Source organism: Podarcis erhardii (assembly GCF_964252035.2).
Source record: "Podarcis erhardii genome assembly, chromosome: 14".
Taxonomy (NCBI): domain Eukaryota; kingdom Metazoa; phylum Chordata; class Lepidosauria; order Squamata; family Lacertidae; genus Podarcis; species Podarcis erhardii.
Window position 1 is genome coordinate 7,628,949 of NC_138503.1, and position 59,902 is coordinate 7,688,850.

General features: G+C 45.0%; 1 protein-coding gene across 3 annotated transcripts; it reads right to left on the bottom strand.

Moving 5' to 3' along the window:
• Nucleotides 1–1,973: 1,973 nt before the first annotated feature.
• Nucleotides 1,974–56,196, bottom strand: DUOX2 (dual oxidase 2). Of its 3 annotated transcripts, XM_081838678.1 has the most exons (33): nucleotides 56,111–56,196; nucleotides 53,385–53,468; nucleotides 51,803–51,967; nucleotides 47,891–48,078; nucleotides 46,386–46,584; nucleotides 44,857–45,023; nucleotides 41,792–41,855; nucleotides 40,406–40,502; nucleotides 38,691–38,781; nucleotides 37,943–38,045; nucleotides 36,489–36,646; nucleotides 35,390–35,556; nucleotides 32,602–32,720; nucleotides 31,473–31,610; nucleotides 30,193–30,309; nucleotides 29,108–29,310; nucleotides 27,655–27,840; nucleotides 25,407–25,632; nucleotides 24,493–24,586; nucleotides 23,667–23,842; nucleotides 22,779–22,848; nucleotides 20,340–20,435; nucleotides 16,665–16,843; nucleotides 15,802–16,032; nucleotides 13,457–13,556; nucleotides 11,900–11,949; nucleotides 11,177–11,304; nucleotides 10,563–10,716; nucleotides 9,097–9,329; nucleotides 8,215–8,373; nucleotides 7,153–7,308; nucleotides 5,366–5,494; nucleotides 1,974–2,484 (listed from the first exon to the last, which is right to left on the bottom strand). In XM_081838678.1, exons 1-33 carry the CDS (start codon nucleotides 56,187–56,189, stop codon nucleotides 2,362–2,364), a joined length of 4,629 nt encoding a protein of 1,542 aa, XP_081694804.1. In that variant the 5' UTR covers nucleotides 56,190–56,196; the 3' UTR covers nucleotides 1,974–2,361. The 3 variants fall into 3 exon arrangements, with proteins under 3 accessions (XP_081694804.1, XP_081694805.1, XP_081694806.1); XM_081838679.1 differs by lacking the exons at nucleotides 51,803–51,967; nucleotides 53,385–53,468; nucleotides 56,111–56,196 and adding an exon at nucleotides 50,363–50,927; XM_081838680.1 differs by lacking the exons at nucleotides 51,803–51,967; nucleotides 53,385–53,468; nucleotides 56,111–56,196 and adding an exon at nucleotides 50,351–50,460.
• Nucleotides 56,197–59,902: the final 3,706 nt, after the last annotated feature.

Consider the following 59,902-nt stretch of genomic DNA (forward strand, 5'->3'; position numbering starts at 1 on the left):
ATTTTGGGGGGATTACAAGCCCCCCCTTTTTGGGAGGCCCCATTGGTGAAAGCGCACCTTGGGTTACAACCTGTTTTGGTTTACAACCGGATCTCCGGAATGGATTATGGTTGTAAACCAAGGTACCACTGTATTCCTGATCATAACGTTGAACTTTCTGCAGAAAGAAAAAAGAAAAAAGAACTGTAGCAAAGTTGTGTTCCCCCAAGTTCCTACTCTACTACATCACTGGCTGTTTGACTCCAGCATCTGGTCCTCAGAGCTAAACTGTTTCTGTAGTAGTTATTGACTGAGTTATCCACCATAAGTCTCCTTCTAAAGGTGAAAGCTATCAGCTAAACACGACAAAGGCAAACAAACACAAGCCATAACAAAGAAGTTAGGTGATGCTCAGACACCTAAGCTGGTCAAAGCTACGTAACCATTTCAGTTCTCACCTTAGGAACTGTAGTTGTACGAAGGGAATGGTGGTTGGGGCTGATAGGAGTTGGAGTCCAACAACAACGCAGATTCCCCATCCCTGTGAAGAGTTTTCCTAAATGTGTCATCTAACACCCTGACAAAGTTACAATATCTAGGGTTCTTTGCAGAAAGCCTAGACCCTTAAACCTCTCTCTCTCTCTCTCTCTCTCTCTCTCTCTCTCTGTGTGTGTGTGTGTGTGTAATTTTTATTAAATTTTATATATATATATATATATATATATATATATATATATATATATATATGCTTTCGTAGATTTTCACGGGTACAGGAATGCAGGTTTTGGTGTCCTCGGGTGTCTTCCCGTGTAAAAGTTGGGGTGTCTAGGCGACGTTTCGACGAGGTCTCACTCGTCATCTTCAGGCTGGTGCTTTCGGCTATTTGCAGATTCCAAATTGCTCTTTAACACGGAACATCACCACAAGAGAATAATCATGGAAGCCATCGAGATAGAGAAACACCCTCACAACATGAACAAGCGTGACGACACATCCCGCTTGCCAGACATCTGGAAATTAGCCCTCCCCACAAAAACTGACACCAGATCCAGAGGCACACAGAACGCCAACACCAATCAACCACACCAGACCCAAACCCAGACCCTCTCCACAGATGAATTACAGACACCATCCAGTAGCCAATCCATGGTGGCACCTCCGGATGCTGCACCACCCTGCAATCCCTACACAGATCTGGCTGACACAAGCCACAAAACCACAGCTCGCCCCTATACACGAAGCCAAGCCAGAGCACAACTAAGTACAGTACAGCCATCTTCTCAGGAAAACTCTTCACAAAGTTCAAGAGGTCAAGACACAAAGACTTTAACAACTAATCCACACCTAATGACCCACCTAAGTGGTACTCAGGATATCACTCAAGAAATCACTCAAGATATCTCTCAAGTAATTAAGGAACAAAAGAAGAAAAGGCACACTAGCCTGGGAACTTCCTCTCTGCCCAGAACATTGGAGGCTATACACCACACCCCCTCTACAGTATTTATAGGAACTCAAACACTGAGATCCTGCTCTGTTCCAGTAACAAGAAGCCGAAAGCACCAGCCTGAAGATGACGAGTGAGACCTCGTCGAAACGTCGCCTAGACACCCCAACTTTTACACGGGAAGACACCCGAGGACACCAAAACCTGCATATATATATATATATATATATATATGATTTTCTGTTTTACAATTTTGAATATTCATTTAAACATTCTTAAAATATCAATGACTTCCCTTCTTCTCTTTCCATGGTTCATTTTGCATATCATAAATCCATGCATATTTTACATAAACTAAACCATTCAGTATTCCATGATTCCATCCATCATAAAAGGTTATTTATGGATGCCACTGCTGCGGCCCGTGTTTTGTTAGCCCCCAAAATGGAAAACAAACAAGGTCCCAACTAAAGAATGGCAACTTAAGATGATGGAATTATGTGCAGCTTGCAGACTTAACATATAGAATAACAGAACAAGAAGAACATACATTTAGAGAAGATTAGAAAATGTTTATTGAATATACGGGGGGGAATTATGTACACTTAAAAACGTTGGCAGCATTAAGATAAATTCGACCCTTAAACCAATTTCACACTGATTTACCATTGCACTAATGCTCCATGAATAGGATGTCACATCACTTTCCATCTACACACAAACAAGAGCTATGTTTCCAGTCCATGCAGCAGTAACTTCTCAGGCATCAGAGGCATTAAAATTCTACGCAGGGATAAAAAGTACAGCTGTCCTTATGGTGCTAAAAGTAAGAATCCAATGTAAACCACTGTCCAACAACGCACACTGGGAAGAAGACAGCTGGTTGGGGAGATGGGCATTCACCCCCCGGAAGCCCAGCAGAGTCTCCTAAAGGGCTAAAAGTTCTCATAGTGATGGACAAAATAGGTTTGATCGCGCTTGTTGATCTTCTGACATGCTTTCTCCACATTCTTGGTCATGCCTGGAGGGCCACAGCTGAACACACCAATCTTCCTCACCTGGAAACAACAAACCAAAAGAACTTGGTCACCAGGCAATACCCAACACATTGGGCAGTAGCAGAAGAGAGGAGAGAAAAGAAACAGACACAGCCAAGGGACCAGCAGTTTTGGGCTCCTTCTTAAATTTTTCATTAGAAGAGCATTTTATGTATTTATTTCATGAAATTTATACACCACTTGATTGTATTATTATTATTATTAATAATAATAATAATAATAATAATATTCAAAAGACTTAAAGCTAAAACAATAAAATCTGACAGCAATAGTTAAAAACATACAAAAAGTTAAAATAGTAAAATAGGTTAAAATTCACATCAACTTTCTAAGCATCTTGGTAGGTTTGTCTAGACAAGAATGTTTTCAGCAGGTGCCAAAGAGAATACAGGGAAGGCACCTGCTTGATCTCAATAGGCATTCTTTAAATAAATGAATGTCTCAAAATAAGTGAACCGCAAAAAGGAGAGCACCAAGTTCTGCTTTCTTGGGTCAGGCTCTAAGCTCCAGGTGATGCCTAAATGCATCCATGGCAGAGGCCTGCTCTAGAAGGAGAAAGAGAAGGAGAAGCAGAAGAAATTGCAGACATGAGCTGGATCATTTGAGGTCACACGTGGGGCACGCCAGTTTGAAATGCTCCCCCATGTTCTAAAACAAAAGAAATCATAGGAAGCCGCCTTATAAGAAGTCGGACTATTTCTCTACGTTGCCTGGCATTCTCTGCACATACTGCAGGCCAGCCGCCAGTGTGAATGGCTTTCCCTGTCATCTGTTGCCTGATCCTTTCAAGTTTTAACTGCAGGTACTGGAGGATTGAACCTTGCTCCTTTTGCATATAAAACATGGGCTCTACCACTGAGCTACAGCTCTCCCAACATTTGAACGGCAGAGAGGACATTTTTAAACCCTAGGGCCCCTCTCCAGACGAGTGTTTTATTCCGGATGTATCCCGCAGCACATTCTTGATACAACAACAGTGCATCAGTGGGTGATTTATTCTGCTTTAGTTTCTCCTGCGATCCTTCCCCAACCATATCCCATTACTGCTGTCCAGAAAGGCCATAACAAAGGACACGCTCCAGAACATTTGTGGTATAAAAAGTTACCGAATCTTTGCAGGAAGTTACAGGATATGCACTGATTGGAAGTGAAGCAGTGTGACGGCCCCAAAACTTCTGCAGGCGCAAAAATTGGAAATGGGATTGTGTGTGGTGGTCCCAATAGCATTGTGAGCACAAATAATCACAAACGTGGAATGAAATGAAAGTCCAGAGGGATCCCTCCTTTTCTACTTCCATGACTTTTTTTTTAAAGTTATTCTACCACCTCAAGTTTCTACCATCTCATTCTGAAGCATGTGTAGAGGAAGGCTTTGCTAAATGCAGATTTCTATAAATACCCAACCACCCGCTTGATGTGCGTCCACTACAATTGCAGAGTAAGGGCTGCAACTCCACACACACACACACACACACACACACACACACACACGCCGCCTGGTTTTCCTGGCCCTGCTTCTGTGCCTTAAGAGCAAATCCCTTCCTCAATCAGGGACAGACACACATAAGGGAGGACCCACAATGTTTGCCATCTAGGCAGGCAGCTGATTTATAGATTTCACATGACCGACTTTTCAACTGACGATTGCTACTGTGTGACATACATCATCATGCTGTAAAACCTCCATTGCATCAGCTGATCTTTCTTTCTTTACACGACATACAAATGGAGACTGCAATGAGGAAAGGAACTAACTCATGGCATACTTTTTATGTGATAAAGGTCAATCTGAGCTGAGAGTGCTGTTAAAAAAAAATCCTGGCACAAGTTCAGTGGTCTCTCACCTGTCTAGTTATCTTTCCATTTATTAGTTTCATTTATTATTTCACCTGTCTAGTTATTATTTCACCTGTCTAGTTATCTTTTCATTTATTAGTTTCATTTATTAGTTAGTTTCCCTGAGTTAGTTTCAGGCATAGCGGATAGCGAGAAGAATAGCAGGTTTTAGCAGAAGCTGGAGTGTAGTGGAAGGGGGAAAATGCTGATTGTGACAAATGTAGGAAAGGGTGGAAATTGCTGCCTGCTTCCATCCATGTACATGAGGTCAGGTTAGGGGCAAAGAAAGTTGTGGCTGGATCAACAGCACAACTGAATTCCCTACGGGGGCCTTGAAAGAATAAAACAAAGTTAACTTCAGGCAAACTTCAGAGCACAAGCTCACAGGCACCCACTTTGGAGTCATGAGGCTAAAGGAATATGGTCCTAACACTAGGACAAAGGAAGGAAGACTGGCTGAAGAAGAAGGAAGAAGTCAAAGCATGGAAGGAAGTGATCTATATGCCAACAAGAAGGAACCAACAGGAGTAAAAATAGGTCCCCTTTCTGTCTATCATCAGCCGTCCCTGGTACAGGTAACTGTCTAAAATGCATTGTTGCTTTTTGTCCCAACAGCAGGAGAGATAGGAATCTGTCCCAGTGGCTGGTTCAAATTCTCTCCCCTGCACCAGAGGGATGCTAAGCGATGAAACATCACAGGCAGCACTGCTAATTACTCTTTTGGAAGCTTGTTGTGGTAGCTCTCCTCTTCCTTTCAGGAAGGGGCCATAGCTCTGTGGCTGCTGGCCTGCTTTGTTTGCAGAAAAGTCCCCAGTTCATTCCCTAGGATCTCAATTTAAAATGATCTCAGGGAGCAGATGATGGAGAAAACATCTCAGTGAGCAAACATCTGAGCTCGGAGGCGGCCGCTTCCTGTGTTCCATTTAGCAAGCACGCTTGGCTAGCATAAGATCTCCTCTGTCGCGTGAAGCCTGTTCATATGCAATGCACAAAACTGAATCCCACAACTGCCCACAGGAGCCCTCTGCCCATTGCCAGCACTAACCTCAGGGTGGACCTCTTGCAGTGAGCAGAAGAAAGGGACAAATGGCGGTCGCCCAAAGTGGGTGACAGAGCGCAGGCCGGTGAACAAGCTCTGGTTGAGGACCTTCTGGAAGTGCCGCTCGCAGATGTACTAGAAAGTAAGACGGTGACGGTCAGAGTATGGTTTGTGTCGGGGGAAGGAACCCGCTGTTCACAGCCACCATTATCCCCACTTTGTCATTCTAGATCCCCCAACGTAGAAGGAGGTCTTGTTAGAACAAGATCCAGGCATGTAGCCAGGAACACGATGTGGAGATCTAAAGGTATACTAGTTTAATTTAATATACAATACGATAATCTTTATTGTCATTGTCCCATACAGAATGAAATTGGGGGGGGGATCTACATAAGACAATCAAAACCAACAAGCCTGCTATCCCAGCCTGGTTAGCACCCTAAAAACTGTGATACCCCATTTTTAAAATACAATACACTCCCATAGCGACTCCTTACACTGCATTAAAAACCAAAATCGCATTTGGATAGAAACTGTTTCTCAGGAGTCTAGTCCTAGTCTTTATAACCCTGTACCTTCTTCCAGAAGGCAGAACCTGAAAGAGATCATTTCCGGGGTGTGCACTATCCTGCACCATCTCTGCAGCTTTCTTATAGCACCTGGAAGCATAGATTTGATCCAAGGTGGGAAGATTTGTGTCTAGAATATCTGAAGGACCACCAGCTTCGGCACAACTCTGCCTGCCTGTTAAGAGCTTTGGGGAGACTCTGCTGCACAATCCCACCAATATCTCACGTGGGCTTGGTGGAAATGCAGGACAGGGCCTTCTTGGTGGCTGCACCTAGGTTTGGAAACTCCCTCTTCCAGAAGGCTTCTTTAATCCCCTCCTTTCCCATTTTCAGAAAGATCATTAAAACTGTTTTGTTTAGACACACTTTCCTTTCCATACTTCTTCATGCTCGGAGGCTGATGACACTGCTATTTTTAGTGTTAATTATGGGTTTTAAATTTATTTTCTTCTCACTATTTTATTATCCTTGTGAACTGCTTCAGGGAGGGAAACTATGTGGAAGTGAAAACTGGTATATAAATTCATGCATAAACTAATGATATTAAAAAAAAAAATGCATGTGGGTTGGTGGGACCAACCAACCAGAACAGCTCAGGTAATATGTCTAAAGTTATTAAACATAAATAAAGTAATATTGAATTTTATACATAAAAGAAGGTCCTACTAATTAATAATACTTAACACTGTAGAGTATATCACTTCCACATGTTCAAAGCACTTTGCACACAACTGCAAGCCTTACAACTGCCTTTTAAGGTAGGCATTATTATTATTCTGCTCCCTTTCTTGCAAATGCGGGGACTGAGGCTGAGATAGCATTCATACCAAAGGAGAAATTCAAACCAGGGATTTCCTGAATTGTAGCCAGTCTCGTATACACTATCCTACACCAGCTCTAGTATTTGTCAATCATGCACAGCACCTTTTTTCTCGTCTGGCAGAAGAAACAGCAGGAGCGACTGGGAAGGTCACTGGTGTTGTGCTTTTGCTTTTATCTTCATATGTAAAAAACTTAGGGCTTATCCAGACTTAACCTTTTGCCTTGCTCCTTCCAGGCAGATGTCCCCACTTTAACACTCGGTGTCCAAGCATTTTTTTCTATTTTGCCCCAGGCTTTCCCTGCGAAAACCTGCTCTTTAAAGCGGAATCAGAACCAATGTCAATTCAGGTTTTCTGCACATATGGCCTGGCTGCTCTGCAGTTTTTGCATGTAGGGGCTCACCAGCATGGTGGTGCGCAGGTCAAACTTCTCCGCCAGCTGTGTGATGTAGATGTGCACGGAGACCAGATCGCACTGATCGTTCTCCTCTACCTCTCGGATGATGTCAGCCATCCACTCAAACTGCCGCTGGGTCCGCGTCACCCAAATGAAATAGATCTGGGAACAAGAAAGTGAACAAGGCCGTTATCAGAAATCCCCTAAAATTACAACAGTGCCTGCTATATGGGCTCCTCCTTCCAAGCTCTTGCATCAAAACCTCTCCGCTCACCTGGACCCCTCTCATCCTTTCAACTCCATGGGCTGAATCTAGAGGCCTGTCTTTGACCTCCTTTGGTCTTCTAAATTGCACCAGGAAACCACACTGGCCCATGTCACAACTTCATGCTTTGACCTCCGCGTCCATTATCATTTCACCATCACTTGCTGTGATCCTTTTGGGTCTTCTCATCCAAGCCCAGTGATTGCTTGTGCATACCAAGCTAAGCTTAGTAGAGTTGCAACTCCTGCAATTTTCAAGGTCTAATTCCAAGTGATTATATACCACAAGTTCTTCATCATGGGAATATTAGGCATCCCCGTGTTAGGCGAAAGCATGCTGAAGCTTCTATGGCTGGAGTAGCAAATGTGGTGTCCTCCAGATGTTGCTGGACTACAACTCCCATCATCTCTGACCATTGGTCATGCTGGTTGGAGCTACTGGGAAATGGGGTCCTACAATATCTGGTCGGCACCAGCTTGGGGGAGGTTGGTTTAAGGCTTCCAAAGGAGAAACTGTAAAGTCAGGGGAAACTATGAAAGAAATATGATTGCTCATTTTCTGTTACTTATATAGTCCACAAAACCTCCATGGGAACAGGATGGTGGCATATGTGCTCTGTATTAGGTTCTCTAGAGATATTTTTAAAAGGGTGCAAGAGGACTCACAGTGAAGTTCACATCTCTTCTGCTAACTGCTATGGAAGACACATCTTACGCTTTGAGAACCACACCAAGCCCCTTAACACTGACTCAGTGGCTAGCAAGGACAAGAATCCAGCCAGTTCTCCATTCCTTCAACCTCACCTTCTTGCACAAGATCCTGGACCCAACGGATGACTTGAAGACGAGATCTTTGAGGATGGAAGCAAAGGGAGTCACCCCGATGCCTCCTCCCACCAGCACAGACACTTCAAACTTGTTCCATTCCTGGTGCCCCTCTCCAAAAGGTCCATCCAGGTAGAGCTGGAGAGAGAGAGAGAGAGAGAGAGAGAGAGAGAGAGAGATATGAAAACAAAACTTCACTGGGCTGGCGCCAGAGCTTGGCACTATTGAGCCCCTGCTGAGCACACACCCCAGAAGGGTGCCCGCTGGATCATTTCCTTTTCCTCCCTGGTGTCACTGCCTGCTGCCCTGCCCTGCCTTAGCATTCAAGAGAAAAAAACAGCATAGGTACAGACTGGTCTCTTAAGGCAGCGGTTGCAGGAGAGGGGAACAGAATAAACATTTCATGAGACATGAGGAAGAGGGACCCACTCAGGGAGCCTGAGGGCCAGCACGGCTTGCTCCTTTGCTCAGATGACAGAGTAGGATGACTCCCACTAAGTCTAGTTAGCAAGAGCTGACTTCTGCCTACAACTAATAGTTTGGGGTAGGCATTGGAGGGATGGCTTTTTGCCAGGAATGGGGAACCTGTGGCTCTCCAGGTGTCACTGAACTCCAACTCCCATCAGCCCCAGCCATGATGGTCAATGGTCAGGGATGATGGGAGTTGTAGTCTAGCAACGTCTGGCGGGCCACAGATTCCTCTTCCCTGTTTAGTTTTCTGAATTGGTAGCAGAGGAAGCAATTCTGTGGTTGGAACCAGAAAGTGCTTTTAAGTAACTATTGAAGACATTTCTGTACCACGGTTCTTTAAATCTATGCTAGGGTGGGTGAGGTGGAGAGAACGAGACGTTATAGCCTTACCTTGGGATATTTGCCAATTTCTGCTACGCTTTCTGGGGAGTAAAGCTCCCGCAGCCGAGTTGTCCAAGGCCCAGCTGCTCGAATGTGCAGGCTCAATGTGTCCTCATGGGGGGCAGAGGTCAACGTGAAGGGGTGGTACTCAGTGGTCCCCAGAGATAAGCAGGCAATCCGCACCCATTGCCCAGACCTGTAGTCAAAGTCCTGGGGCCTCTGGAACTGGAGGCGAGTGACTCCTGAGTCAAGAAAAAGGAGAGGCCTGAGCATGTTTGCCATTAAGGCACGAATCATAGAACTGGACCGACTCCAAGGGTCATCTAGTCATCTGGAATCTCAGCTAAAGATATCCAGTCCCAATACCGTCCACTCAAATCCCAGCTAAGCAGGCTGAGCTGCCCCTGTCTGGGCCCAGTAAGAGCCCTAAGCTGCTCCTGTTGTCAAAGTTGTTCCTGCCCAGAAGGAGCATTTCCTTCCTCCCTGCCCTCCCCTGAGAAAGCTCTCTTCAAGATAGCCCTGCTGCCTTGAAGAACAGCTCCTGCCACTGACAAATATGGCAGCCTAGCACCAGAGATGGAGGGTAGTGTCATCTTAGATCAGGGGTGAAGAACCTCAGGTGCCATGGCCAAATGCAGCTCTTTAGCCCTCAGAAGTTCCGCCAGGCCATGCCCCTCTCCAGGCCACACCCCCTCATTGGCCCTGCTTCAAATCAGGAGTGTTTCTGCCTGGCTGGAATGTGTCTGTGAACTCTGACAGGGCTTCCCAGTACGTTTCCGAGCACAATTCAAAGTGTTGGTGCTGACCTTTAAAGCCCTTAACCGCCTCGGTCCTGTACATCTGAAGGAGCATCTCCACCCTCAACATTCTGCCCGGACACTGAGGCCCAGCTCCGAGGGCCTTCTGGTGGTTCCCTCCCTGCGAGAAGCCTAGTTACAGGTAACCAGGCAGAGAGCCTTATTGGTAGTGGCACCCACCCTGTGAAATGCCCTCCCACCAGATGTCAAAGAGAACAACTACCAGACTTTTAGAAGACATCTGAAGGCAGCACTGTTTAGGGAAGCTTTTAATTTTGATGCATTACTGTATTTTAATATTTTGTTGGAAGCCGCCCAAAGTGTCTGGGGAAGCCCAGCCAAATGGGCGGGGTATAAATAAAATATTATTATTATTATTATTATTATTATTATTGTTGTTGTTGTTGTTATTATTATTGCTTGTCCAGATGAAGGGCTGTGAGTGGTCTGTGGAAGAACACACCCTACTTTACATTCCTTGCTCCACCCACTTCTGCATTTGTCCCCACCCACCACTGGCCTGTGACTCTTGCAAGGTTGCCCAGAATGTGGTCCCTGGGCTGGAAATTGTTCCTCACTTGTCTTAGATGTTACTAGTGATAGATCAAGGACAGGGAGTTCCTCCCTCCGTATTTTAAACAGAGAGAGGACCAGCACCAGAAGACTTCTAAGTTGTACCTGATGGGAGAAGTTCAGCCTTCACAACAGCAATTTCCACCTTCTTCCTGCTGAGGCTGATGAGTTTGTCTGCCCCATAGATAAGGGCTGGAACAATAAAATAAATGTGGAAGCGGGGCTGCTGGATCAGAGCATAGCTGCCGTGGATGATAACCTGGAGGACACATCGTAACCCAACACTTCAGTTATTTTGCATTGAGAAGAAAAGAAAAAACTCTTCTTCCACGACTGTGCTCAAGTGGGCAGGCAGAGCACCAAAGGATCTTGCACAAGCAAAGAGCTATATATTCCTACCCAGAAGCCTCCATGAACATCCAAACCTGCCTAATGCTGAGCCAGAACATTGATCCATCCAGCACAGCAGGATGGAGAATGTGGGCTTCCTCATTGCAGAAACTGCAAATGCCAATCTCCCCCAAATCCTGACACATTGTGTATTGTTTACATTTGGTCACATCCACACGATGCATTTAAAGCACACGGTTTCCTCCCAAGAATCCTGGAAACTGTAGTTTATTAAGGGTGCTGGGAACTGCAGCTTTGTGCGTGCTTTAAATGGATGGTGTGTGGGTGTGCCTTTTGTTACAATGGCACTAGGCTCCAGAGTGAATTACCAGGATATAGAGAAGCACGTAGAGATGGTGAGTGATCCAGAACCCCTGGAAGCTGATTCGCCGGAAATAGTGAGTTGCAAAGACATACATAATGGCGAGGACAACCAGAAGCAGCACCCCAGTCATGCCTGAGAGAGAAAGGAAAAAAAGAGGAACACGTATTAAAATAGACAGCCGCCATGTGTGGTCCTGCTCATAGCTGTCAACTTACAGATTTGAAAATAAGGGACTAGCAGCCTCAAAAATAAGGGATCAGTAGCCAAAATAAGAGATTTTCCAGGCACAGGAATGTTCATCTTCTGAGCCCCTCTGAGCCAAAGGCAGAAAGCCCAGCCAGCAGCCAAACGAAGCCTCAAGCGGTGGTTCCCACAGCGCAGCAACCCGGCAAAGGGGATGCAGCAAGGAAAACCACTGCAGCCGATTTGATTGGCACAAGGCATGCAAGCTCCACCCCCAGTCGTTCTTAGACTCCTTATTGGGTGAGCAACGCAGCCAAGCAACACAGTTGGAGCCTCCCTCCTCCCTGGCCGGCAGGGAGGGAGGGAGAGGAGCTGCTTCCTTTGAAACCCAGGAAATTTAAGGGACATCATCAATAAGGGACAGCAGCGGGACACAGTGCTGGGATAAGGGAGTTTCCCGCCAAATAAGGGACGGTTGACAGCTATGGTCCTGCTGCTGCAACCCACCCACCCTCCAAGAGCCCACACCTCCACTTGCCCTTACCTGGGACAGTCTCAAAAAACCACCAATAATATTTGCGAGGAAACTGTGACCTGGAAAGAAAAGAAATGATGGCACAATGTAAATCCTTGATAAACACAAGCAACACAGACTGGAACGAAAGTGCTATTGACAATTAGGATTGCAGCCCAAGTGTTATTTATTTGTTTTAACTGCTGTTTTTGGAAATAAGCAGCTCCACGTGATAGCATTGAAAAGAGGGGAACTGCAGGAGAGATGGCAAACCCTTGCCTTTGCCCTGTGTGGTTTCCCCCCAAAGTCACTGCTTACTATACAGAGGAAAAACATAAAAGTTTTGAAGGTGCAGTGATACAGTCTGGGGATACAGAGGAAAGGATGAATAGCAACGTCACTCCCTGATCTTGAAAGAAGTCATGTATGAGTCATCATTACAGTGGTACCTCTGGTTATGTACTTAATTTGTTCTGGAGGTCTGTTCTTAACCTGAAGCACCACTTTAGCTAATGGGGCCTCCCGTTGCTGCTGCGTGATTTCTGTTCTCATCCTGAAGCAAAGTTCTTAACCCGATGTATTATTTCTGGGTTAGCGGAGTCTGTAACCTGAAGCGTATGTAACTTGAAGCGTATGTAACCCGAGGTACCACTGCACTATTATTTAAAAGCAAGGAATCTTGACTTCTCCTTTGGGCCCAAGTTGAAGCAATCTTGTGAAAATAGGGTATGTGCAGGCTGCGATTCAATGCAGCTGGTTTCAATGCCTCTGTTACAGGGGCCAGCAAACTTTTTTCAGCAGGGGGCCAGTCCACTGTCCCTCAGACCTTGTTGGGGGCCGGACTATATTTTTTTTTTGGGGGGGGGGGATGAATAAATTCCTATGCCCCACAAATAACCCAGAGATGCATTTTAAATAAAAGCACACATTCAACTAATGTAAAAAACACGCTGATTCCCAGCCCGTCCAAGGGCTGCATTTAGAAGGTGATTGGGCTGGATCCAGCCCCCGGGCCTTAGTTTGCCTACCCATGGTTTAGAATGTTGCCTAGACAGGACCTTTGGAGTATTCACAAGACTGGTTCAATATTTAAAAATCTACCAAAGTAGTATTGGGCTTCCCATGCTAAAACAGTGGTAAGAAAAAGCTCTAACTGCACAAAATGCTTAAAGATCATGGCTTCTGTTCTTTCTCCAGCCATCTGGGTTGCCCAGCTCTCCTTTGTGTTCTTTAGTTATTACCGTATTTTTCGCTCTATAAGACGCACTTTTCCCCTCCTAAAAAGTAAGAGGAAATGTGTGTGCGTCTTATGGAGCAAATGCAGGCTGCGCAGCTATCGCTGAAGCCAGAAGAGCAAGAGGGATCGGTGCGCAGTGATTCCTCTTGCTCTCCTGGCTTCAGGGCTAGCCACGCAAAGCCTCTTGAGCACAGCGGGAGCGCTCCTGCCTCTTCGCTCAAGAGGCTTTGCATTGCTTTCTTGTTTCTTGTTTTCCTCTTCTAAAAGCTCGGTGTGTATTATGGTTGGGTGCATCTTATAGAGCGAAAAATACAGTATGTACGAAGTGGGAGAAGGCACTCCCAACTTACCCATCGTTTGTAAAGGTGTTGGAGAAGAGGCAGGACAGGACGCTGAGAGGGGTGACTGAGAAGATGTAGACATTCACAATATGGCCCAGAGTATGTAGAACTGCAGGGGGCAAAAGTAGTGAGAGAATGCATCCACAGCAACAGCTATAAAAGCAATTTCAAATGTGTTCCAGGCTGTTTGCATTCTTTTTTTCTTAAAGCAAATTCACAGTCCTTGAACTGAAACACAGCTAACTCTTTGAAAGTTGCACTTCTCTGACTTTCATTGTGCAGTTTTCCCTCCAAACAATGTCTATGAATTAAATGAATATATTAGGGGGAAACATGCATAAAAGATAACTGTGAAAATAACATAAAATGCATTCTATTAATACAAGTTCCTTGCAAAAATGTGTGCATTGATCAAAACTGCAGGCAAGATGTGTTCATTAGGAGAAATAAATGAAGAGCTAAATGAAGAATTTTCAGGGGGGGGGGGTTAAAAAATTGAGATTGCAGATGACCGTGGAAATGTGAAAAACTGAATTTTAGACGGGAAAAATGAGAAACTTAAGAAACGGAAATTAACAAATTTACCCATCCCTACATAAACTGCATGCCGTTTGGAACCCGCAACCCTCAGAAGTGGCTTTTCTGGCAGGTGGAAGGGGTTGTAGTAGAAATGAAATGTGGGGAAAGTCCCACTTTGAAAGCATTTGTTTTGTTGTTACAAAACAGCATTGATCATGAGATAGCTGCTGCCAGCCAGAGTAGACAACACTGACTTACAGTGGTGCCTCGCAAGACGAAATTAATCCATTCTGCGAGTCTCTTCGTCTAGCGGTTTTTTCATCTTGTGAAGCAAGCCCATTGATGGCTTAGCGGATTAGCACTATTAGCGGCTTAGCGGCTTTTAGCGGCTTATCGGATCAGCTGATAAGCGGCTTAGAAAAAGGGAGGGGGAAAGGAAAAAAAGTCGGAAAAACTCGCAAGACATTTTCGTCTTGCGAAGCAAGCCCATAGGGAAATTCGTTTTGTGAAGCGCCTCCAAAACGGAAAACCCTTTCGTCTAGCGGGTTTTCCGTCTTGCGAGGCGTTCGTCTTGCGGGGCACCACTGTACTATAAAGCAGCTTCCCAGGTTCCTCACTTGGCACCTACATCGCTCTCCTATTGGTACTCAGCAAATACTTTTCCGTTGCGCGCCAAGGCCCCATGACCCACAGTGATCCGGCGAGGGGCAAGAGAGGGCAATTCCCTGCTGTGCTGTGCGTTAAATTTCCCGTGGAGCCGCCCAGCTGAACCCGCTCCCTGAGCGCAGCCCCACCCAGCTCCATTGGTGTGGCCAAGCACCAGCAAGCAGGATGCCAGCCTCTGCCCCCTGGCTGGATCACTGTGGGGGCCTGAGGCCTGGCTGCAAAGCCACCCACCTAAGGAGGTAAGCGGACTTCTCTTAGGTCTTTTAAGGTGTCGTTTGTCAGTCTATGTGTTTCGGCTGCTGGTCTTCAGCTCCTGTATTTGATGGTGATCTTAACTCTTGCACTTTTTATTGTATTTTATCGTGGCAACATTTTGCTCTTAGGTGGATGGTGATGATGATAAATTTTATTTATACCCCGCCCTCTCCAGCCACAACCGGGCTCAGGATGGCTAACACCAGGTATAAAACAATTGATTAAAATACAATTTAAAAACAAGATTAAAATACAACATTAAAATGCAGCCTCATTTCAGTAGAAACTCAAATCAAAAACTTTTGGGGGATGAAAAGTCAAGTCTTCACCAAGGCCAACTATCCAGACTGGTCCTACGTGGGTCAAAAAAAAGCCAGGGAAGTCCCCAAATAGGAGTTCCATCACAGAAGGAGAAAGGAAAAAGGAAGAGGGGGAGGGGATCAAGTTGATTCCAAGCCAAAGGCCAGGCGGAATAGCTCTGTCTTACACGCCCTGCGGAAAGAAATCAGATCCCGAAGGCCCTGGTCTCATGGGACAGAGCGTTCCATCAGGCCTTTGGCTTGGAATCAACTTGATCCCCTCCCCCTCTTCATTTTCCTTTCTCCTTCTGTGATGGAACTCCTATTTGGGGACTTCCCTGGCTTTTTTCTGTGTTGAAAAGGCCTGGCTCTGGTTGATGCTAATCTGACTTCCTTAGGGCCCGGGACCTCTAGGGTGTTGCTATTTACGGACCTTAAGGTCTTCCGTGGGGCATACTGGGAGAGGCAGTCCTGTAGGTACGCATTTTCCTCGTATCATTATTTAATCGTTATGATTTATTTTCCCTGGAAATTTTATTTTACAAGGTGCCTCGCCGACCCAAGCAAGATGTGCATAGGCATTTGAGCAAGTGTGCAGGGCCTCTCAGAATCTACCTGAAAAGATCAGGGCTCCAGTTGCAATCCAGCGGTGGAAGTCCACGGCAGAATCAAAAGGGATGTAGCGATTGAAAAAGGTCTCCCGCAGAAAAGTGATGAGGTTTCGACACATGGTGAGCAGGATAAATGAGTACATGAAGGAGATGCTGGCTCCTGCGCCCCGAGAGATGAGGATGCCCACAAAGGTGGTATCTGCAATTCCTGTGGGTGGCGATGCAAATCCATAATCTAGAGACAGAGGAGAAAGGGTCTGCTGCAGGAACGAGGACCTTACACGCTCCCATTCTCCCCTCTCAGCAGGCTTGGGTTATAAACATGCTGGCATGCCTTACAAGCCCTTTACTACTTCCTGGGGGAAAGCAAGGCAATGCAAAGCCATTCTAAATAACATGTTTTGTTACTATATATGCTCACACCCTGAAAGAACTTCCCTCCTGCTTCTTACTGCATGCTCAGTGGGGTGGGGTCTGGGTTATAGTGGAGCTATTCAGCTTCATTTTACAGCAACAGCACTGCAACTAAAGTTGTAACCCTATAGGTCTGGGTCTCTAAAGCAGCCACTAAAAAGCAGGACCGGGAAGTTTAGCAACAAACTTCCCTCGTTAGCAATTAACGAGCTCTACTTGCAGCAGTCTTGGGTCTCGCTTTTTTTTTTTTTTTGAGTCTGGCGTTAGTTTGTGCTGCAAGCAGATACGTACGTGGTGGCATTCTTAGCTGGGGCTGCCACTCCCTGCCTCCTCTGGAGACAGACATTTCTCCTTCCTCAATGAATGAGGATGTGGAATGCCGGCCCTGGCTGGCCACGCTAGGTCCTGGGCGCAGCAGTTGGCTTGGTGGAGCTAAATAGGCTGGTAACTCACAGTATGCCCTCTCCACAAAGACCCCAACCGTGATGGCTGAGAATATCACCACGCAGATGATGTGGCGACGGTAATTCTCAATGAAGCGCTTGAATTGCTGGACTTTCTGGTGAACTTTGCTCCTCTGGTACCTCTCCCTCCGTGCCTCCGTGTAGAGATATGGCTGGGGAAAGGACAGCCTGCAACAAGGGAGTGAAGGTCCATATGAGGGTTTGCAAGGTTGCCAATATATGAATTGACTAGGAGAGCCCCACCCATCCTGGGGCCAGTGCCCTCCAGATGTTGGGGCGCAACACCCATCACCTTTGACCACCAACACCAGAAAACCCATCTCATTTGGCTCACCATCACACCTGAGATGGCAGGAGGACACAAAGTCGGTCCTCAGAGAAAGAACCAGGCAAGCTGATATATTCATGGGCAATAAGTTTGTTCTTAAAGTATCTTGGAGCTTGTCAAAGATTATGAAGTTTATGTATATAACCAAAAGCTGAAAGAAGATCTACAGAGCAGATGAAGGTTTTATCTATAGCAGACATTATCTACATACATGGACCACTGACCTCAGTAAAAATGAATTGCCTAACTTTAATACACCTTCAGAATGTCTCATAAGAAAATGTAAACCTCCTTCTGAGGAACTGAAAAAATATTTACTAATGTGTTGTTTAGAAGGCACTGATTTAAGATATCAGGACAACCTAACCCAACTAGGAATCCCAAAACAGCCAGTAACGCACACAGCATTCCTCAGCAATAAAATCTACGCTAATTATTTGCCAGTGCATTTGACTGTAGTGCCAGAATAATGTACTGTACAGAAATCCCAGTGTAAGATGTTTGCAAGAAGGAGCAAATCCAGAAACTGATTATGCCCCATTATTAAATGTTTATTTGCCAACTCAATTACATTGCAGAAATAGTTCTTGAGCACAGCCGAAATATATAAACTAATTTTGGTCACGGTAGGGTGAGTCACATGACTTTGTTGCTGTGTTGGGAACACAGCAAAATGTCAAAGCAGCACCAAAAAGGCCCATTCTCATGCTGCCACCTCAGATGGCAAACGCCAGGTACAGGTTGGCTCATGTGGGGAGTTGCAGTCCTTTAATTAAGTACACAAAGGCAACCTGAGCATTGATGCAACACGTACATTGGCCCTCAGACCACAACAATATAAAGTCCATTAACTACTTTCCTCTGAGGTTAGTGCCAAGGCTTTGTCACAGACGAGACAATGATATATTTGGATACCTTCCAGGGATTGATTTTGCTCTGTGGCCTAAAAGCTGACCACAAGGCAAACAAGTCATTGATATCAACAAAACTCAACAGTGTATAAAATGAGCATTGTGTGTTTGCCTAAGGGAGAGTCCGTCAGAAATGGACAACAATTCTCATCAAAGCGCTGCATCACAGGCAGAGGTGATAAGGTGGACGACGTTTCCAGGAATATGGAAATATTATGACGCTATAGGCACACAAAGGCTGGGCATTTCAGAGAACAGTCATAAAATGCAAATCAGCTGTGCTGTGATGCTATCTGAATGTTTACATCTGCCACCCCCCACTCCTGCCCCAGGGACTGTTTTATTTCCCTTATGTACTATAGCAGAATGAAGTAGCAACTTCAGAAGAAATGATGCCATCTGCATGTATGTGCACTTATAAGTTTCCTCTCCCACGTATAAAAACATAAAAGTGTGTCATAAGGTCCCATAGAAGAAGCCTACGTCTACTCAGAAGTAAGCCCAATGGAGTACAATGGGGTTCACTTCCAGGTAAATGTGTACAGGGCTGCAGTCCTAATCTTAACTTTGGGGCATCTGGGATAGCATGCAAAATGGATACGTGCCGATGGCAACAGCCATTATTTGATGTTTGGCACTTCTAGGAGCATCCCTTGCCAAACCTCAGACAAAGCAGAGACTTGGCATGGAAGGATGCCCACCCCCCTTTAAGAATGGTGCTTCTGCATTGCCTTCTAATTTAACAATTCCCCCCAAGGAGCTGAGAGCAGTAAACATGGTTCTCTCTCTTTAACAATGCCATTTCACCCCGACTTGTTATGAGGAAAGGACAGCAACCAGCTGTTTGTGAAGCATTCACCCCAAACTGTCTGCAAAAGGGTTGAGGGAAAGGTTAGGCAATGCTGGCTATTTGTTGAGCCTTCGTTCCAATTTGATTGCGGGGGGGGGGGGGGGGGATGGGATGCTGCACGAAACAAGTGTTATTCCACCTCTTCCGGTGCATTTTCCACCTGATTTTCTCACTGCCTGACTTGAATTTGCTGGTATGCAATTGATTCCATTCAAAAGCAGCAACAGTCTGGAAGTGCCATCACTCAAGGTTATAAAACATGCTTGGTGGAGATTTAAATCTGGCTCTTCCTCCCTAACACTAACCATTACTTTATACTGGCTCTCAGGGTAGCACTGTTTTAAATTAATTAACTACAAGCTTTTATAAATTGCTTAATGATTAAAAATATATGTACCGGTAAGTGGTGTACAGCAACAACAAAAATAAACAATGGGCTGAAGCTGTAAGATCACCTGACCCAATAGGTGCCCATTTGACCCAAGAGATTCCCATTTGATCAGGCATGCACCTTCAGCGTATTCTTTTCAGTGCCTGTAAAAAACATTTTTATTCAGGGAAGCCTATCCAGATATGGAGAATGATGACATGCGCTTTAATCTGGTTTTTAGCTTACGGTAATCATGGACTTTAAAAAAAAATGTTTTAAATTGTTGTTTTCAACTGTTTTCACTGATAATTATATTCTTTTTATAAACTGCTTTGATTTTTTTTTTTTAAACACGCAGGTGGTATAGAAATGTTGATAAAATAAGTAAATAAACCCAACTAAGTTCTAAGGATGCGGGTGGCGCTGTGGTCTAAACCACTGAGCCTAGGGCTTGCCGATCAGAAGGTTGACGGTTCGAATACCCGCGACGGGGTGAGCTCCCGTTGCTCGGTCCCTGCTCCTGCCAACCTAGCAGTTTGAAAGCATGTCAAAGTGCAAGTAGATAAATAGGTACCACTCCAGTGGGAAGGTAAACGGCGTTTCCATGCGCTGCTCTGGCTTCTCCAGAAGCGGCTTAGTCATGCTAGCCACATGACCCGGAAAAACTGCGGACAAACGTCGGCTCCCTCGGCCTATAGAGCGAGATGAGCGCCGCAACCCCAGAGTCATTCGCGACTGGACTTAACTGTCAGGGGTCCTTTACCTTTACCTTTACTTTTTAATTTCTAAGGAATAGATCTATTGAAATGAATGGGCTATATGCAATACTGCTCCTAGTCAGATTAGACCCATTGAAATTGATGGATATGACCAATTTAGGTCAATTTGTGCCCTTGGGCCTACTCAGAGTACAACTTGGCTACAACTCAATGTTATTAAAACAAAAATCCAGAATAAAACAGCACTTCAGAGGCATATGGAGAGCAGGAATTCAGAAAGTGGAGAGAAACAAAAATAGGGCCCTGGTCAAAAATATGACTCTACATGAGATCTGATTTAACTGATGGTTTCTGCTTCACATATGGCAGGGGGAAGGGAGTTCCATAATGCAGTTACAGCAGCCTGTTTTGGGATCACCATGATAAATTCTAATCTAAATAGATGTCACGTTGGAAGGCTATTAAGAAGTACAATCAGACACTTACTTTTTTCCTGGCCTCCTCCTCAGGTTTTGCCCTGGCATTCCCCCAGTAGTTGCATCTCCTTCCAGAATCAGGGGCTGTTCCCGATTTAGGATGATGCTTAAGGAAGCAGATAATAGCCTTTCAGAGAACAGTCTTATCTATTACACGACTTGGAACCAAGAAAGCCGACCCAGGTCCTTTGATTTTATGGTTGCTTAGAAGGAAAAAGTTTGCCCTCTGCAAGTGAATAACACCAGCCTCCCTAAATATTTCCCATGCCCAACTTATTTGTTCTGCCACATTTCTGGCAGAAGAAACAACTCATCTTCTTTAGCATTTTGTTTTCTGAATAACAGCTGTAGCTCTTCTAGAGAAAGTGGGTTTGATAATCGGAAAATGCTGAAAATCTAGTTGCATGGAAAACAGAACAGGCATTCCTCTTAGGGTGTTTCTAGGGATGTTTCTTATGACATCTGTTTTGCAGCCATAAGGTTGTGTTTAACATGGCAGCACCTACACTGGGGAATCAATTATTAGACGAGGGTCATCTGTGTTTTGTTCTATATGCAGTCTTAAAATGATTTTATTTACCCTGTCATGTGAGCGGGTTTTATGCCATTTTTTCCACTCTTGAGAATATTTTTTTCCTTGATTCCTAAGCATGCAATTTTATGTGTAAATATAATAAAATAAATAGAGACATAGGACGGCTGCCTTATACCAAGCCAGACCACGTTGGTTCGACACTGACCGCCAGCAGCTCTCCAGGGTTTCAGCAAGGAGATGCTAGCGAGTAGAGCCAAGTCATTTTGCATGCATGGCCTAATGAAGGGGCCATTAGAATATTGTTCTCTATATGATCCCAAAAACTGTTTGAGCCATTTTCTCCTCTCTCAGAATGACTGGCTTAGGCGGGTAAAAAGATAAGAGCAAAGCTGAATGAATTATTGTACCCCAGACAGGGGGCACAAGAAACAAAGCCCCATCTTATTGCTATTAGTGCAAATCACATTTTTTTACATGTGAACACGTGTCGAGGTCCATCAGGAGAACAAGGCTGGCATTGATGGAACAGACTGAAAGATTTCTTATTCAAGGTTGTAAAGAGATAAGCAGACTCAGGAACGCATATTGCCGTGGCATGGAGAGGCTGGTGTGAGGCCATTGCAGGGGAGAAGGGGGGCAAGCAAGCCCATATAAGGTCAAGCCCAAATAAGGACATAGGAAGTTGCTAAAATTACGATTTCCCAGAAATCAGGTGGTATTATTCTGCAAATGTATAAAAAGGGCTGGCAAGCCCAGGGGGGGGGGGCAGGCAATGAACTTTACCTTGTCTGTACCATTATTTTGTCATGATAAAATAAAAATGATTTTACTGCTGTCAAATTGACTTTTTGAAACAAATTCTGATACTCCGAAGGGAAGGAACTAAGAAAAGGTCTTTCACTATGGATCAGGTTGTTTTTCTACGTGACTGGTAGTCTGGGCTGGGTCTGCTAGCACCACAATAACACCACGTGCCGGATGACACCCTTTTTAAAGGAGTGACAATAACATCACATGCTGGGTGACACCCTTTTACAGCACCCGGCACTTTCATTGGCATTGTGTCTGGAAGTGCCCTTAGGCCTAGCATCGTTTACTCTTTGGAAACAAAGATCTCCGGTTAACTGCTGGATAGCCCATGCAATAATACTGGGGGTGGGGCACACTGTTCAGAGGAATGAGCCGGTTGCAGTTAGACATATCTTTGGCACAGTGGTAGCCCAGAGGGCATAATGGCCTCAGCACTCTCTCCAGTAAACATGCAGTGGAAATTCACTCAGTGCCGTTTAAAGAACCTTAACGTGGCTCTTCCTCCTATCTCTCTGCACTACCTTAAATATGCAGAAACAAGTCCATCTCACAACCTTTCGTTCCTCCTCCAAACCAATTTAAACACCTTACATAGCAACCATTTAAAAACCAGTGGAAGTGGCAGGGTATTTTTGTTTTTTGTTTTGTCAGGGCAAGGATTTCAGCTGGAAAATGGAGAGTGAGGAAATGGTTAAAAGACCATGTTTCATGAACGAGAATACCCTATAAACAATGCTAAGTTTCACTGTCAAGCAGCAATGTTTGGGAATTTCTTTCAAAACCAGTAGGTGAATTTACTCTTTCACTTAACTGTAAGGAATGGACTGATTAACGGAACTATAACCACAGCAAAAAGCTTAGCAGAGAAACGGAATACACACCATACTTTTAAAACACATTTAAGGCACATCCCTGACACACACACACCCCCAAAATAGAATCCTTGTAACTGTAGTTTGTTGAGGGTGGTGGTAATTGTCTCTGGGATACTTTAGAGGAGGAAATGTGCTTTAAATGTATGCTGTGTATCTGCGGAGCGAGTGCCGGACGGTGCTTGAGAGGAGCCCGGCTCACAGAGGATCAGTGGCTGAGCAGAGAGCTTACTTGTTGCTTCTATCCTTGTCGATGACGGAGGCTCGATTGCTCACATTTTGTCTGAATCTGTCAGGAATTCCTTTGAGAGACAGAATAAGGAAAGTCATGTCTGTTCATACGAAGGATTTTGCAGAATAAAGGGAAGAGAAAGAGCTCACTAACTTCTTAGGGTTGTGTCTCAGACCAGAGGTCCATATAGTCTGTTTCTGACAGTGGCATTGTAAATATAGATGGATGAACACATACACAGAGGCATTTCTCGTAGCAGGAAATTGGTGGTGGAAAGAGATGCTTAACCCAAGTGTCAGACAGCCAGAGCCATAGCTGGGTGATCTTACGCCCCTGGCAGAACTGTCGAGAGTGTGCCCCCTCAGGCTCTGACATATTAGCTCTTCTTTCCGCCTCTCCTCCAAACCCCTCCCCCCATTCAATTCACCCTCTATTTAAAACCTTTTCTTCTAAGGCAATAATCAATATTTTTATTTATAGACATATTTATGGACATATTTTAAAGACAATTTTGTGGGGAGGCCCTCACCTATGCCCCTGGAGGGGGCCCACCTCACCACTCCCTGGCTATGGCCCTGCAGACAGCCACCTAACTGGCTGTTGGGTGCTTGGCAATCCCACACAAGGGCGTTATGATTGATGCCATGGGATCGGAAGGTGGTTTGTCCTGCCCACTTGTCAAAGTTGGCTTCAGGAAGAGAGGTGGAGCCAAAAAGATTCCCCACCGGTGGAGTAGAAGGAAGGGCAATTCTCCATTGCAAGTCCAACCACGCTCCCCCAGTATTGTGAGGGTTGGAAATTCCAATTTACCTAATAATTCAGTTGCTTAATTTTGCCTTTCCATGCCCCCCCCCAAAGCTCAGTCCTGGGCTCTCCCTTTTCCATTACCTTTAACGCAGAGGTGAGTGAAGCGGAACTCCTGGTCGTGGTCCCGCAGCATGTAGTTAAAATCTTCCCAGGTGAGCTCCTCTTTGTCTTCGAACCCTGACTCCTTGAACAAGGACTCTATGACCTTCTCAGTCTGATCTCGTGAGAGGCAGTTGTTGTAGATCTCAATGAAAGACCTAAGAGGCAACAGAAGACACAACGTGGTCAGCAAACAAGGAGCCTGCTGCAAAAGCTGCCATGAATCAAAGGGCTGTGGGCAAAGGGGCAAAGTGGCATGGGCACATGGGAAATGGACTGAGTCAAATTAGGTTCAGAAAAGGGGTCCAGAACATTTGAGTCTTCACTAAGACCCTTGCAGTCAGATGTCCACCCTAAGCATTTCTGGTCACTAACAACTTAACCTCTACCAGCTTCATTTTTCCGTACATTATGCATTTTGTTCTCAATTGCAAGAGTTTATAATATCAGATGTCATATGTGTACAGAGCATTGATTACTTTTTTTTTAAAAAAAAGAATATCAGAATCCACTAGGGAGAAACTGTCGCCTCGTGTGAATTTCAAAACGGGCTGGAGAATCCACTCTCGGTCACTGGCCTTGTTCCTCACCCTGTAGGGCTTTTGCCTAGAAGGAATGTGTCCTTGCTTTTGGATAACACACTTTGCTTGGCTGGATGGAGGGTAGAGAGAAACTGGCCTGTTGTACAAAGTTACTGTTTACATTTCTTGACCTGTTTGCCCAGCCCACCACTGATATGTGGCCCTTGGGAGAATAAAATGTGGCCCTCCAGCTGAAAAAGACTCCTTTCCCCAGCACTAGACAATACCTCAACATCCTGAAGAATTCTTCCTTTGAAAGAAAGCCATTTCCATCTATATCATACATAGTGAACATCAGTTTTGACTTCTCTTGGGGAGATCCTGGTGGAGGAAGAGTAAGATGAGTAACATCAAAAATACTTACCATAAAAATGCTTATCATAAAGCCCATTTGATAAGGAATTTTTATGAGAGCCCAATTCTCCAGCCCCACAATAACTTCAGAGGCACTGATAACTGAAGGGAGGGGATTTGTGTTCCAGGAACTGGTGGGTGAGAGGATGTGGGAAAGACTATTGTTGTAGCCTGACACATGAGGATGACGCAGATCTCTCTGTTTTCCTTGTTTTCACTCTTTAGATTCAGTTCTTCACATCCCAACATCAGCTGGCATTTTTATTTAAAATCCTCATAAAAATCTATCTGCACTTTAGTGCAGAATACAATTTTGAAATGCAATTTCCTCTGATACAATGCATTTTTGTATGTTATTTTCACTAAAATATGCATTTCTAGGAACACTTTTACCCTTTACACTTTACCCTCATATTATTTGGTTGGAGGACCAAATTGCAAATTTTGGGTAGGTGTGAATTTTGAAGAAACGGCTATGTTTTGGTTGGCATACTGTTTGGAATTGGTTGTTCAATGTGAACTGAATCAAATTTCTCTCCCACTTTTATTAGGAATGGCCTTCCGATATTTATGCTGATCAGTAGCTTCTCATGTTGGCTGAGCTGGACTCACTTCTTGCTGAGCCAACATGATTCCCCATTGACCATCTGGCTGCTGGTCTCTCCTACTAGAGATGTTCCTTGATGTACACATGATAAACACCTGGAATGTTTTCCCGTGTAGAATTCTGAATGCCCTGATTAGGCTCTATTCCCTCCCATACTTTTTCACTGATATCCAATTTCACCTTTCATAAAGACCACGAAGATGTCTAGGAACTCCCGGAAGGAGAGATATCCATTGCCGTCTTTGTCAGCGAGTGAGAACATGGAGTCCACAAACACAGACTGGGGCTTGAGCCCCAGCGCATCTGCAAACTCCTCCCTGCTCAGCTCACACTTCAACGCTTCCTTGGCTTTCTGGGAAGTTTCCAAGCTGAGCTCCCCAGCGTCTAATCTGTCAATGTCTAGAACCTGGAAAGGACAAGACACATGGTGAGGTTCTTGGAATAAAACTCCTCAGGCTTCCCAGGAATAACAGAACTGCAACAAACCCAGGACGCCTTTCTCTCTGCTCTGCAAATATTAGTTTAAAATAACTTATCAACCAAGGTTTGATTTCTATCTCCATAGTTCAGAACATTGATCGGCTCATCTAAGCATTATGTACGGTAAGTGCCTCTATTTGATGTTTAACAAAAAAGAATGCAGGAAATCCCCAACAGTTAAAAGGACACAGTTCCACGTTGGGGGACAAGCGCTGTAAGGAAGAATGAGCAATGACTTATTCATGCCACGCTTGGGCAAAGGTTTCCGGCAAGAAGTGCAAGGGAACGTTCTTTCATAGGTGGTTGTCTTGTAAAAGGATAGAAGAGTATTGGGAAATGATCCATAATGAATTGAAAAAAATGTTTAAAAGTACTTTCCAAAAAACCCAGAGGCCTTCCTGTTGGAGGTAATTCAAACTCAAATACCCAGGTGTCAAAAAAGGTTGTTTATCTATGCTACTACTGCGGCCCATGTTTTGTTAGCCCCGAAATGGAAAACAAGCGAGGTCCCAACCAAAGAAGAATGGCAACTTAAGTTGACAGAATATACACAACTTGCAGACTTAACATATAGAATAAGAGAACAAGAAGAACCTACTTTTAAAGAAGAGTGGGAAATGTTTATTGAATAGATGGGAAATAACTGTGTACAGCTGAAAACACTGGCAGCATTAAGATAAATTCAACAGTGTAAATAAGTTTTGATGGATACAATAATGGAATACTGAATGGTATAGTTTTTGTAAAATATGCAGGGATATAAGATGTGTAAAATGAACCATGGAAAGAGAAGACAGGAAGTCACTGAGGATGTAAAATGAATATTTTACATTGTAAAACAGGAAATTTAATAAAAATTATCTATATAAAAAAGAAATGCTGGTGGGGTTAGAATGCTGGGAATAGACAAAGGACAGCAGGTTCGAATCTCACTGGGGAGATCTTAGGCGTGCCACTATCTCCAACTCTCACTGAGCACCCAGGGTATATCTGTGAGGATAAAAATGGAGGATGTACTTAATTCTGAACTCCTTGGAGGAATTTTGGGATTAAAAAAAATGAATGTAATGAAATGAAAGAATCTACCATGCTCCTTCTTGCCATGCTCATCAGGCTCTGCATTTTTGAGGGGGGCTTAAAAAAAAAAGAATTACGCCAAATTTGCATAGGATTGTACCCAGTGCTAGCCCTACACAGAATGCACCCATTGAAGTGAGTGAACACGAGTTCTTCATTAATTTCAGTGAATCTACTCTGAGTAGGACTAGCACTGGATACCACCAACAGCGTCACTGACATGCACTCCTCTTGGTGGGATGAGCATTTTTCGAGGAGGAAGTCATGATGGGAACACATCCCCTGTGGGACTCTGAAAGTGGCTGTCCTATACTGAAATGTTTTTGTCAAATAAGTAGGCACATGCACGATCTATCCCTGAGAAGGGCTATTTAAGGAAAGAGTTGGAAACATTTGCCTGAGTAACACAGTGCAACATTGAGGCTCTTTTTCACGTACACATGGCAAATTACCTTGATTGTACACAATAACATCATCACTATGTATGTGCTGTCAGCTTATCTTGTTTGCCCTCAGAGACAGATGTTTACATTTGCAGCTATTTATATCTTAGTAGGGAAGAAGAGCCAAAAAACAAAGTTTGGATGTGGTTATTCAATGCATGGCTTTCTTTGAAACAAGTCCCATTGTGTTCAGAAGGCCTTGCTGCCAGGTTTGTGAACACTGTGGGTGGTGTTCAATGCTAGTCCTGCTCTGAGTAGACCTATTGCAGTTAATGGCTGTGGCTAACTTAGGTTCATTACTTTTAATGGGTTTACTCTGGATAGGATTTAGCTGAATACAACCCACAGCACCAGATTCAATTAACCTGGTACGCCAGCAGAAGTCAGTGTTCTTTTGTCTGTCCTGAGTTCTAGTGTTATGAGAGTACCTGGGCAAATATATGCCTGAAGAAAATATCTAGGATGTCCTTTCTCTGCTCCTTGGTAACGGCCTTCTTCAGCAGCTGATGTTCCTTCATGTCGGATATGTGGAGAGACAGTCCATTTCTTTCAAGGTAGACCTTCAGACGATTAAGAAACTCCTTTCGCTCTGCCTCTCCATCAAATTGCAACACCTATGAATAAATGAGATGGAGAAGTTCTGATTGTGGAAATTCCTTCTCAGGAATATCTCCCTTTTTGATCTTTCTACATAGCAACTAAAGACATTGGCTGGACAATGTTGCTTCAGCTGCTGTTAATTGATTTCTTTTAAACTGAGGCTTAATAAGGGATTTTGGCTGATAGGAAGTCAGGATTTCAACAGACATTACAGTGGTGCCCCACAAGACGAACGCCTCGCAAGACGGAAAACCCGCTAGACGAAAGGGTTTTCCATTTTGGAGGCGCTTTGCAAAACGAATTTCCCTATGGGCTTGCTTCGCAAGACGAAATGTCTTGCGAGTTCCTGCGGGTTTTTTCCCCTTTCCCCCCCTTTTCCTAAGCCCTAAGCCGCTTATCAGCTGATCCGCTAAAAGCCACTAAACCGCTAATAGCGCTAATCCGCTAAGATGTCAATGGGCTTGCTTCGCAAGACGAAGAAACCGCTATACGAAGAGCCTCACGGAACGGATTAATTTCGTCTTGCGAGGCACCACTGTACATTTAATGAGTGTTCAGTGTCTGTACACAAATATCCGAGCTGCACACTCAGTGCTGGATTGAAGCTGAAGCTTAAATATTTCAAGGGACCTGTAAATACATCTTTAAATTATATTTAAAGTTTAGCATAATTGTCTTTCTGTTTGCCAACAGTTTTCATATAGGCTAAGTAAGAAATCAGAAGGCATTTCTGTTTGAAAGCATTTCAGATGCAGATATGCTTACTGGAAGACAAATGTTTTAGTTTTTTAGTTGCATCCTCATCTATGTATCAGTATATAAAGGCAAATATAAATTTTTATCATTTCTATTCCATTTCTGTTAGAATGATGCATATTTTTGGTAATGCAATTGAACAGGGCCTCTTAAACTTGACACAGCTTAGAGCAGGTGCTGGGAATCTTTGAACCTCCAGATGCTGTGGAACTACAACTCCCATAATCCCTGGGGCCATTGGCATGCTTGTTGGGCCTGATGGAAGTGGCAATTCAGCACTATCAGGAGAGCCAAAAGGTTCCCCACACCTGGCTCAGGGTTTTAGCAATTCTTAATCTGGGCCTGTGCACACTCTTAAAGTTATTCACATACAATGTCCAAGGAGCATACAGTCTGTGTACACAACATCTGAGCTGTACGACACTTGTCGATGGGTACAGATAGCAGCATGTGAACAAGTCTAATGTTTTCAATATAGTTCATGAATGAGTAAACAGGCAGACAGACACCGTACAAGTTGCATACCAGGTCATATTCTTTGGGGATCTTCAACAGCAAGGTTTTGTTGCCCTTGTTGTTGGAAAGGACGGTCTCCACCTTTTGCTGGCTTTTCAGAAAGATGCTCCGAAGCACGGCCAACTTGCTGTCCAGAACTCTGATCCCCTTGTCTTCCTGCAGCTGAAGGTAGACTAGAGAGCTGTCTGTCTTGGGGTCTTGCCATTCAAATGCTGGGAGAAATGAAAAGATTTATTGATATCTCGCCTTGGGTGCAGGACCCAAGGAGGCAAGTGGGATAAATTAAAACAGATACAACCAAAAACGGACAATAATTTTAATAATAATTTTAGCACCAGAGCTTTCCTTCTTCTAGATGGGCCACCTTCCCAGGTTGGCAAGCTCCATCTGCCCCTCACCTCCCTCTGAGGCAGGTGCAGAAACCGCCTTCTTGACCGTTGGACCAATTATTGCATGGGTAGACAAACTAAGGCCCGGGGGCTGGATATGGCCCAATCGCCTTCTAAATCCGGACCGCGGACAGATAATCAGCGTGTTTTTACATGAGTAGAATGTGTCCTTTTATTTAAAATGCATCTCTTGGTTATTTGTGGGGCATAGGAATTCGTTCATCCCCCCCCCCAAAAAAATATAGCCCCCCTCCAAGGTCTGAGGGACAGTGGACTGACCCCCTGCTGAAAAAGTTTGCTGACCCCTGAATTATTGGTCTCATCCACTCAATCCGCCAGAGCCTGTCTTCGTATGCAGAGAAAGTTCCTAACTCACATTGGTGGAGATCCATCAGCTACCCTCACCTGGTTTAGCTAGCCAATCAAAGTCATTCCCAGCCTCTGTCACATGCTGACAGGAGCCACAGGTGAGAACTAAGTGCAGGGGACCAAAGGTGGGGGACCGCAGGTGGACAAACTACCCCAGAAGGAGCATGGCATGTCCTTCACCAGAAGTATCACCCCATATACCCCTAGCACGGATGTAGAGAGGAAGTAATAATATTGTTTGCTGAGCAAAGAACAAAAGATATTCAAGGAGACTTTCCCCACTACTCCTGCATCTGCAGGAGCATTTGGTTCCAGATCCTCTGGGAAATGCCTCACCATGGATAGAATCTGCAGATATTTCTGCTTGTACCGAAGGGCTTTGCTTCTTCTTCTGCAGCTTCTTGAACTCTCTCCTCCGAAAGGCAGCAACGATCCAGGCAACAAACAGACTCACTGCAGAGACACCAATGGGACAGGCTTGATGCGAAGCTAAGCCCTCGCTGCCAGGGTTGCTTGCCACTGGGGGTTGGCATTGTTGGGCACCTGCCACAGCCGACACCCTGCAGGGGACCCACTGACAACTCCTGAAGCAACCTTCTCCAACTTGGTGCCAGCCAGGTATTTTGGGCTGCAACTCTCATCAGCCGCAGACAGCAGGGAGGATGAGAGTTGCGGTCCAGTAACATCTGGAGACACATATTCCCCATTCCTGATCAAACCATACATTTTATGAAATAAACAAGCCATGGGGTTTTTAAAAAAGTGGTGGTTGGTCCCAGAGATAGGTGAATATGCCAATTTCAGTTTCTCACAGTTTTCTAGTCTTAAAATTGGTTCTCCACATTTGCAATTTAATTATATTTTTTAATAAAAAAGCTGTTGTGAAAATTGATCAGCATTTTAGTGTGAAATTCCCCAAATATACACATTTTGAGAGGCAGCTTTTCCTAATACCCTACATTTTTGCAAAGCAATTTTCCCCAATATAAGGAACTTCTATAGGTTATGTTCAGCAATATATGCATTTGTTATATGCATTTTTCATCCTAGCATGTTCATGTTTGCACATGTTACTTGGTTGGAAAAACCACAAAGCAAAATTTGGAGAAGTGTGAATTTCAGAGGATGACTGTCTCGGTTCAAATATTGTTTTGTAAATTGTGAATTTGTTAAATTTGCCTTTTAATGCCTAATGAACTGAATGAAAACCCCAATGGCTGTTTGCTCCAATTCAGCTTCAAAGAGTGGGTTTTCATGGGGAACGCTCCAGAGCAAGAGAGAGAGAGGGGGGAGCGCTTTAAAGTGGGGACTTGTGCTTGGAAGGAGCAACGCAATAGGTGTGGCATCAGTTTCAGCAAGAACACATGTCTCTCCTCAAAATAGTACAGGTTAACAGCTGCATCATCTGGAAGCTGCAGAACCGGCGGCAGTGTTTGGGGTCGCCCACTGATTAGATCAGCTTAGACTCAGTACCAATGACTCACGGAAGACTCATCATATAAACATGGTCATGCTTTGCAGAAACTTTTGATAGCAATGCTGCACCCCTAAGGACATGGCCCCAATCCAACCCCTCCTTGGGATGTAAAGTAAGCAAAACCTGGTCTGAAACAAACCCAGAGGGAAGCAACAGAGAGCAATGATGGTGATCACAAATCCAGGTACACTCCCTGCGAAGTAATCCAGTACGGTTAGCTTGACACAGACAGGCAGCCGTTCTGAAGTCACTTGCTGGGGCTGAGAACATGGGGCACCTGGGAAAACAGACAAAGTGGCCGGGGCATTAGACCAAACTGATCACTTGTGCCCTCAGCCACCCAAGAGTTCCTGAAGATTGCATCAATGCAGCAAGTATTTCCCTCCCCCGTAGTTGCAATTCGTACGCAGACCCACCCCACTCCACCAATGCTTTGATCTGATGTCAACTCCCATCCAGGCCAAGTGCCAACTTGCTCCAAGTTCTCTGGCCAAAAGGGATGGAGTTCGCTTTGGCAATGGCATTTTCACTGCTTCTCTATCTCTCTAGCAAACAGAAAGCATCTCAGGTGATCTGGGTTTACAGGTGTGGGTAAGCTGAGAGGATCATGTGTTCAAATTCTGGAAATTACTCCATCCTGCAACAATGGACTGAAGAGATTGTGGCACCTGACATCAAAATAAATAAAGTCGCTCTTGCAGCAAGAGGGAAGGAATGTCATAAAAATGCTCCCACTGAAAATATCACAAGGTGCAAAAAACAAAACAAAACAAAAAAACCCACCCTACCATGGTTTCCATCCAAAATCTCCTCCTGGAACATTATTCCTTTTTTCAAATGACATTTTGATATATTTCAATTGCTGCAAGCCTTTTGAATAGGAGCAGATCGTTTTCAATCTGGATCATATTCAATCATATTCAGTCTGGTTAAAAACTCTGGCTGTATTCAGACATAACCCTAACAACCATAGCTTAATGTAATTTTTAAAATAAATAAAAAACCCTTGAGCTTATATGCTCCCATCTCCCCTTCTCTAACACAGCTGCAGGGAACAGAATAGAAATATTCACTTTCCGTTTCAACACAGTTTGCTGGTTTGTTTCCAAACCATGACAAACTGTAGTTAGTTTTAATTCCAAATTAACTGAACAAGCAACACCAAACCATGGTTTCTGGTCCTGGTCTATTTGGAGAAGTGGACAAGGGTTATGGAACAGATCCTGTGGGGTTGCTCTACCAACTGGTCAACAGAACATAAAACCCACCATCATGCAAGAAAAACACTTCTGTCTGGATGTCTTTTGACTCTGCATCGGTGACAGCTTCCAGGATGTCGTGGAATGTGGTATTTTTAATTTCTTTAATCTCGTCAGAGGAGAATAACCTGAGAAAGGGAGTCAGCAAAAGGGTTAAGTGAAGCGCCAGCCTGTTGGCATCTGTGGGGTCTTGGGCAGAAGCCCACTTGATACATGATCCTTGACCCATTTTCCCCTTCCCTATCGCCCCAAGCTTCAGATCCAAATTCTGTGCCAAGAGATATGAATTATGCAATGTATGTACACTGTGTAAACTAAACAAGTTTGTGGGTGCTTAGAATTTTTGTGAAGCTCTGCAATATGCAGGGGGCATCACGATATTATGCAGGACGTGGAAGCCCTTGCCTGAACCAGTGGAGATCCTATTAAGGCATCTTATGGCTTTGGAGATTTCAGTCAGCACGGCTCTGCATTGTCAAGTGTGCCTTTATACCCATAAGGTCTAGAATCTTGGGCAGTAGAACCTTGGGCAGCTTTAGAGGGTTAAATGTTCAGGTGTCTGCACTTTATATCTAATATTCAAAATGTTGTGCTTGTACAGATTTGCAACATACGCACAATCTTGCCATGCCCCATTGAACTATTCCTTGTACCAGCACAGAAGTTGGAGAATTTATCATGCAATGTGCACCTCCTGGGTATATATGACTTTTAAGAAAATTAGCTTATCAATGTTGGTTTCTTTTTTAAAAAAAGATATTGCACAGGGACAGTGCAGTTATGAAGTCAGGAGAGTTCAATCTTTCCACAAGCTATTGCCTCACTTTCAAGAGAAATACATTTTCCCATCACTCAGCCTGCAATTTGCTGCTGCTGTGAAAATGTGATTCTTCCCACACAGCAATTAGCACTGAACTTCCAACACTCTCATATCCACAGCCCCAGTGCCTTTTCCCCCTTTCCTCTGCGCCCAGAAGATTTATCATTGTTGTAACAACAATGCCCATTCCTTTAGACCAGGGTTAGGGAACCTCAGCGCCGGAGGACCACTATTGGTCCTACAGCCCTGTCTGCCTCCACAGACCACACCCACTTCCAAAAGCCACACCCTCCAGGAGTGCCTTTGCCTGGCTGGTCTGTGTCTTTGAGCTGTGATAATGCCTCGCTGGCCTGGATACGTCAAAGTGTGTCTGTGGGCTCAGAAACCTCTGACCTCTGCATGGCAGATATAAAGCTCCACCCACTTTTGCATCTGGCCCCGCCCACCACTGGTACGCGGCCCCCAGAAGGCTGTCCATGAGGCAATGTGGCCCTCAGGCCGAACAAAGTTCCCCATCCCTGACTTAGACAGGCACAGCATCGGGCTTGGCATTTTCAAGCATTTCCAAAGGCTCATATCCTACAAAGAGGCCCACTGCCAATCCCTGGAGCCTCCTGGCCCTGCTTCTGCTGGAGGAGCAAGGAGGAGGAGGAACAGCAGCAGTAACCACAACACATTTTGTTTGCACTCTCATCCTGCAGGTGCAGGTTTGGCCCAGACAGAAGGGATGTGAATTTGGAGAATGAGGCAAGAATAGGAGGAAAAGGAGGAGAAGGAAGTGGCTGTACTCAAGCCCTTGCTGAAGGGCTCTCTCAAAACCTGAAAGCCAGGGATGGGGAACCTGTGGCACTCCTGGGGGAGCTGTATTTGAGACATTATAGAGCAGGGTGGGGAGAGAAACTGTGGTCCTCCAGATTACTGGACTACAACTCCCATCATCCCAGACTTTTGGTCTTGCTGGCAGGGGATGATGAGAGTTCAAGTCCAATGACACCTGGGGGTGGCGGCCACATCTTTCCAACCTCTGTCACAGAGTATGGATACACATGATATGGTTAAAGGTAAAGGTAAAGGTACCCCTGCCCATAAGGGCCAGTCTTGACAGACTCTAGGGTTGTGCACTAATCTCACTCTAGAGGCCGGGAGCCAGCGCTGTCCGCAGACACTTCCGTGTCACGTGGCCAGCGTGACGAAGCTGCTCCGGCGAACCGGCACCAGAGCAGCACACGGAACGCCGTTTACCTTCCCGCTAGAAAGCGGTACCTATTTATCTACTTGCACTTAATTGTGCTTTCGAACTGCTAGGTGGGCAGGATGATATGGTTAGGTAAAGGTAAAGGGACCCCTGACCATTAGGTCCAGTCGTGACCTACTTTCGGGTTGCGGCGCTCATCTCGCTTTATTGACCAAGGGAGCCGACGTTTGTCTGCAGACAGCTTCCGGGTCATGTGGCCAGCATGACTAAGCCGCTTCTGGCAAACCAGAGCAGCGCACGGAAACACCATTTACCTTCCCGCCAGAGCGGTATCTATTTATCTACTTGCACTTTGACGTGCTTTCGTACTGCTAGGTTGGCAGAAGCTGGGACCGGACAACGGGAGCACACCCCGTTGTGGGGATTCGAACCGCCGACCTTCTGATCTGCAAGTCCTAGGCTCTGTGGCTTAACCCACAGCACCATTCGCGTTGGTTAAAGCATATTAAAGCATATGGTTAAAGCATATTAAATGCACATGACTTCTCCTGGATAGCCCTGGGAAACTGTGGTTTGTTATAAAGGTGCTGCACATTGTAGCTCTGTGAGGAGGAAACTATAGCTCCCAGGCGGCCTGAATATGATGTAAAATTGTAGTGCAAATCTGTCTGGAGTTTCTGGTACTTGGTGGCAATGGCAAGAAATGTCCTCCCTCTTTCTGCAAGCTGGCCTTCATGCACCCCATGCTTATGAATGTTTTCAAAAAGTTGGTTTGCTGTTACCCATTCTTGGTGTTTTCAAACCAGAACCGGTCTCCATCCCGCAAGCGAAGAAACTGGTCCTGAATGATGCTGTGGAAGAGCTTTCTATCAGCTTCCAACAGGCCCCCAAGCAGCAGCTCCAGGTGGTCTGTGTCATTGCCGTACATCTCTGCAAGTTCTCTGCAAAGCTGGGAACAAGCCGTAAGGTTAGGTTGCTGCATCAAGACGAGCGGGAGGCTTTCCGGGCTGCTTGGATGGTTAGAGGGGGAGGCTGCATCGACACCACACATTTAAAGCACATGACTTCCCTCAAAGAATCCTGGGGACTTTATGAAGGCTAAACTACAGTCCCCAGGATCCTTTGGTGGAAGCAATGGTGTATATGTATGGCATATACACAGAAAGAGAGAGGCTGCTTTGAATCTGTCAACTAAAGCAGCTTCACTCTGATCATACAGTAAAAGAACAAAAGCCTTCAAAACTTTTTTCTCCAGAGCGGCAGCAGGAGAGAAAGTGCTCTGTGGCTTTTTTGAGCTTGCACATCTGCCACCTTCCTTAACTTTGGGCCCTCAGATGCTGGACTACAGCAGAGCTAATGGTCAGGAATAGGAACTGTAGTTCAACAACACCTGGGGACTGGAGACTAGGGAAGGCTGTCTTAAAGAGGGCAATGGGCAGGCCTGAAAGCTGTGGAGCAGTGATGTGACAAGAGGACCATGGAAGCCGACTTGTAGTAGGTCAGAGGATTTATATCTAGCAATGTCTGCTCTGACTAGCAACAGATCTCCAGGGACTCAAGGAGGCAACTTTCCTCTCATCTGATACATGTTTCTTCAAATATATCATGTCAAGGATTGAACCCGGGAGCCGATGTGTGCAAAAGAGGTGCTCGTCTTCTACCAAGCTGAAGGGCTCCTGCAATGTTTCAGCTACCTGGATTTTCTCAGGTAATGTCTGATTTTCTATGGGATGCACCACAGAAATGTAGGGTTGCTCTTATAGGCACTTGGGAAAATGGTCCATCTCCACGGATGGTCCTGCTTACAGGAGACAAAATGCACCCTGTTTCATGCCTGGCTTATCTATGCCCCCACCCCCTGCAAGACCTCTGACAGAGTACCGTTTCATTTGGGTGGATGTCCTGCCATTTGGTAGCAACGGAGTGGTTGAAGAACTCCCTGGCTCTATTATAGGTAGTTAATCCAAGGTCCCGCCCACGATGAATCCAGTTGGCTACGAAGTCCATGCGGGAATACTTCAGGGTCCCATACCAGTAATCTGGAGAACAAGTGCAACACAGGACCATCAGGGCACTGCAACACAGAAGAATCCCTGCAGAGAGCAGAATGGTGGCCTTGGCAAGGCACCTCTGAGCGCTCAGATGGGCATCTGTTCTAGAAGGAACCCGGAAGGACCTGGCTTGCTTCCACATTAGGACTCCTTAGTGTTAATGCTAAGGCATCCCTGTTCAGCTTTAAGCTGTAAGTAGAAATGTAAAGTGGTTCCACGGTTAATGTTGAGCTTCCTCTCCATTCTCAGCCAGAAATACTGATTCACATGGTACGGAAGGAGGATACAAGTCTGGTGTATGTATCATTGAACCTAAGTAGGGCCCTGATGGATCACAGAATCATAGAAACATAGAACTGAAGTTTCGGAAGGGACCCTGAGGATCACCATTTTTTATGCTCGCTACCCCAGTATATGCACTTTTAAGAACATTACTTGGCTGGAGAATGACATTGCAAAACTCATAGAAGAGCAAATTTTAGAAGATGGCTAAATGGCCATCCCTCTCATCAGCTGGGCAGCATGTCTGGCCAGGCTGGGCTTCCTCAGGGGTGCACTCGGCGAGCGCATACACTCTGCCACTGGGCATGCTGACATCAGTGCAAAAACGCCCCCGGTGCCCTGCCCCTTCATGGGGAATGTTGTGGGGGCTGGAGCACCCACAGCCCCACACACTTGGCGCCTATGTAAGGAGGGAGAAGTCAAAGCTCCATATGTTTCCAGAGAAGTTTGCATGTGGAAAATCCCTTCACTTTCACTGAGCTTCAGAGAGATTTGCAACACACTGAAATCTTTCACTGTTTTGCAAATCCCTCCCAGTTCAGCGCAATACCAAGTTCCCACCCTCTCCAGTTTCAGCCTAAGGATGTAGAGGGATTGATTACATCCATTGCTTGCATTTCAGTGCAACAAGGAAGCAGAGAGAGGCAAAACCTGGGCTGTAATTGTAATGGAGGAATGGACAGGAGTGCAAAGGGATGGTGATCTACACCAGTTTGGATTGTCCTGGTCTTCCATTCTTTATATTTTCTATTAAAAAAAAAAAGTTGGAATAAATGAGCCCTGGCAGCATCTGGACAGCACTAGGATGGCACCCCACATTTGCTGAGCCCACAAAGTTACTCTTCCTTGACTGATTCTGGGCAAAAGATTCATTGTTTTTTTATTGCCTTTCTCGGTTTGTAGACGGGATCAAATTGTTTTGCAATTAAATCAGAGAGAGAGAGAGAGGAGAGGAAGAAGGATTAAAAACTGGCAGGAATAAAGGAAGAAGGAAAAATCTACCTTGGAGATCTTCAACCACTATGTTGTCTTCCTTCTCAGCAATTTGAGAAGCCATCCCCAGCAGTAGATCAGAAACATCCTTATCCGTTTTGATATTGGGATTCTGAACAGGATAGATAAAAAGACTCAGCATATAGCATTAGCACACCACAAAGCTACACCCATTGCCAGTTCTGAGCTAGGATTAGCAGCATGGCAGGAAAGCCGCCAGTTCAGATCTTTAGATCAGTAGCCTGGCCCACAGCTAATAGAGACCAACACAACCTTACTGAAAACATTATTTGGGTCCAGAATTGCTACATGCCTTGCTGAGGTTACCTGCTTAACCCGTGATATAGGAAGCTGCCAGGCACCAAGGCAGACAATTGGTCCACCTAGTTCAGTATTGTCTGAACCAGAGATGAGGGAATTGTGGTCCTGCAAATGCTGTTGGACTCCCATCAACCCTAGCCAACATGGACAATTGTCAGGAATGATGGGAGTTGTAGTCTATTAACCGCAGGAGGGCCACAGGTTCTCCATCCCTGGTCATTACCGACTGGCAGTGACACTCCAAGGTTTTAGACAGGAGTCTCACCTCAACTTGGAGGTGCCAGGAATTAAATCCGGAACTTTCTGCATGCAGAGCATGTGTTCTACCAGTGACCAATGGCATATCAGTACCAACAACAGAAACCAATTTACACCGTTTAAGTGGTGTAACATGTGCCTTTGGTTAGAAATTTATTCTTAGTTGCAAGCCCCCTACCTCTCTGCTCCAATAACTGTTGCACAACCGGAGTACCGGGGAGCGGGTGCCATCTCTGTTAATCACTTCTCGGAAGTGACAACTTGAGTTCCTGAAAGAAAAGCAAAAGAAGTGAAATGATGCTCTAAACAGGAAAGGAATGATATCCAAAGCCATGAGCATAAGAGCCCCTCCAGGTGTATTCTGCAACATGTTATTGACACAGCTATAGTGCATCAGTGCAAACCGTATTGAAAGTAGTGTCACATGCAACTCCCCCAATAGCACGATGAGCTCAAAACATTGTGAATGCACAACAAAAGATGTTTGGAGGGGCCCTAGGGAAGTCAGAAGGGGAAGAGGGAAAACCAAACAGGGCTCCATTGAACAGAGTGAGGAAGTGAACACAGCAGCCTTATCACGCCAACATCTAAAGTGAGCCCCTCTGCAAGACCATTAAGTGGAGTCTAAGATTACCTTACTGCACCAACAAAATTGCTTCTTAAGAGCTAAAAGGGTTTCGTGTGTAAGTATTGCTTATAATGACCCTGTGAGGCAGGACAGCAAATCCTCTCCTTATTACCATGGTATGAGTAGGTCAAGAGACAACGGTAGTGAGAGGTTTGAACCAAGGCTGTCCAGGGTCACTCATGCTCCTTTCAAAGAGCGTTCAGCAACTACAGTCTCTTCAGAACATAGCAAGGCAGATTGCCATCCAGTAAATACTACTTGGGGACATGGGTGGCGCTGTGGGTTAAACCACAGAGCCTAGGACTTGCCGATCAGAAGGTCGGCGGTTCGAATCCCCACAACGGGGTAAGCTCCCATTGCTTGGTCCCTGCACCTGCCAACCTAGCAGTTCGAAATCACGTCAAAGTGCAAGTAGATAAATAGCTACCGCTCCAGCGGGAAGGTAAATGGTGTTTCCGTGCGCTGCTCTGGTTCGCCAGAAGCGGCTTAGTCATGCTGGCCAATAAAGCGAGATGAGCGCCGCAACCCCAGAGTTGGTCACAACTGGACCTGATGGTCAGGGGTCCCTTTACCTTTACCTAAATACTACTTGGAGCACATAACTCTGGCATCATTCCATCTGCATTGACTACCCATTTGTTTATAGAATTCAGGGCTTTTTTCAGTGACAGTTGTTTCTTATTTCCCCCCCTGCCCATGCCAATACTTTTGCTGGCACCCATGACATTTTATAAATATATGAGCTCTGGTACCTCATTTTTGGTATTAAAAAGCACAGTACTATTATTTTTATTTATTTATTTACCTTTGAAGGCCCCACATGACCTGGTAGCAGAATATCTCAAGGACCTCCACCTCTCATGCAAACCTATACATGCACTGACATCAATATCAGGCAGCTTACAATGTCCCTCCACTGTCAGAGATAAGGCAGGTGGTTAGGACATGAGAGGGCCTTGCAGATATAAAGCTGCCTTATACCGAGTCTATCTGGATCAGAGCTGTCTGCTATGATTGGCAGTGGTTCTCCAGAGTCTACTCAAATTGGTGGTGACCCTACAGAATCTCTCCCATCACCTGCTGCTAGATCCTTTGAGATGGAGGTGGTCAGGAACTGAATTTAGGACCTTGTGCATGTGAAATGTGTCTTCCAGCAAGGCTACCATTCTCCAATTGACATGCATGGTCCATGCCTCAGAGGTCTGCTCATCCAACTGATGTATCAGCCAATCCATAAGAAGGCTAGAAGTAAGGCAGATTCCTACCTCATGTACACACCAGGAGGAACCATGGTGCCCAGAAAGAGCGCTGTAGTCACTACAAATTCAGGCGAGATCCTAGCATCCACATGTTGCTTGTAACCTGAAACAGAGATGACGGCTTTGAATAACAATACTCAATGAAGGGCAGGGATGGCAACTACAGCAGGATGAGGCCCCATTGCTGCATGGATGATCAGTCAAGTGCAGACACACTTTTTGGACAGAGTGTCCATGTTTGGTTAATGAAATCTATAGTTTATAGTGCAAAGGTATGCAGAATCCCCAAATACAATTCAGGCCCCGCCTGCACTATAGATTTAAGACACTGTTCTACCACTTTAAATACTCATGACTTCCCCTCTAAGAACTGTAGCTCTGTGAGGTGGTCTTCTAACCATTCTCAGAAGTAAAGCCCCACTAAGTTCAGTGAGATGCACTCCCAAGTCCTAGGTTAGAATGCATAGGATTGTAGCTTCAGATTCTCTCGCTAATTACAAAGATATTATTTGTCACTGGATTATTGTGGCCTAAACCACTGAGCCTCTTGGGCTTGCCGATCAGCAGTTCAAATCCCTGTGACAGGGTGAGCTCCTGTTGCTCTGTCCCAGCTCCCGCCAACCTAGCAGTTCAAAAGCACACTAGTGCAAGTAGATAAATAGGTACCGCTGTAGCGGGAAGATAAGTGGCATTTCCATGTGCTCTGGTTTCTGTCACAGTGTTTCATTGCGCCAGAAGCAGTTTAGTCATGCTGGCCACATGACTGGAAAGCTGTCTGTGGACAAATGGCGTATCCCTCAGCCTGAAAACAAGATGAGCGCCGCAACCCTATAGTAGCCTTTGACTGGACTTAAGCATTAAGGGGTCCTTTACCTTTTTACCTATTTTGTACATGCAAGCGAGCCCTTCTTATACCTTATATTATTCCTCATATTACAATTCCTTTCCACAATATTTATTCATTATTCTACATACCCTATTATTCTAAACTGCACCCCACACAAAAGGGGCTGTATTATTAATTTTAAAATGGAAATGTGTAACGTGAAAAATAAAGAGAAGGTGTTTATTAACATGCTTGCTTATTGATTGATTAATTGATTGATTGATTGGATTTGGTTTGGCTTGTTAGCTCCTTGCTACCAAGGTCTCCAAGGGGAAAGTGGTGGTTCAAAACAACAGCCAAAGTTTGAGTAAAGGTGAAAACTGAGAGGAAAATTGTGGTTTTAAATATTGGGAGAGGCTCGGGTAAACCTCTAGTGCATTTATATTTATTTAAATGCATATGCATGCCCCAAACCCCACACACTAACAGCAGAACAAAATCAGCTCAGTCCACTGGCCCCCATTGAACAGCACCCACTTGCACACGCCATGATTCCTTCTCCTCACCTGTGTAAGGTTCAGCGGGGCCATTCCCAACGAAGGCTGGCAGCCATTCGTAGAGCACAATATTCTAGGGAAAAAGGAGGAAGAGGCAGCTGTGACACACAGGACGTTGCTCCACACCCAGTCAGACTACCTGCTGCAGTAGCTGGTGCCCATTGGGAGAGGTAGGGCAGAAGACAGGAAGACCAACAGCAGGTGGAGCCAGAGCCAATGGCAGGAAGAGCCACCCCCTGATTGGTTGTAAATAGAAGGGCACTCAGATGGGGACTGGGTGAGATCGATGGGACAGTACCCCATTTGCCCTAATGGACCACAATCCACTGACTAGTTACTGTATTTTCCCGTGTATAAGACGATGCTTTTTGCTTTAAAAAAATAAGCAAAAACTGGGTGTCGTCTTATACATGGATAGTGAATGCAGAGGGGGGACGTGCGATTAATGGCAACAGCAAGCAGGAGATGGGCAGTGGCAATTGGGCGGGTGATTGGTGGCTGCGCCAAGGCCTGCTGGTGATTGGCTGTGGCTGCGGCAATGGGGCAGGCGATTGGCGGCTGCGGCAAGTGGGCGGGTGGGCTGTTTGTGGCGGCGAGCGGGCAGATAATTGGTGGCTGCAATGTGGTGTGCGATCGGCAGTGGCTGTGGCAAGTGATTGGCAGTGGAGGGAAGGTGGGTGAGTGCTTGGCGGAAGTGACCTCCCCCACTCCCCAAAAAAGCTAAACAACTTAATTTCTTAATTTGGGGTTAAAAAAAATAGGGGGTTGTCTTATACATGGGGGCGTCTTATACACGGAAAAATACAGTATCTACCCAGCCCTGGTCTGTTCAAGCCTTATTTATTTAGATCACTTGATGCTAAAATAGGCTTCCAATAGCAGGCAGAGATCTTCCTGGTATCTGGGACCTAGATCTTTGGGAAGGGTCAGGCTTTGCATGCAGAAGGTATCGGGTTCAATTCCAGGCACCTCCAGGTAGGGTTCAGGGAGACAGTCAGTGTGAACAAAACTGAGCTAGCTGTACCAAAAGTCTGGCATCATTCTTTCTTTAGAAAAAACAGGAGAGAAAAGAGGAGGGAGAAAGGTTGTTTTCTGCTGCTCCAGAGAAGCGGACACGGAGCAATGGTTCCAAACTACAAGAAAGAAGATTCCACCTAAACATTAGGAAGAACTTCCTGACAGTAAGAGCTGTTCGACAGTGGAATTTGCTGCCAAGGAGTGTGGTGGAGTCTCCTTCTTTGGAGGTCTTTAAGCAGAGGCTTGACAACCATATGTCAGGAGTGCTCTGATGGTGTTTCCTGCTTGGCAGGGGGTTGGACTCGATGGCCCTTGTGGTCTCTTCCAACTCTATGATTCTATGGTTCTATTCTAGGAGCTTGGAGATGTCATGGACTAAAAAGACCTTCCGCATGAAAATCATATGAGCTACCACTGAGGTGTGGACTCTTCCATAAAGCTTAATAGGCAGAGGTGTTGAGTGAGGAGAGTGTATGGGATCTCAGCTCTAAGAGTTTTGTTTCTCCCCCCACCCACCCACCCAAACCTGGAGTCATTTCTTCATCTGTCAGAGCATCAAAGTAATGGAGAGGCCCTCTTTGCTCTGGCCAAATGAATGAGGTGATAACAAGGCTTTCAAGTTTTGCTATTGCTTGTGACATATGAGCATGAATTATGTCAGAGACTTCCAATTCTATGACTAGCAGCTGGTCGTTCATATATTATAAAATGGACCAGCACAACTGCCTGCGTTTTTGTATTTTCTTTAGGGGTTGGGAGGCTGCCATGATAAGCTCTTATATTATACCATTTCCCACAACATCTCTCAACTTAGGAAGCTGCCATACACCAAGTTTTTCTAGTTCTCTGCTGAGCCCAGTTTTGTCTACCGTAATTGGCTTCTCTCTCTAGGGCAGGGTTGGAAAAGCTCAGGACCAAGGACAAAATGCAACCCTCCAGGCCTCTACATGGCCCTTGGGACTCTCCCCAGGCCACACCCACCTCACAAGCCACACCCTCTTACCCACAGACCATACCCCTCACTGCCCTTGCTTCACACCCTACTTGAGTGTTTTTGCCTGGCTGGAATGTGTCTTTAAACTCTGAGAATGCCTTTCCTTGTCTGGCTCAAGGTGTGTAGAAATTTGCTTACAGGTAAAATCTGCATGCATTGATCTACCTGCTTTTGGCTCTAGCCTTTACCCACAAATGCCATGTAGCCCCTGAAAGAAATGCAGCCCCCAGGCTGAAAAAAAGATTATCCACCTCTTCTCTAGGGTCTTAGGAAGAGAAAGTATTGTCCATCACCTGGAACCCGATCGTGTTATCTGGAGATGCCAGGAATCAAACCTGGGATCTCCATCATGTCAAACATGTGGCTTAGGGCCCTCATATTTACGGGACCGCCTCTCCTGGTATGCCCTGCAGAGGACCTTAAGGTCCATGAATAACCATAGTTTAGAGGTCCCGGGCCCGAAGGAAGTCAGGCTATCCTCCACCAGGGCCAGGGCCTTTTCAGTGATGGCTCCGACCTGGTGGAATGCTCTGTCCCATGAGACCAGGGCCCTTCAGGATTTAACCTCCTTCCGTCGGGCCTGTAAGACAGAGCTATTCTGCCTGTCCTTCAATTTGAATTCAGTCTGATCTTTTATTTCCCTTCCCCCTCCCCTTTTATGAAGATCACCCGCTCTGAGACCCCACAGCTAATTCTCCCCTGGCCTCCTTGCTGGCCCAAGTAGGGCCAATTCAGCCAGCTAGCCCTGGGGAGTATCTAATTGATTTTTTATTTTTGAATTTTATTGTTATTCATGTTTTTATACTGTATTTTATGCTGCTTTTACAATATTAAATTTGTTGTTAGCCACCCTGAGCCCGGTTTTTGAACCGGGAAGGGCAGAGTATAAATAAAAATTTATTATTATTATTAAACACATGCTCTGCCACTGAGCTATGGTCCCTTGCTTAGAGACAACGAGGACACAAAACACAGTCTAGGGGTTTATGTGCCCAGAGAGGTTTGCTGGATGCCTCCCTCCGCTCCCCGGCCACACACAGTCTTTCTTCCATGCCTCGCTCACCTGGTAAGTGGCAATAACCCGCTTGCGCACGTGCTGAAACACATCTTCATCAGACCAATCAGGGTGCTGTTGGGCAAGCTTTGCTGCCAGGACGTTGTGGTAGCGGAACCAGACGATGCCCATTGCTTGCAGGAACAGGTCTGCATTACCTTTGGCATTTCCAAAGTCTAGAAGAAGGGGTTGGGTGGGGGGGCAGAGAGAGAAAAGAGCCAATTCTAAACTTCCAGGTTCCAAGAGCAGGTACAGATTTGCTGGTATGACCTCATGAGAGGAGTGTACCATCTCATAGTATATATAGGAATGATGTCAAACAAACATCAGACACGGACATTTTATGGCCCAGCCTCCTTTCAAATGGTTCAAATATCATTTGTTGTCACAGACATATATTTCAAATGGGGAAAGGGGAGGACTTGGAGAATGGAAGAACAAACTCCTCTCTTGCCACTAGTATGCTATTAATTGCCCGTTCTCAAACTGGTTCCTAAAAAACAAGTAAATGTGCTATCAGACATCACTTATATACATTTGCCTTTGCAGATGATGTGCCGTTTTGACCTTCAGAATTTGCCATGCTGGCGCTTTCAAACTAGTGATTCGCCAATGCCCATTTAAAAGATACAGGACCCTAAGAGCTGTGCAACATTTTCTACCTGTCTGTGCACTGGGGCTCTTTGCTATTGACATTCTGGAACCCTTATAGGGAGGTTTTTAATGTTTAATGTATTATTGTGTTTTTATATGTGTTGGAAGCCGCCCAGAGTGGCTGGGGCAAACCAGTCAGATGGGCAGGGTACAAATAATAATATAATAAGTGCTATTGTTCTAGAAAAAGAGGTGCCAGAACTCACCATGAACGCCTCCCTTGTTCTCTTATAATGGCAATGGCTCTCACCTGAGAGGTGCCAGAACTTTCTTTTATCCTGTGGCTGAGGGCCTGAAGAGATTAACTCGCTCCCCTCCCTATTTCTGTTTTCTCACAGGCTCTCAACTTCAGACTGTATCCAAAATTACACATTAGAGCAAACGGGGCTCTGGACCACCAACCTCCATCTGCTCTCATTGCCTGTCAGCTCAATCTCAGGGCTTATCCACAATGACTTTTCTATGCCTGCTCCGGGCATAGCCTGTGCTTTAAAGCTCCATGTTTGAGTGTCCTTTTATTGCCCTGGAGCTTTCCCTGCAAAACCCCACGCTTTTAGAGTTGAATCCGAGCAAACAAGAATCTGTGGAAACCACGAACTGCCGTCTGTTGCGTTTCAGCTTCAAAGAGTTGGTTTTTTGCAGGGAAAGCTCCAGTGTGAAAAGGAGAGAGCTTTAAAGTGCCAACCTGTGCCTGGAAATAGTGGGACAAAAGTATGGATCGGTGCTCCGTGTTGCCCCTTGTAGAACTCAGCAGGGAAGAGGAAAACAAAGCTAGAATCAGTTGGCACTGCAGGCCATCGCCTCTGGTGCCCCCTACTGTTGTCCTCCTGGCCTTCCACCCTATCAGTCCCAAAGGGGCACCAGCCGCCACCAACCTTCCTTACCATAGAGGCCCTGTGGTCCACTTTGTCCTGTGGACGGATCCAGAGCCTTCCACATTAAGCTGTTTGCCTTTGTCTGCCTTGGGAAACCATCTTCTCCGGAGAGTAACTTCCCTCGTGAGAAACTTCTCAGAGAATCACTCCAGGAATGGGATGAGCCATAGACGGCACTCCCATCGAGCCATCCTGTCACCCCATTTAGCTGGTGAAAGAAAGGGGGGAAGCAGGTGGGTTGGTTCCTTCTAAATCTTTGGCCAGGGGGCCATCAAGCATTCTGTACTGCAGAGGCAATGAAGAAAGCAGCTTTGTGAAGGGTGGTGAATGGACAGAAGATTTAGCTTATCATACCCTTACCAGAATGACTGTACTATAGATATACTGCCAGGTTATTCCATAGGCAATGAGTCAATGGAGTCAAAAGGGGATGAAAGAACATCAAATGCAACCTATGTTTTTTTGATGGACTGCTTAATAAAATTTTAAATAAAGTAATTTAAGGAAATGGGGGAAAGGTCACAGCTCAGTGGTGGACATCAGCTTTGCATTCAGAAGATCCCTGGCTCCATTCTTATGTTCAGTATTCCACATTTCCATATCAATTTGCGTTGGTCCTTGTGAACACACACCAGCAATTTAGAGTGAATTTCTCCTAATATAAGCGTTTTCATGCAATTTTGCCTGACATACACATTTTTGGAGAGCAATTTACCCTGATATAATGCATTTATGCATGGTGTTATCACTAGTCTATGCATTTTTATTCACACTTTACCCCCCCCCCCATGTGTCCCTTTGCTTTCCTTTGAACTACATCAGTGAGGCCAAGAGGGGGTGGGGTTGCGTCTGGGCAGCGCACAATGTCCATACACACTGCGCTCAGGCTTGTGCCCCAGGGAGGTGCTGCTAACACAGCAGTTTGACTTCAATCGCCAGAGGTGCACTTCATTGTCTCTCAAGACAGATGGTTGCCAGCCAACCACTGCCCCCATACAGGCATTTCTGAACACATTATTTAGCTGGGGAGCTGCAAAATTCGGATGAGGGCAAATTTTGAAGGCTGGCTAGAATTTCGGTTCTCACGTAGTTTAGGAAAGGCAGGCAGGTTCACCTTTAAACGTGGACTAAATTTAATTTCTTCCCCATCCTTCCTCACTAGCACTGCTGATAGCCTTTCAAACAGAGGACTGCTCTCTGCAAAGATGGACATCTTAAACCCATCCCCTAATTTGCCCATTCTGTTTATTCATTTTAGTACATTTTCCTTTTCAAAGGCATACTGTTTTATTTTTAAAACATCCCGGGCAGAAAACTGAGCAAACCATTGCAGAGTATTCCTTTCTGCATCTAGACACCACCCTTAGCGACTGAATCTGACTGCTCTCCCAGCAATGCTGCCACTGCATGAATCCTCTGATACACGCCCTGTATTTGCCCTTTTCCCCTGCGAAATGTACTGTGCAAACACGTGCAAAGGGATAAACACTGATTTGCAGCCAGCTGGATTTTACCTGCTCCCGGGGCCTGTTGGGGCTTTGTCCTGTACCTGGAGCCCACTGCATTCGCTGGAATGGCAGGACAACATCACCCGAGCCAGCAGGGTCAAACACAGGATCTCCTTCAGGGATCTGTATGTTTAGGAACTCGGCAGGGCAACCGGGCTTGTCGGCTTCCAGAATCTCCGAGAGCACATGGAAACCTGGCAGACACCAAAAGGGACAGAACTAGCAGAGGGTGGATGAAACACGACATCTAGTGAACCATGACACCTACGAAATTCAGTTCCGTGAACTCACAGGGCCTGAAACCACACTCCACGAAAAACCTGCTGTGACATCTCTTAAGAGTGTTGCATTTAGAGAAGCTACAACATTTGCCAGTTTCAACACTTGCTGACCTGATCTGCACCTCTCAGACTAAGTTGCTGTTCCCCAAATGTGCCAATGAAGTTCTCCCCTACTAACCTCAAAAAAGTATCAAAATATATTTTAGAATGCATATTTGGATAGAAAGCATGTTCCTGAAAGACCTACATTGGTTCCCAGTAAGTTTCCGAGCACAATTCAAAGTGTTGGTACTGACCTTTAAAGCCCTACAATGGCCTTGGCCCAGTATACCTGAAGAAGCATCTCCACCCCCATCGTACTGCCAGGACACTGAGGTCCAGCGCCAAGGGCCTTCTGGCAGTTCCCTCCCTGCAAGAAGTGAGGTTAAAGGGAACCAGGCAGAGGGCCTTCTTGGTAGTGGCACCCGCCTTGTGGAACTCCCTCCCATCAGATGTCAAGGAAATAAACAACTATCACCTGGAGTCAACCCTGTATCGGGATATTTTTAATGTCTAATGTTTTACAATTTTTTATGTGCTGTAAACCGCCCAGAGTGGCTGGGGAAATCCAGCCAGATGGGTGGGGTGTAAATAATAATAAAACCACCACCATCATCATCATCTTGTCCTTCTTGCCTCAGGCAGCAAAAAGTCTTGAGCCGGCCCTGCTCACAGAGTGTAATCTAGCCACATGCCATCATATCTCATTGCCTCCTGAGGAATCTCTTCTCCTCAATGATTCCATAGACTATCCAATAAGTAACAAGGGATGCTATTCTGTGGATCAATTTCAGTGAGGTTGAATAATGTGTGCATAAACTTTTTGAGTCTCTTTTAAGCCCAGTTTTTAAGGCTTGGCAATTTCCCCCAAATGGGAGAAGACAGAAAGTATTACAAACCCTGGAAAGAGCTCTCAGCCAGTGGCACTTATGAAGGAAATAACTGGCAGAAGCAGCAACAACGACTACTACCACTACAATAATAACAATAATATAACAAATTTGACAAAGGAAAATGGAAGAAAGTAAAAAAACAACAACAACCACCTAAGGATGTTTCATATCAATATAACCTATCCAACTGTCCAAACAGGAATCCACACAAAAGAGATGCTTATAAGAAATGTGTTCAAATGTGGTAAGAACATGTGAAATTATTATTAATTACGACTAATGTTATTATTACAAACTACCGTATTTTTTGCACCATAACACTCACTTTTTTCCTCCTAAAAAGTAAGGGGAAATGTCTGTGCGTGTTATGGAGGGAATGCCTATGGGTGGCATGCCTACGGATTTTCCTCCTCTAAAAACTACGTGCGTGTTATGGTCGAGTGCATGTTATAGAGCGAAAAATACGGGTAGGTTTCTTATCCACCTTTCACAATAAGTGAAGTGACAGCAATTTAAAAATACAGTATTAAAATTGGTTTAAAACAAATTAGTCAAAAGAACAGGGTGGGTCCTTTAATATATATGTCAGAAACGTCAAAAGTCCAGATAAATAGGTGTTTCTCTTCAGCGCATGACAGGAACTACATAAAGGTAACAACCCCCCTCTGAGGAGATGGAATTCTACTACTTAGGGGTTTGCTGGAAAGAATGCTTTCTCCTGGGTTCCCACCCCCCCTGAACCGCTAAGGGGCTCAGAAGTGCCAAAGAACCCATTTCCTCTTCGTCCTACTCTCTCATCATGGCTTCTGAGAAATCCACAGTCTTGTTTGAACATATTCCAAGGGATTAAGCTCCAAGCATTACTCAGCCTTCAGCAGAAATGCCTAGCAACATCCAGGCTCCCAAACATGCCCGGATCACACTGGCAAAAGCTAACCCAGGGGGAAGTAGGTTTAAGTGACCAAATAATTCTGAGGTTTGGAGCAGAAATCCACAAGGAGGGGCAAACATGACCATTGCTAAAATAAGACATAAAACCAGTCATGCAAGAGCCTAGTAATCCTCTTGGTAATCCTATGATCTAAGGGTTTGAGCCAGAGGAAGAGAAAAGGGGGGAAACTGTGGTTTGAATTACAGTCTCCGTGTTGCTGTCACAAGGTCTGGAAACCTTGGCAAATCCCTCACTCCCAATACTATAATTCTGTGACCAGAACCTCCCCAAATCCCGTAATTGAAAGAATTAGGCACATTACTCCATTAGTTACAGGCATTGATTTGAGGCCTGATTTGTGGTAGAAAGTGGGCCTTGACTATACAAGTGCCTTGTTTCTCCAAAATGTCAGTGCTGTTAAAAGCAGAGCAGGCCAGCCTTTCCCAACTAGATGCCTTCCAGGTGCCTTGAACTACGTCTCCCATCAGCTCCAGCCACTATGCTGCATGGGGCTGATGGGAGTTATAGTCCAAAACATCTGGAGGGCATCAGGTTGGTAAATGTCTGGAGCAGACACTGCCAGAGTGGAGGCGAAGGAATTTGGGGGCAGTTGTGAAATCAGGAATCCATTTCGTTTTTCCATGATTGAAAGGTGCTCTATGTTGGAGAGGAGCCAAACCAGATAAATCAGTCCTGTTCCCTGTAATGATGCCAATTCCTTCGTAAGACTTTTGCTGGAGATTTGCTGAAGGGGCCAAAACGTTTATTTACTGCATCTTATACCATCCTGGCAGTTTGAGCTTTATGATTGCTGTTTAGAATGTTTAGAAACACAGCACAAAAGGAGGAGGAAGAAAGAAGACATGCACAAACTCAGGAACCTGCTCTTGGAAGCCTCTACATCAATGGTCATGCAAGCAGCAAAACTGGGTGGGGTTAGGGTTAGGGTTGCAGGTTCGATCCCCGTATGGGACAGTTGTGTATTCCTGCATTATATAATAATAATTTACTATTTATACCCCGCCCATCTAGTTGCGTTTCCCCAGCCACTCTGGGCTCCTCCCAATCGAATATTAAAAACACAATACAGCATTAAACGTTAAAAACTTCCCTATACAGGGCTGCCTTCACATGTCTTTTAAAAGTAGGATACAGTGGTACCTCGGGTTAAGTACTTAATTCGTTCCGGAGGTCCGCACTTAATCTGAAACAGTTCTTAACCTGAAGCACCACTTTAGCTAATTGGGCCTTCTGCTGCTGCCACGCTGCCAGAGCACGATTTCTGTTCTCATCCTGAAGCAAAGTTCTTAACCTAAAGCACTATTTCTAGGTTAGCGGAGTCTGTAACCTGAAGCGTATGTAATCTGAAGCGTATGTAACCCGAGGTAACACTGTAGTTGCTTATTTCCTTGACATCTGCTGGGAGGGCGTTTCACAGGGTGGGTGCCACTACCGAGAAGGCCCTCTGCCTGGTTCCCTGTAACCTCACTTCTTGCAGGGAGGGAACCACCAGAAGGCCCTCAGAGCTGGACCTCTGAACAATGGTGGTGGAGACGCTCCTTCAGGTATACAGGAACGAGGCCATTGTAGGAAGAGTTGTACTCGATTGGAAGAGTCCCTTCCAACTATACAATTCTAGGATTCTACGATATCAGGGAGGAGCCAAAGGGTCATTGGACAAATGGAGGGAGCCTTGCTGCTTCACCCCTGCCTCAGACGCAGCCCGGTGGCATGGATGCTGATAGAGGCCATCACTCAAGAGTTCTCAGCTTACCAAAGAAGACGCCCAGCACAGTTCTGTTCTTCTGAGAGGGTGATCCAGAGTCCCCTCGTGCCACCACATGGCTGAGTCTCCGTGCACTGGGGACATTTGGTTCCTGGGGGGCCTGGTACACGCCGTCTGCATAGCTGGCAGGAAGGAGCCGCGACAACCACGATCCTAGTGGTGAGAAATCAGCATGTCAGCTTGAGGTAGCCAGCCATGGGCAAGACTTAATTTTTGCAAATTTCTTCAGTGAACGGGTCTTAAAAATGTGTCTCTGGGGGTGAGGAATCTGCAATTATCTTTGTGACTGGAGAACATTTAGCTTGGTAAGTCTACGTTAGATGAAGAAGCTCATACACTGCTTTTGGAAAACTAAAGAATTTAAATTTTACCTTCTGAAAATGTCAGTAATGCTAAATAATATTATTAATAATAAATAATTATAATATAACTGCAAGTACTTGGGGCATAGCATTTCTAATTATTTCTATGGAATTTACAGACATTTTATTTACCAAGCATAACTAAATTATATTAATTTGACCAAAATATATTTTGAATTCCCCAAGTGATGTTACACCCTTTTAGCACCCGTCATTTTTGGAAACTGAAAGCTGAAAAATTCAACACACCCCATTGAGGTCATGTGGCCAGCATGACTAAGCCGCTTCTGGCGAACCAGAGCAGTGCAGGGAAACGCCGTTTTCCTTCCCACTGGAGTGATACCTATTTATCTACTTGCACTTTGACGCGCTTTCGAACTGCTAGGTTGGCAGGAGCAGGGGCCGAGCAATGGGAGCTCACCCCATCACAGGGATTCAAACCGCCGACCTTCTGATCGGCAAGCCCTAGGCTCTGTGGTTTAACCCACAACACCACCCGTGTCCCTAGGGTGTGTCTTAGGTGCTGTGCAAAGTATGTCCTGAGAAACAAGGAAGGAGATGGACAGCTGGACCCTTTCTGAAAGTAAAGCCACAACTGAGACTGGGATTCTGCTCCTTTAAGACATGCTTGCATGCGGTGGTAAGCCTGCTGTGGAAGCAGGCTCCCCAAGCTCTGATGCACAGCTGGGAGGAAAAAAGTTGTGAAATGCACAAGGTGGAAGAACACAACTTCCCTGCTCTTTAAGGCAGCATTGTGAATGCTAACCCAGGGTGCCTCAGGGATCGCCTGGGCTCTTATATATCCCACCTCAACCCATTGCATGCAGAGCTGTTTCCAGTCTACCCAAAACAACACTGTTTGACTCGCTGTTTGCTGTAGCCAAATTTTATGATATGATTAATTCTGTTATTGACGTGCAGCTATTCCACACCATTTATTTAAACAGGAGTGTGTTGAAAATGTCACCAATAAGCGTGGTGCCGGTGGTGGGGAACAAGTGTGAATTTAGGACTGCGAGAGGGAATGAAAAAGAGAATGCCGATCGCCTGCCTGATTTCCCATCCGTTTGTGAAAAAACGTGTGAACTGGCACAGTACCATTTTGCAAAATTTGCCAATATTCCCCGTACACATGGACCCAATGCTTGTCATCAGAAATGGCATTTGCAACAGCATTGGAGGCCTGGAAGCCTCAGGGACGCTCTCACCTGCTGAGTTGTGCCTGTGATACATGAGGTTGTTGTACCAGCCATCATAACGCTGAATTTCCCAGTGGATATTCTTTTGGGCACCTGAGAGTAAACCACACATGAAGGAAATGAAGTTATTGGAAGCAGAGCTGGTTATTCATGAAAAATCAGGGCCGATTAGGGTGTTGGCATGTTGGAAGATGCGCAAATTTTTGTATGTGGCGAACTGGCAATGTGTATTCATGGTGGCCATACCTGGCAGGACTCTGTAACAGCCCTTCTGGTTCAAATATATGTATGATAACCATGGGAGAAGCTATGAAACTGGGATTTGAAGTTTACAGCATGTTATACATTGAAAGAAAATTATATGAAAATGATGTATCATTGGTATTTAAGTCCGAGTAAACTAGCTAAAATGTACAAAACCAGGTCAAATACATGCTGGAAATGTAAGGAAAAAGAAGGCAACTTTTATCATATGTGGTGGACATGTAAGGTAGTACAAGAATTCTGGGAGATGATATATAATGAACTGAAAAATATGTTCAAAATAACCTTTTCTAAAAAAAACCTGAAGGAATTCTAGGTGCCAAAATTCCAACGGATCAGAAAATACTATTTATGTATGCGACCACTGCTGCTCGGATGTTACTAAACCCACAGATGGAAAGAAGACATTGTCCCTACCGCAGAAGAATGGCAGATTAAGTTGATGGACTATGCCAAATTGGCAAAAATAGAATAAGAAATCAGGAATGGGGAATGAGGAATGAGGAAAATATATAATTTACCTTACAAAACATTGTAAACAATTAAAATTATTAGTAGGATTGGAATGACACTTGTAGTCTAATGTTGAATTTTGGGTATGATGGAGATTTAAAAGATTTGGATTAATAGACAAGATGCAGGAGGAAAAGGTTAATATAAGGACCCACAAAGGGGGAAGTACAGGAAATTCTTTGGAATTCTCTTTTGTTGTTGTTGTTGTTGTTGGTTATGTGAAAACTGTACATTTTTAAAATCTGAAAAACTAAATAATTTTTTTAAAAAAGAAGAAGAAGAGAAAATACCGTATTTTTCGCTCTATAAGACCACAAGACGCACCTAGTTTTTGGAGGAGGAAAACAAGAAAAAAAATATTCTGAATCTCAGAAGCCAGAACAGCAAGAATGATCGCTGTGCAGTGAAAGCAGCAATCCCTCTTGCTGTCCTGGCTTCTGGGATAGCTGCGCAGCCTGCATTCACTCCATAAGACGCACACACATTTCCCCTTACTTTTTAGGAGGGAAAAAGTGAGTCTTATAGAGCAAAAAATACGGTATATGTATGGCTTAACTAAGCTCACCATACATTTAAACTACTTTTATGCTACTATAGGCTGCTGGATTAGTTTGGTGGTCCATGTGGTTCAGCCTCTGGTTCTCACAGTGACTAACCAGATGTCCATGGGACATGGCACCATCTCCTCCTGTGGTTTCCAGCAGCTGGTGTTCAGAAGCATCCTAGAACATAGCCTTCTCCTCCATGAACTGGCCTAGGCTGTCCAAGTTGGTGACCATCGCTGCCAATTGTGGGAGTCAATTCCACAGCTTTATATTATGCCATGTGAAGAAGTCCTTTTTTTTTTGCCTCTCCTGGGCCTTCCAGCATTCTGCTTCACTGAATATCACATGGATTCTCATATGATGAAAGAGGGAGTAAAACTTATCTATCCGCTCTCTCTTCACCATGCATAATTTTATAGACTTCTATCATGCCACTTCTAACTTGCCATTCCTCTCTAAACTGAAAAGCCAAAATGTTGTAACCTTTTCTCACGGGGTTAGAATCATGACTTTCCAAAAATTCTGGGAACTGTACTTTGTTAATGATCTCCTCACAACTTCCGGTATTCCTGACATGCTCCATTTCCCAGGATTCTTTGGGGGAAGCCATGACTCTTAAGTGCACATCTTATATTCCAGTGGAATAGAAATCTTTTGATAGCTAAGGGCACCTGTTAATGACCAAGAAAATGGAAGACTTGGCCACATTGTCTGCTTGAGAAAGCACCAAAAACAAGATCACCGTTTGGATCTAGTCTGCAGCAAAGTCTACATGTGAACCGCAAGACTCACAATACCATCCTAACAAGAGTTAGTAAAAAGGTAAAGCTAAAAGACCCCTGACAGTTGAGTCGCGAACGACTCTGGAGTTCTGGCGCTCATCTTGCTTTACTGGTCGAGGGAGCCGGCGTTTGTCCACAGTCAGTTTTTCTGGGTCATGTGGCCAGCATGACTAAGCAGCTTCTGGTGAAATCAGAGCAATGCAAGGAAAGACCGTTTGCCTTTCCTCCAGAGCGGTACCTATTTATCTACTTGCACTTTAATGTGCTTTCGAACTGCTAGGTGGGCAGGAGCTGGGACCCAGCAACAGGAGCTCACCCCGTCATGGGGATTCAAACCGCCGACCTTCCGATCGGCAAGCCCTAGGCTCAGTGGTTTAGACCGCAGCGCCACCCACGTCACTCTAACAAGTGTTATACCCTGTGAAATCAACAAAAAACCCTAAGCGGTTTCCATAAAACAATGTGAAATACACTTAAGAAAATATAGATAAAATCAAACTTTAAAAACAAGTAGACATGAAACGCATAACAATAGAGACAAATTTCTAAAACAAAATAGACATAATAAAATTGCACGTCTGGATAGGCTTGCCTTCAACAAAAAAAGTTTTTAAAAGTTGGAGAGACTTACCAGTCGACTGCCATAAACTTGCCAGGACAAACCAAAGCAAAATAAAGGTTTTAGTTCCAGTCATGAGATCAGTCCACATTTCTTTGGGGGACCTTTTTCCTGAAAGACAAAAAATAAAAAAGTAGTTGCATCTTACAGCCCTGGAAAGCCTGAAAACGCATATTTCTATTTTGTGGCGCAGCAGTTAAAGTGTTGGACTAGGACCTCGGAGACCAGGGTTCAAATTCCCACTTAGCCCTGAAGCTCATTGGGATCCCTGCCTCTCAGGCTAACCTACATCACAGGGTTGTTGTGGGGACTAAACAAAGAGAGGGAAAACTGAGTACCTTGTAGAAAAAAGTGGGATATAAATGCAACATATAAACATATAAAACGACCCAGGTGGAACCTCATCAGGGGATGCCTTGGTAGTATTGCCTGCCCACAAAGTGAGCGATGCTTCCCTCTGGAAACAAACGATGCCAGAGACAGAGACATTAATTTTAGATCTAGACATTTCAACTAAGCCCTTTTCTTTTCAGACTGATTTTCGCATTGGTCCCCTGCAAAGCAGATACATTGCAAATACCTAAAATCTGCCCCTCAGAAGGAAACCAATTCCTTTTGCTGGTTTAAATTCAGAAAAATTCTATAAAACTTCTAATTTGCACATTTATTTGGGTGAAACCATCAGTACTTGTTGCTGAATTTGAAATATTTTGGCAATAATTGTTGGGAAGAAAGGAAGCACGGGTCATTCAAGATGGGCAACGGAAGCCAAATGCTATGGGCGTGGAAAGATAAGCCCCACACTTGGACCTGGACCGCTGCTCCCTTTGACAAACACTAACCATGCAATTCCACTTTTTCTTCCTGCAACCATGAGGGCTACTTACCTTAAACCTGGGTTCTTACTCATGCAAAGCACATGCTCTGATATATTTTTTCACACTCAGTACATATTACACATGTTCAAGTGCTAACCATTTTTAATTGTGTTATTAAAAAGAGCACCGTCTATGAGTTTTAGAAGAAAGTAGCAAAGTGCAGATACTCTTAAACGTGCCTGGAAAATTTGCATCTTTCCCATACCTCCTATGCAGCAGAAACGATGCAAATTTAAGATCTCTTTTGAAAGGATCCTAAGCCAATATCTAATGCAGCCAATGAAAGTATAATTATACACAGGAGATTCCCTCCTATAATTAACCAGGAATACGAATGAGAGCAGATGTGACTGCTACCACACAGTGTGGTGAGCCTAACACTTCTTGTGGGTGCAGTTATCTGCAGTCATGAATTTGTGCCCACAAAGTTTTTGAGAATGCTTTAGAGTTCCACTTGGGGGAGGGGGAGATGATTATGTCTAGAAGTAGTCTGATCCTTCTCTTCACAGACTGTTAAAAAAGGGGGGTTGGGGGGGGCTGGGGGAGGCAGAGCAATTCAAGAGTTTTAGACTAGAGCTGCCATAGAAGAAAGGAGATGTAGCCAGTATGGTTTGTTTTTATTACAAAAAACAGAACACCGCAAGTTTTGTGTTTTGTTATTTACAAGATTTGCTTTTCGTCCTGCATTTAAAAAAAAATCAAAGAGCTACATGAACACTTCAGCTGGAGTGGTGTCATGGTTGAATGCTGTTTCAGCTTCAGAGCCCCTGCAACTTTCAAAAGTCCTCTTTAAGAAGTTATCAAAATGAGGCGGGGTGTGTGTCAGAGAAATGAGACAGTGCGTCACTTTATTATTATATGGGCATGAGAGTGCCTATATTGGAGTATCTACTAAGTGGGTTAAACCACAGAGCCTAGGGCTTGCAGATCAGAAAGTCGGCGGTTCGAATCCCCGCAACAGGGTGAGCTCCCGTTGCTCGGTCCCAGCTCCTGCCAACCTAGCAGTTTGAAAGCACGTGCAAGTAGATAAATAGGTACCGCTCTGGCGGGAAGGTAAACTGTGTTTCCGTACACTGCTCTGGTTCGCCAGAAGTGGCTTTGTCATGCTGGCCTCATGACCCGGAAGCTGTATGCCGGCTCCCTTGGCCAGTAAAGCAAGATGAGCGCTGCAACCCGAGTCGTCCATGACTGGACCTAATGGTCAGGCGTCTCTTTACCTTTAAGCCCCAGCCCAGAGGCCAGATGAAGCCCACCTTTGGTGGCTACAACAGGAAAATCAGTTTAAAAACTGAAACAGACATAACCTTGGGGCTCTGTCAAGCTCAGCATCCTTAACAGAATGTGATATACCCCCTCACTGATCATCAGACTGATCATTAGATGAGTGGAAATTACCCATTCTTAAACCTAGACCCCTGTGCAGATGGGCAAAAAAGTCAATCCATTTCACTCATAAAGGCCAAACCTATTTAATTCATACTTTCCAAAAACAATGTGAGAATCCAAAGCACAGCTGCCCTTTGAAATTTGCAGTTTCCTGACCAGCTCTTGTGGTAAACAGAGGTTTAGCTCCACCTGGAGACAATTTTTCATAATAGCAGCCTTGAACGGCCCTGGGATCTCTGGCAATATAAAAGTAGAGACTCTGTATAACTTCCAATAAACCACATTATCCTGCTATCAATGTTGGGATCTGCAATAAGGCACCTAAGGTTGCACAGGTGCTCACAAAGGCTTTCACTCTACCTCCTTGGAGGTTTTAAAGCAGGGCTTGGATGGCCATCTGTCATGGATGCTTTCATTGAGATTACTGTATTGCACAGGGTTGGAATAGATGACCCACGGGGACCCTTCCAGCTCTGATTCTATGACTTAACAGGGTTGCTGAGTGATGAGTCAGGTGGTTGGTAAGAGGAGGGTGGGAGAAAGATATAGGGGTGGTGCATGGAGGGAATGCAGAAAGGAGAAAAACCAGTCTCCCTCCAAGCAGGAAGGAGGAGAGAGAGAGATGAAGATCTGGGGCTTTCCCATATCCATTCTGCAAAAGGGAAGTGCAGGTTATTTGCAGTCTATTGCAGCAATATTTGCAGGGTTGGGGCGGAAGGGATGCTGAGATTTACTGGTCAAGTTTAGAAGCCTTGGGCAATCATCTCCTTGCCAATTTCAAGGTCCAAACTACAAGGAAACAGGCGATAATATTTACTTACACAGGTACACAGCTCGGTATCTTAACCGATGAGGAAGAGCTGTGACAGTAAAAGGAGTGGGAGTTGACACCAGTCCTAACACTGTCTCAAAAAGATGGAGGAGATAAAAGTCCAGAAAAGTTACTAGCCCACAAATGCAATCCAGAATTGTCACTAGCCCAGAGACTAGCCAATTTGCCCAAAAGGACTTTCTAGTATACAAAGCTTGTGAGAATTCCCCCAAGTTAGCTAGAAAGCAGTGATTTGCCCCATTCATTCATTCATTCATTCATTCACAAGGTCTATAAAAAGTTTTTTTCCTAATTATACTGCAAGTGAAACTCACCAGCCATTATTACCTTTCTCAAAGGGATGCTCCTAGACTTACTTTTTGCATGCCATTAAATCAGTGGGGTGGGTCACCCCTCTCAAGTATGGCTCAGCACCACTGCAGCATATGCCTTGTACAGTGGACACTCAGGTTGCAAACATGATCCATGTGGGATGCACATTCGCAACCCGCAACGGTGCGCAGGCGCAGGCGCAGGTTATGATTCGGTGCTTCTGCACATGCACAAAGCGCGATTTAGCCCTTCTGCTCATGCAGGACTGCCGAAACCTGGAAGTAACCTGTTCTGGTACTTCTGGGTTTCGGTGGTCCGTAACCCCCCCAAAAAATTCAACCTGAAGCGTAACCTGAAGCGTCTGTAGCCCAAGGTATGACTGTAGTGGCTTTCCCC

Bases quoted from the DNA above. Each gene is read 5' to 3' on its own strand.
- DUOX2 (XM_081838678.1), bottom strand. From the start codon at position 56,189: ATGTGGACTGATCTCATGACTGGAACTAAAACCTTTATTTTGCTTTGG. The intron at 46,585-47,890 runs GTAAAATCCAGC...TTCTTTCACCAG, and splicing joins CCAACAGGCCCCGGGAGCAG to CTAAATGGGGTGACAGGATG. The intron at 40,503-41,791 runs GTGAGGAGAAGG...TCTCTGTTTCAG, and splicing joins CCCCGCTGAACCTTACACAG to GTTACAAGCAACATGTGGAT.